Source organism: Pteropus medius, unplaced genomic scaffold (assembly GCF_902729225.1).
Source record: "Pteropus medius unplaced genomic scaffold, Ma_sr-lr_union100, whole genome shotgun sequence".
NCBI classification, from domain to species: Eukaryota; Metazoa; Chordata; class Mammalia; order Chiroptera; family Pteropodidae; genus Pteropus; species Pteropus medius.
The window spans coordinates 2,288,049-2,360,137 of record NW_024344434.1 but is presented as its reverse complement, the minus strand read 5'-3'; the positions used below and the strand labels follow the sequence as shown (position 1 = coordinate 2,360,137).

At 37.2% G+C, this 72,089-nt stretch overlaps 1 protein-coding gene and 1 long non-coding RNA gene across 6 annotated transcripts; one reads left to right on the top strand and one right to left on the bottom strand.

The window, feature by feature from the left end:
- Positions 1-26,693: 26,693 nt before the first annotated feature.
- On the bottom strand, positions 26,694-47,565 carry LOC120610371 (uncharacterized). The gene is made up of 3 exons (XR_005654924.1): positions 47,194-47,565; positions 43,618-43,713; positions 26,694-29,438 (listed from the first exon to the last, which is right to left on the bottom strand). It is a non-coding gene; the product is annotated as an uncharacterized LOC120610371 (long non-coding RNA).
- Positions 46,942-66,522, top strand: INSIG2 (insulin induced gene 2). 5 transcript variants are annotated; one of them, XM_039872693.1, is made up of 6 exons: positions 46,952-47,019; positions 53,780-54,182; positions 60,271-60,395; positions 63,278-63,444; positions 63,621-63,720; positions 64,779-66,522. In XM_039872693.1, exons 2-6 carry the CDS (start codon positions 53,939-53,941, stop codon positions 64,818-64,820), a joined length of 678 nt encoding a protein of 225 aa, XP_039728627.1. In that variant the 5' UTR covers positions 46,952-47,019; positions 53,780-53,938; the 3' UTR covers positions 64,821-66,522. The 5 variants fall into 5 exon arrangements, with proteins under 5 accessions (XP_039728628.1, XP_039728627.1, XP_039728624.1 ...); XM_039872690.1 differs by lacking the exon at positions 64,779-66,522 and adding an exon at positions 63,962-64,758 and having other exon boundaries at positions 46,965-47,019; XM_039872692.1 differs by lacking the exons at positions 46,952-47,019; positions 64,779-66,522 and adding exons at positions 47,040-47,141; positions 63,962-64,758.
- Positions 66,523-72,089: the final 5,567 nt, after the last annotated feature.

The window sequence follows — 72,089 nt, the reverse complement described above, 5'->3', positions numbered from 1 at the left end:
ATTGAGGAGCCCAGTTTGGGGCTGGGAATCCTTGCTCTTCAAGGGGGACCTTCACAGCTAAGGTGTTCTTTTTGATTCTTACCACCACATGTGGGTGTGGGACCAGCATATCCGCTTCTCCTATCAGTCTTTACGTAGCTTCTTCTTTATACCCTTACTTATAAAAGGTCTGTTCAGCTAGTCTTCAGGTGGTTCTCAAGGTGGTTGTTCTATAATTTTGTTGTAAATTTTTTGTGGTCATGGGAGGAAGCAAGCACAGCCTTTACCTATTCTCTCATCTTGCCAGAAGTAGGAGTTGCTCAATAAAGTTTTTTCCAAATGATATGGAGTTAGCAAAAGTTTTTAAGGTACTTAAAATTACCAGAGATGAGAATAATCTAAAGCCAATGAAGATGAATGAGCTTCCAGAGAACAAATGCTATAGAAGAGCACAAAATGGTGAAGGAAGGAGTAAAACTTGGTGAAAGACAAAAGTAAAACAACCACAGCTTTCTGTCATGTATTTAAATTTATTCTGAAAGTTAATTAAGATGAAGGAGGTTATAGCTTTTCATATTGCCATAAATCACTAACTAGTAAAAAGTCCCTAAGCTCTGTGCTGTCAGATTTCAGATCACAATTTCCCATAGTGTGCTGCATGGGATTATATCTTGATGGCTAATATTGTTCACCCCACAGAAGGACTCCATAGTTCAAATAAATTTGGAAATATTGCACATCATTTTCCCCTCTTAGAGAATTATAATATACATTAACATGAGAAACACCTTGAGACGTCCTACAATAGAAGAACTATGTAACTTTGACCAAATATTTTACAAGGGTATTTAACTACAGATACCAATCGATGCCTAGTGTTCCCAAAAAAGACTATCTGAGCAGTGGTGCACTAGATGACCGTGCTGGCAAAAAGACCTTGGATGTCGTCCATCTGGAAGAGGAGTACATGCACAATCTTATGTGTATGTTAGAGACTGACACAACGGCAATGTTGTCTGGTGCAGAACAGGCAGGAAACGTGAGGAGAGAAGTTATAGTCTATATTAAATGAGTGGATCCCCTAAATGCGAATTGGAAAATAAAGTATTGCTACAAAGAGATTCTTATTTGTCAACTCAGCCAGTAGAAAAAGTACCTGAACTGAGTACTCTTTTCTAAGTAATCTATGATGTGTCTCCTTCTTGAAAGCCCTTCCATAGGTCCCAGAGCTGAGTGCAATGTCCTTAACATGGGACACAAGTAACTGTCCACTCGAGCCCAAGCTCACATCTTCATGCTTGTCTCACACTGCTCCCTCTCTTGTGCCTCAACAAAAAGTTCCTGAAATTCTTTCAGATCTTCTAGAGGTAAAGGTGTACTCACCTCAGCATCCCCTGCAGGTTCATCTCCATGAATCCCTCTTTGTCACTTCTGACTTCCTTGGGGAAGTCATCTTGGACTCCCCAGATCAGATCAATTCCTGTTGTGGAAAACTGTAGTTCTCCTTGGCAGCACTTATTGCAAATGATTAATTATATGTGAGGATATTTGTTAACATTGTATTGGAGTATAACATACACTCAATAAAGTGCCTAATATTGAATGTTTACATGTGTATAAATCCAAGGAACCACTACCCAGATCAAGCTATAGAACATTTCCAACAACCCAGAAGCCTGTGCCCTTTCCCCCATGAATGATTCTCTTTCCTAACTTTTATCACCACTAGTTCTTGACCTTCTTGCAGATGCTCATAATTGTGGCTGTGGGATGGACCTAGATTATTGTATGTAACAGTATTTTATTTTGTTTTAGCATTCCACTGTATAAGTGTACTACAATTTATTCTAAATATTTTTGACTCTCATTCCCTCTATACTGTAAACTTCATGAAACTGCAGAGAATATGTCGGTATTGTTGACCGGAATGTCCTTTGGACCTCATACTGTGCCCAAAGAGAAGGAAGCAGACTTTGTGTTGAAAAATTGAGTGTTTATTAGTGTTGGTGTTAATCCTTTTTATGAGCTAACACAGTCTTCTCATTTTATGGGTGAAGAATCAAGACCTGAAACATGAAGAAGCGACGCTAATGTTAAAACAAATCCTCAGATCCAACAGTGTGCAATTAGGCAGCTGCAATACAGGAAATGCCACAGATTGCCAGCAAAGAAGCTAGAAAAAGGCAAGGAAGGATTGATTACCCTGTGGGTTTCAAAAGGATCATGGCCTTGTTGACAACTTAATCTTGGACTTCTAGCCTCTGGAACTGCGAGACAATGAATTTCTGTTGTTTTAAGACACCTAGCTTGTTATATTTTGTTATGGAAGTCCTAGGAAACTAATACAGAGCATAGGAAGAAGGAAAACCACAAGTCTCCCCACTATGCTATTGGCTGATCACACCTTTGCGGCTCTCTTGAGACTGCACTTCTCAGATCTCCTGCTGCAGTGAGTGCAATTTACCAAAGGCCCAGGTGCTGTGCTCTAACCCAGAACCACATAGGAAAGAGGATTCCCACTTAGCTAAAGTACCACAGTACAAACCATCATTGTACTCTGCATTGTTTCTGGAGAGAAGCTCTTCCAATATCTTGCTTAGGGTGTATATTCCTGACTACTGGTGACCTTGTAAAAGACAGAAGAAGGGAGAAATCTCTAGCCATGAGCCATTAGCCATTCCCTAACCCCTCAACTTGGAGCCCAGACCTTTATCCATGATGTCTCTCTGCTAGGGGTTCCAAAGTCAGGATTCTGACCCTTTCAATGTCTCTAGAGAATAATTCTCTGATTTCTTGTGGGAATCAGGGGGTTAGTGACCCAACTGCAAAAGATGGGCAGGGTGTTAGGAATGTGTCCAACCACTCTAATAGAAGCTTTCAGACAGTCGCCCTGTTGTCAGCCTGGAGCCTTACTCCTGCATTCAAGCTGCCCGGTGCCTCAGCCTGGAGGCTTTCTAGGTGGCAAATCACTTCCCACCATTACCCCAAGTGGGCTCTGAGATGTATTTCTTCCTCTCTTTTGTGAAGCCAGATTACAGTCCTCTAAGTTTTCCCACTTCCCAAAATTTGTTGATGTTTTTCATTTGCAGTTGCCCATTTTCATCTGCTCTGGTCTCTCTTGTTCTCATTGTCCCTGCAGGTTAAACATTAAAAAAAATTTTTTTTTTCTAATTTTAGCTGTGTCTCAGGAGGAAGGAGTGATCTGTATGTGTACTCAACCTACTGTTTTAAACACAAGGTTTTTCTATTCATTCTTTAACCACCCACCTCCTGGCCTTGTTTCTCACCACTCCAGGAACTCCTTGTGTGCCTCCACTGACAATTGCCAGGTCTATGCACTCTTTCCAGTCATCACCTTGCTTAAATTTTCTGTGTTACTTGGCCTTGCCCACACCCATTTTCACTCTTGCCTGGTGGACATTTTTTTCCTACCGGGTCTCTTGAAAATCCCTGATTGCTCCCTCCATCTCCTTTACTGGCTTCTCTTCCTTTGCTCTCTCCTTAAATGAAATTCCTTAGAGCTTTATTTTGTACCTCTCTTCACGACACTCTTACCATGGTTTTAATTCCCATGTTTATGTGATGGTTTTCCAATCTACATCTTCATTTGCATTAGGTCAGGTCTCCTTGTTGCAAGTAATGGAAACATGATTTAAATTTGCTTAAATAAGAGGGGAATTTATTAGCTTATTTATGTAACTGAGGACTCAACCAAGATGCTCGAAAGCTGTGCTCCCTCAGGGATTTGTTTCTCCCTGCACCTCTCAGCTCTACTTTCCTCCACATTGATCTTGTTCTCAAACGGTCCCTCTCAGCATGGTGACAAGTTGGCCATTGGATGTTCCATGATTTCATGGTCCCCAATGTCTCAAGATTCCAGAGGAAGAGGGTGTCTCTTTCCCCACAGCTGAGGTGAGGTCCTTGTGGAGTAGGCAGCTTTGCCAGGCCTACCTAGGGGCCCGGGTGGAGGAGTAGAGGTGCATCTCACCTGAATCACAGGGACTGAACAGGATTGCTATGGCGTAGGAAAGGAGAAGTAGGTCACCAAAGGATGGGGAAGGGGCAGTGAGGGGAAGGAGATATTGCATTCCTTTTAACAATTTGATTGAGAAGTCTGCCAGGAAGACAAGGTGCTGTAGGTGTAAAAAATAAAAAATAAGGGATTGTAAGCTGACAAGGTCCTTGCTATTTGTGAGGTCAACCAAGGTTTGCCTCGCCTAAAAAATAAAGAGAAAGTCTGGACCCAGGACACCAGGGCTGTCATCCTGGCTTTTTAGGCTTCTCATCACTTGTCTGTTAGGTGAGGAGACTGGACTTGTACGGCCCTCCAGCTGCCATAATCCTTTTTTTAATTCTATAAATAATGGACATATAAAGTAGAATCTTTTGAAAGTGCCTCTGGGAACAGTCTGAGGAGCAGTAGGACATGGTGGTTAAAAGCATGAGCTCTGAATTCAGGTGACTTGGTTTTTATGTATATCCCTCATCTCGAAGACTGCTTCGTGAGTATGTGACCTGGGCAGTCTCAAGTCACCTCATGTACAGAGTCTCACACTTGATTTAATTCTCTGCTGTCAGTCTTGAAATTCTTGATGGTTTTATCTTCAAACTTATGTTTTGTAGGTGAAGTCTGACAAGACATTAGAGCATGCAAGTGAGTAGAAATAATGGGCTCAGTATGGATGTCCACTGTCCCTTGCCACCTCACTCCCTTAAAAAGTTTGTAAAGCCTCATGAGCACAGAATTCTGGTGTACCCATGATACATGGGAATTCACTGAGATTCCAAGTGCATACAAGGTAAACGTGTTATATCTATGATTGCCTTTCCATCTGAAGCAGAGCTTGCTCTGAAAGTAGGAAGAAGGCAGTGGCATACTAAGAAACACGAATGATGGAACTGTATCACATCCTTTCTTGTATATTTATCCGTATTGACCAACCGCTTATGCTGCAAACTATGACATAGAAAGAAAGAGAATTATAATTCCTTTTCCTTTCAGTCCTCCTTTACTCATCAGCAAGCCAAAGGTAGAGAGTATTGCTAGAATGTGCACAGTTCGAATGAAATAAAAAACAGTTGAGTTAGTTTTGTGTATTTCCATTGTACTTGTAACAGCAAAATACACATGCATGCAGGTATAATCTACAAAATAATGAATTGTGTAATTAGCCATTTTGTTTATGAGTTAAGTGCTCTTGTGTTAATATTGACATTGCACATATAAAAATGAATGGTAAAATGCATACTAATAACTTAAAATTATTATTTTTTGCTTAGAATTACATTAAATAACAAACTAAAGATTATAACAAGTTCAGAGAGAGATGAGAAAAAAGAGAAAAACTTTGTATTTTAGTACCTATAATGGCAGTTTTTTTTTTCCTGCTTTTGGAACAAAAGATCCCATATTTTTATTTTGCACTGGACCCTGCAAATTATGTAGCTAACCCTGCATCAGCAAATTACTTCTCCTCTCAAGGCCTGAGTCTTTTTTAAATAATTTTTTGAAGTTTCAATTACAGTTGGCATACAATATTACATTAGTTTCAAATGTACAACATAGTGATTAGACATTTATAGAACTTACAAAGTGATCGCCTTGATAAATCTAGTACCCATCTGACACTGTACATACTTATAACAATATTATTGACTATATTCCTTGTACTATAGTTTACATTCCCATGACTGTTTTGTAACTACCAATTTGTACTTTTAAATCCCTTCCTTTTTTCACCTACCCGCCCCTCAACTTCTTCCCATCTGTCAGCCATCAAAATGTTCTCTATATCTATGAGTTTGTTTCTGTTTTGTTTGTTAATTTGTTCTTTAGATTCCACATGTAAGTGAAATGGGATAGGGCCTCCATTTCTTTATTTGTAAATGGGCACAATAACAACGTCTCCATTATTGGATTGTTGCAAGAGTGAACAATACTTGGCACTCAGCAATCACTCAACAAATATGAGTTTTTATTATGAAGATGAGTTAATATAGAGTAAATCTGTGGGTGACTTAGTAATCAATCTTAAATTTCCCTCAATTATGACTTTATGTAAACCAAGTTAGTTACCTAATTTCCTCTCATACTTTTCCTGTGTCAGCGTGGCTTGAATATTTCACTGTAATTTGTTAACAGGTTCACTTAGTTTACCACTTAGATGATGCCACTGAAATTTGTCAGCAGAAGAGTTTAGTCAGTGGCAGGGCAAATAAAGTCAAGAAAAATATTTCAGGAAAAGAACATTGTGGATCAAACTTTTCAATTCCAAATAAAAGCTGAGACGTAAGGATTAAGCTATTGTTCATGTGAAAAAACAAAAAGGACATTTTCCACTTCCCAACAACAGATGGCGATGTTGCTAAGCAAATAGAGGACATTGTTCCTTGTTAAGAGAATTTCTGTGATCAAGTGTGAGGAAGCAAGCTACTAACAACATATGGAAAACAATGAATATTTTAATTGGGTGTTAATAACCGAATATTGAATCCTTGTCTTCTACCTAACTCACAACAGTGTTATGACAGCTAATTAATAAGTGATTGTAAAAGGAATGATTAATTATTTACAGTAATAATTAGAATAGCCTATGTGCTTGTAATCCTAAAATGATTTTCAGAAGTGGATGGATGTAAAGCAAGTTATTGTTCTGTTGTTGCAAAGATATCATGGTGCCTTGTTTGGGAAGAATTCTATTATTTCACACTGTCTGGATTTACTAAGCAGGTATCATTATGCATTGGTTCTATCAAGTTTCATTCCAGCCATGGAATATAAAATCATGTATGTGTATTTTTTTTTAAAAGATCCTATGCCTTACTTATTTGAAATTATGTACATGGGATAATATGAAAGCTTCCTCATGTGGGCGAACCCTTTGGAAAGATATCAACCATTGAACAAACCCCCCAAAATCCTAGACCAGAAGAATAAAGCCTCCCCCTCGAGTCTCAGTTTCTAGACTCTGATTCTGGTATATAAAAACGAAACTAAAAAGCAAGTGTATAAGCCTAAACTCCTCTTCCTCCTCCTTCTCATTCCATATTTCAAATCTCTTTGAACTGCCTCATGTCTTCAGGATATAATGAAATCCCTTGCTCTGGAAGGAAGCCACAAAAGATAGATTTCAAGACCTTTTCCTTTCCTCTCTGCTAGCAGCAGAGCTAATGCAGTTTACTTATTAGATGAGTCACCATGGATACTGATGCACTCAAGCCAAGTCCACCCGAGTGAGGGGAATTGGAGAATTGAGGCAATTATCCTCATAATTTAAATAAACAAAGACCCCTCATTTTTGTTTCAGTCACCTGAATTTTTCAGGTGAATGTCTAATTTTAGTTTTGAATTATTAGAGGTGATGTTTGCCTCAACTCCTTTACTAAATTTGCAAGCTGAGCTCTGGGCTTCTTTTCTGTGAAGCACTTTAAGTGCATGTACCTACCCCAGGCAAATATATTCTCGTGCTTTCTATTTTATCATCCCAAGCTTTTCGACCTCGTATTTGGGTAAACAATGGGAATAACTCAGGTCTAGAATGAAACATTTCTGAAGGGTAGACAACATTCAGATCGGGAAATGGTCGCTTAGAGTGACCAGATATTTTTAATCAGACAAAGACCTGCATCATAATACCATGTCCTTTCTGAAAATATGGCCCCCAACATGTCCTGCATGGACCACATGTTTCTCTGCTGGCCCCAGTCCAAGCAACAACCCATACTGGCACTTCCAATTGGGATTTTACAGCTGGTTTTGGCCACTTTTCTTAATCCCTTCTTTCTTCTTAGGCCGTGTCCCAACTTTGACGATATGAATTCCCCCATCTTATTACCAGGACTTAATGCCGATGAGCATTCGAGTGAGATAGAGGAGCTTTGTAAGCGTAAGGCACGCAGGACTGCTATTTCCAAGCAACAAGGCATCATGTTGTTGATATTTAATTCCATATTCAATGTCTTAATTATTTAGCACCTTTTGTCTTTAAGCCAGTGTTGTTAGGGTTCAAAGAGAACCCTGGTGATTTTAATTGCTATGGTGTGAGTCTCAAATTACTATGATCTGCATTTCTTTTCATACTGTGCATATTTGAAGACTGACTTTAAGTTTTTGTCATTATCTGCCATGCATTTTGCTCTGTGACTCAGCACCGAGGACTTTTTTGGTTACTCTATCTTTAATATCCTCCCACCCTCACTAGCAGGAGATAGCTCTGTGGCATGTTCAGAGGTTGAGTGTCTGTCTGATTGGACAGTATTTTGTGCGTGGAAGGGCTATACACTAGAAATGGACATTGGCAGCTGAATGACCTGGGTTCGAATCTCATTCTTTCACTTCAATGATGTATCTCTTGTGAATATGTCTTACCTTTCTTGAATTTCAATTTTGTTTCTATGAAACAACTTATGTCAAGTGTCTGGCATGAGGTGAGTGTTTAATAATGATAGCCATTATGAAAACTGCTCTTTGTGCAACAAGAGCACAGATATTTTTATTCTGTTACTATTATGCTTCATTCTCCTTTCTCCACCTTAACAGGACTTTATCCATCAGTACTTATTTTATGAAAATACATGTGAGCCCAACACTGTAGAGAATGCAAATGGCTTGTGCTGCTGTGACTCTGCCTTTAATGAATTGTCCTCTGGTTAAGAAAAGGCATAAAGCAGAGTAATAAAAGTAACACCTAATATAGATTGAGAATTTTACTCTGTGTCATGCTTTGTGCTAAATGCTTCATAAACTGAATCTTATTTTATCATCACAATAATCCATTAAACAAACTCTATTATTGTCCTCCTTATTATACAGGCAAGAAAAGTAGAGATCAGAGAGGTTAGGAGACTTACCCAGGGTCAAGGTCACATAGCTAAGAGTGGTAGAACCAGGACTTAAACTCAGGCCATCTGATTCTAGAACCTGAGCCTTTAACCACTCTGCTTACATGTTCATATGGGCAGAAGTAAGTGATGCAAACAAAGAGCATTGTACTTTCAGAGAGTGGAGAGGCCATCGTAGAGTGGAATTCACCCAGAAGAGTTTTTGGAGGAGAGTACTTTTATCTGAGTCTCACATGGCTATCTTTATTTTTTTACTTTATTTTATATTTTTATTAAAGTGTAATTGGCATACAATATTATATTCGTTTCAGGTATACAACATAGTGATTCAACATATGTATACATTTCAAAATGACTAGTACAACAAATTCAGTTATCACCTATCATTATATAAGGTTAGTATACTATGATGGACTACATTCTCCATGCTGTACATTATATCCCCATGACTTTATTTTCTATCTGGAAGTTTGTACCTCTTGACCCCCTTCACCTATTTTGTTCCCCTTCCCACCACCATCCTCTCCCCTCTGGCAACCACTAATCTGTTCTCTATATCTATGAGTCTGGTTTTGTTTTGTTTTATTTGTTTGTTTTGTTTAGATTCCATGTATAAGCGAAATTATTTTTTTATGTCTGAGTAGTATTCCATTTTATAAATATACCACATCTTTTTTTATCCATTTATCCATTAATGAACACTTAGGTTGTTTTCGTACCTTGGCTATTGTAAATAATGCTGCAATGAACATAGGAGTGCATATATCTTTTTGAATTAGTGTTTTCATTTTCTTCAGGTAGATACTCAGAAGTGGAATTGCTGGGTCACGTAGTAGTTCTATTTTTAATATTTTGAGGAAACTCCATACTGTTTTCCATAGTGGCTGCACCAATTTACACTCCCATCAACAGAGCACAAGGGTCACCCTTTCTCTACATCCTCACCAGCACCACACAAGGCTATCTCTAAAAGGTAATAATTAATGGTAAAATGTAACAGTTGCAAGAAGGTGAATTAGAAGTCCCCTATGAAACCACATGTCCATCATTTTTCTTTTTGGGTTTATGCCAGGGCCTGAATCTTCCCAAATATTTCACTGCTGGTCCCGCTGCATCCTGTGATCTCATTTCTCTTACATCAATCATTTGGACCTCATTGTTTAAAGAATCAAAAGATTTTTATGCTGGAAGGGATGACAGGGGTAACACTGTGAGCTCCAGAGAGAGGATATAAGTTGCCCAAGATGACACAGTGGGCCCAGCAAGGAATTAGGTCCCCTGACTGCCACACCAGCCCTCTTTCACTTTGTCACACGGGGTCCCCACCTTTTATGACATCGAAGATTGGGGGGTGGTTATAGATTTTATAAAAATTCTTCTAGCTCTGTTTCAAGTGCTTAGTGGATGGTCTAATTTAATATACATTTCCTCCCAGAAAATTTTTTTTTTTCTTCCAATCAGGGCAGTAAGTATTTGCCAAAAGACATTATTGGTCATTCTGCATCTTCCTCATCAAAATGTACTCTATTTTCTTGCTTATAACCAAACACAATATGTATGCTGAGGACCCTCTTTCTCCTACTGAAAAGTCATGCTTTCCCCAAACTGGAAGCAAAGAGTGTTCACACTCAAAATCCTGAGGGTTTGATTACATTTTAAAGTTGGCCATACACCCCCTTCCTGCCACTCAATATATTATGTGTTCAGCTGGAGACTCTTTGTTTTGAAATAATGTCTTTATTTAAAACAAAAATTCAGAGCCTGGTTAGACAAATGCATAAACAGGTATCCAATTCCAAGTGACTTCTTCCAAGAGGCAGCCTCTCGCCTGCTGTCAGTTGGTCCCTGCTGAGTTGTTTGATGCATTCACTGCATTTTATATTACTTAATGTGGCTTATGTATCTGCCAATAAATCTGAAATACAGGTCACAGAATATGCAGCTCAAGGAAATCCATAAAGTAGTAGAGAGAGGCTTCACTAACTGCATCAGATTGCCAAAAGCTGAGGTCATTTCCTCTTGCTAAAAATGTCGAGCTTCATAAATTATTTTTATCACCTCCAGAGCCAAGCAAACAGTTTTGCACAGATGCCAAGGGGTTTCATTGCGCCCCACTCCGGCCCTTAGCTGAAAACATTTTTCTCAAGTCTTCTGCAGAATGCTTCTGGGTTTTTTGTTTTGTTTTTAGTACTAGTGCACCCATGTAAATCTAGGAACAGAAACACAGTTGCATCTGGTCAGAGTCATCAGTGAAAGTGACTCAAGAGAAGATTCTGACCTAGGTTTAATTACTCCCATGAAATAGTTGACACTGTTTCCTTTAAAACATTTTTAAGGAGATGTTACTTATGCAGAGACGGTAAAAATGAGCAGTGAACATTTGGTGAAGAACTTTATAGAAAACTCTACTGAATTAACTTACAGTACATTTGTTAAACATGAGCACCTCTAATAATGACATTTCATTTAACAATGCCCTTTGTCTTTTCAGTTCATCAGTTACCTATTTCAGTAATGAACTGTAGTCATACCATTCTGATTTTCTCCTAATGTAAAGGCTCAGCTCACTTCACTGCCAGTGAAGCATGATGCTATTATTCAGTTCCTGGCTTAGGAAAAAAGCTATAGAATATATCACAATTCTAATTGGCTAACAAATATTAAACCTTATGATTGTTAAGGGCACCCAGTGATTCTGTTTAGCTTTTGATAGGGATAAGTAAAATAAAGAAAGGGAAACGGTTTGAAGAAAAGAAAAAGGTTAGCGTGTATACTTTATGAGCAGTAACCCAAGTATCCATTGAAAAAATATGAGCACACATTACATTTAATAGCTCAAATGTTATCTTAATTCTTTATCAACAATTCATGCAGATAGCTTAATACCAAATATTTTAAGTAGGATTAACAATCTGTGAAACAGAGGTTTAGCAAATGAGAGATGGGATTTTTTCTACCTGCAGCTGCAAGAGGAGGCAAATGTAAGCTCCTGGAAGGCTGGGTCGTGCATGAGATATTCTTTCTCTGCCAAGTAAATGCAGGCAGATTTGGAAAATATTGTGGTTATTGTAGCCCTGATTTATACTTCCCATGGAAGGTAATGAAGCCTGTGTCCAAACTTATTTTTTGTCCCTTTTGCAGAGCTTTCCTGGGAATGAAAGATAGGTGCCTTCCTTGTTTTCCTTTTTCCACGTGGCAGAATCCCCTAAAACATCCCCCCCCCTTTGAACTCGCCAAAACATCTCATTAGTAAAGGCAAGATTCAGCTCACCATAATCTTTCCCCAGCTGAGGCAAAGCTGCACAATTTACAATAGATCTTTGGAAAACTGCTTTTTACTGAGTGCTGCTGCATCTATAGATCTCTCTCAATTACCCACAGTAAATTTAGGCATTGTACAAGAGCAAATTTTACAGTCCATGAAGAGATGAAGTGAAATCTAGATGAAATTCATTGTGACAGATTCTCAGTTAGTGCTCTGATGTGTCTGTATTACAGAAGATAGACATTCTATTAGCATGGAAGCTCCCATAATGGACTGTGAATCATCTCAGGTAATAGAGATGCCAAGCAGAATGACTGAAAAGCACTATTGAATTCCATTAGAGCTCTTTGTTTTTAAATCAGTCATTTCTTGTGAATAACCAACTATATACTTCTTGACCCTATCTCCAAGTGATAATTGTGGACTAATATTACAATACATTAATCTGAGTTACTGTGCAATTAGTGTTTTGTTTGCAGGCTAGTTTGGGGTTTCTTAAATGCAAAGGTGCACTCCTCTGGTTACTGGAACTTATGTTACAAATAAGCAGTTTCAGAAATGGGCTCATCCACGATCCCATTTTCAGTTCTGTTTTAAGATCATTGGAGCCATTCCTCAGACACCGGATAGAAGGATTTTGTATTGTCACTTTGTGACTTGCCACCATTTTCCTTTAAAGATTTCCCCTGCACCAGGTCAGAATAATCCAGAGCAATGTAATCGTCACAAAAATAAGTGTATAAGAAAACCATTTTAAACAAGCCAGGTTAGCAAGTCTTCCTCCTCCTCCTCCTCCTCCTCCTCCTTCTTCTTCATCTCCTCCTCCTACTTCTCCTACTTCTTCTTCTCCTTCTTCTTCAAATCTTAAATAGTAGTTAATCATTAGGAAAAAAAAGAACACATTCTGCTGCATAAACAGCCCCACCCAATCTATCAATCAAGTATGATTGATCAGACTTAGTAATTACTTGGATAATTAGTACAAAGTTTAGGTTTGTGCCGTACTCTGAAGCCTTCAGGATGCCTGCATAATTACCACCTGTATAGCAGATCAAATTATGTGAATTATTCTATTCAATTATAACATAAACATGAAGCTCTTAGAATAGACAACCTGAACAGCACACATTTCTTAATTCATTGCATTTGATAAAAATACAATAGCTTGTCATGAGGTAAAGCGATCTTTAGCCAAAAGCTCTGAAGTTAACATATATACATTAAAAACAGAACAAATCCTTTCTCATCTCTAGTGTCTTCCACCTGGTTTACAAGGCAGGAGAGAGGTCTTTTTGAAAGAAGACTGTGGCATCCAAAGTGCAGCAACGTCAGCTGAGTCCCGTCAGTATTCTCCCATAAATACCTGGGGACATCTTTAAAAAGAGTCAACTCTACGTCTTCTGTCTGCGATCGTCTATTTTCACATCAGGACAAACAACCTCATCCTCATTGCAGGAGACCTGAGACTGCCGCCTCAACCCGAGGCTCTCTCCTTAATGTTGTAATGACAGGTGTAAGATTAACTTTGTTAGGTGTCTAGCCACTCATGCAAACTAAATTAAATTAATGGAACAAATTTCTCTCATAATTAAGATAAAAATTCATGTCAGCTGTAACCTTGCTGTACACTAATTATATACAAATGATTTATCATCTGCTTCGCCCAGAATATTAATCCTTACCTCATTGATAACTGCAGCCAGTGTTAAGAGATGAGAGTTGATTAACTATGACAGATTGGGCAACCACAGCCCTCAGTGCCGGCACGACCAGTGAAACCAATAACACTCAAGTAGATCTCCGTGTTTAAAATGCATTCCCATGGAAACAGATGCATGCTTAATGAAGGATACTGAGATTATTTTCAATAATGACTGATATTGGAACGGTGGGCAGAGCTGATCAATAACAATTAACCACTTAGTCTGCTAAAGACATGGTTAGAGAAAGCAGGTTATTTACACATTAGTAGAACCTTATTCAAAGACGAGTACTCCATAATGTCTCTATGCTGTACCATTTCTTTTTCTTCCTGCCTGGGAGGGGCTCCGTGGTGGAGAGATGATAATGTGCCAAGCGCCCTCCTGTCGCCTCTTAGTGCCTGCTTATGAAATGAGTGATTGATGTTGCCAGCGGTTCTTTGGATGCTCTCAAGATAGCTGCCAAATGTATCAAGGAAAGTCCAAAAGCAACTGTGACCATGAAACTAATATTGCTTTGTAGGGATTTGGTGTGGTGGAAAACTTCACTGCCAAGGCGTAACTCAATTGTACAGAAAATTCTTTTGATCTTTCATTGTATGCTCTTTTATTTAATTTTAAAGAGTCCAAGACAAGTTGTGCCGATGTTTAAGGAAGCCCTTTGCTCTGGACTCCTGTCATACTGGTTGGAAAGGGCTTTAATAACATAAATTTAATAATAGATATGGTTTTCAAAGCTATTTAGAAATTTGCACTTTTATTTTGTATTAATTTGAATCACACCAGGAGTCAAGACTTGAAATGCTAATTACTAATATAGACTCCCAGAATCCCTGCCCTGACAGTCAGCTTGGAGAAATCCCAACTCCCTGGGCCAAAAAGTGTTAATAAAAAATGATTAGCTACTTAGGCCAAACCATATTATAATAATGCATTATATTTCCCTTGAATGGGTTATGTGCATTCTCATTTCTCTGAATGAGGAAAATGGTTGAGGGAGATGAAAATCGGGCATTTTAGCTGGCATTGTTACTAAAAGAATAGAGCCTTGAAAAAACAGGAGAATGCTTCTTTCTCCACACTTCTTGGATTTTAAGACTCTAGAGCTGAAAATGCAAATAAACAGAAACCTACTCTGCATATTTGCCAGCCTAGTTCATCTGTTTGTTCTGTTATGCAGACCTATGTGTGAACCCATGCTAGCAGCTAATGCCAACTCGAACATGTTGTAAGTGTGTTAGAACTTTTAAGTTTAGGAAATGAAGAGAACAGTAATTTGTATCCTTCAGTCCTGTGAGATGGACATTCCCCACTTAAATCATCAGCCACAGGCTCTCTGTGGCTGGGCTCCACACAGATGCTAATGAATTTGGAACAACATTTATGTGGCTGAACAAAAATGGATCCTAAACATCCCAAGTCAAGCGCAGCAAACAAGAAATAGGCTGACACATTTCTATCAGGCAGGCAGCCAGAATGTCAAACTCTTGAATGATATTGGGTCATCTCAGCTCTGTTTTATCATCTCAGTAAATAAATCTAGAGATGATGAACAACCATAAACACCTGTAAAGAATGCGCCATAAAGATCAAGTCTTAAATGTACCCACGTATCCCTTCCATATAACCCCTCCCCTCAAAAAAAAAAACAAAACAAAACAAACATTTTGCTAAATCTCCAGGTAGAAATAGAGTTACATTTAACACAAAGGTAGTGGTAATATTTTTTCTACCTACAGGGACTAGAGTATTGAAAGGAAATAAAACAACATACTCAGGGTATAGGCTCATCAGATTATTTAGCAATCATTATTGGAGTATCTGTTTATTATCTTTCCAAAAACACCATGATCTTATCCCAATGCTGAAGACTTCAATCCTTACTACAACTAAAACGGTTATACCCCAAACCCTGGCTGCAAATGCAGTGGAGGCAATTACCCTTTCCCTACCGTCTGAACAACACAATTATTGGGAAGATAATAAGATTATCCAGGCTTTTGCTTCTTGAAATTATACTGAGGAACACCAACTGAATACTGTTTCTTATGCATTCATCTTTAAAACAAATAAGGGAAGTAAAAATGTGCCACTAAGCTAATGAGGACCATGAGACAGAGCCATAGATACATTTTCTCACTTGCCTAATGAGCAAAGTGACAGACAGTGAAACAGTTCACACTTGAGTAATTCTCTAGTCATCAGCAACTGCAGAGGGGCCCCTCCTCCTAAGGCTTTGGAGAGGATGGTCGGGAAATGTAATAAATAGACCCTAGCTCTGCTGGCCAGAATAAGTTATCACAAAGAGAGAGGTCTTGGGGTACACTCCCTGAGGAAATTTAACTAGAAAAAAAAAAAAAGAATCCATTTAAGGCATCTCCAGCCATACTTTCAATTAGAATTAAATTAAAACAATGGAAAAAAAATCACCTGCTCCTCATCAGGCCAGCTGCCCCAAGGGGGTGGGGTGGCTAAGAGTCTGGAAGGCAATGACCCCTCCCCACTGGGGTCTAAATGCTGTTTTTAAATGGCTTCCCCTTGTCTGGGCCTCACTCTCATGCAGGCTTCCGTTCAGGGGCAAGTGGGGTAAGTGCAGTCCAGGCTGTGGTGTGGTGGTGGGGTGTGTGTGTGTGTGTGTGTGTGGTGTGTGTGTGTGTAAGAAACAGTTAAAAATAATGTTTTTACTGACTACTTTCAGGGGCCTATGTGAGAGTTGGAGGGGAGGAGGGTCTTTATGGGGGAAGAGGGTCTTGAAAATCTACCACTTTTCCGGTTAGATGATTTGGTGAAAAGAAACTATACTCAATCTATATCGACTACATGCTAGGCTCTTTTCATCCTTATTTTATTCCCATGCCGACATTGGGAGTAGGCTCTGTGCCATTTTAGCCATTTTGTAGGGGACCGAACTGACGCTCCTGGACTGCCAAGCAATTTGCTGAAGCTCGCGTTATCAGTAAACGGAAGCACTGAGATTCAAATTTCAGTCTACCTGGCCCCAGATCTCATGCTCTTTCCACTCCAAATCTCATTGTTCCCTTCACCAAGAGGCCGATAGAGAAGAAAGACTTGAATGAGAAGACAGCCAGGGAAATCTGGGGAGCGAGTACTTCTTTTAAGCCATGAAAACTTTGTGCTTAGGAAAATAATTGTAAGTCTGAATTGAGACTTACAATTCTTTTATTTAAATTATTTTATTTCCTTTATAAAGACAGTCCTCAATTTATGGAGAGTGAAACAGAAGTCTAGAGAGTCTGGACACTAGCCACAGGCCATACAGGTCGGGGGATGACGCCAGGACCCTATCAAGGTTCATTGGGCTAACACCATGCTCACTCACCTGTCTTTGTTGATATGCTAGGAATGCCTAAAGCTGATGCAGTATGATAGAAACGATGGCCTGCAAACTGTGGTAAAGACTTTCTGTTGCTTATATTTTTGTTTGTTGAAAATTGTTGGTAAGAAAGCAGTACTTGGAACTCTTGCAGTTGGAATAGAGTTTGGGAAAGCTGTATCCATGAAGAGTATCATCTTGTTTGCATGAGATAGCTGCCGTAAACTAAAGAGGTTTGGATCAGTTAAAAGAAGACGAGTAATGCCTAAAATGTTGGATTCGGTCAAACAAAGGAGGGATGGTTTTGATCTTATAAGAATATTGGTTATTAACCTATTGGTGCCCACTATTCACTAGGTGAAATACATACATTATCCGTAATCGTAATAGCCATGCTAAGGGAGTGTGTATGGAGGCACTATAATTATTCTCATTTTACAAATGAGAAGCCTGAAGCTGAAAAATGGGATATTTCTTGCTCACCACTTTATCCCGGGGCCCCAGCAAGTTGGTGTGACTCAAGGGCCAAAGCTCGACATGGTAGTTCCCAGTACACCAAATATCCGATACGTCAGTCTTCAGCTATTTGTTTCGATGTCACTTATATCATGCGTACATAAAACAGGTTTAAAAATACTTAGCACATTCTGTATCTTTGGATCTTAGTGCTTTAATTACCATAACATTTTCTAAACTAGTGTGGGTTGCCGGTTCCAGCACTTAAAAGTGAGCCTGTTTCACATGGGCCAGTGCTCCATCTTTCAGAGGTTCTTTACTTTATTCAAATTACTAATCATTTAGAGCATCACTAAAAGCCTTTCTCCCTTGCTCCCCATGCATGCTTAACCTAATTAACTATAAATGAAGAAAATGCTATCCACATTAAAAGAAAATGTTAGCCTATAAATTATCTCACTCTTTCTAAGGACTCCCTTAGAAAGCCCGACCTTGGGGGCGGACTCTCTGTCTATGTGCTCCCCATGTCTTCCCTCACCAGAATGGACCACAGAAACCTCAGTACATGGTGGGCCCCTTCCTCTGTATTGATTATAATGCTATTAAAATTTCTCAAATCATCCCCCTTCGTGTTTGCTTAAATACTCTCAGGAAACTAGAATGATAAAGTGGAAGGTCTCTAAAATGCCCTCAGGAGCCCCCACAGGGTAGAAAAATAGCAAACGACATCCTAGATTTGTTCCCCAGTATAGGAAATCTTGACTGACACTTGCCTCTATAGATAGACCTAGCCCTAGGAAGCCAGAAGTGTTTTGAAAGCCACTCAGATCACAGACCCCAAAATATTCTACCCCTGACTGATCCCACCTACACCTGTCCCATGCTGCCTTCCTTCTGAGCCACTCCATTAGATGGGAAAACACAAATTGGGGAAAGGTCTTTTAAAAACTCTGGTTAGACAGAGCACCTATAAACACATTAATCTGAAAGCCCAGCTTAATTTATCAAGTTATCTTAGCTCTAACCTTTGAGAGTTGAGGGCAGGTCTCTGGCAGCACAGAATACGGGAAGGAAATCAGTATGGGGCCTCTGGCTAGGAATGTAGATCATCCCCAGGGGAAGTCATCGGGGTAAGACTTTGAGCAGCTAATGGACCCAAATGTCAGCCAGGTGCAAGGACAAAGCAGTGAGGACAAGAGGCAGCAGTGCCCAAAACAGAATTACCCGATCTTCAACTTTGTTCATAGTTGTCCCCGATTTTAATACATGTGATGTATTAAGATAGACAATTCTGTGTTTGTAGTGACTTGGAAAATGCAGCTGGCATGGACAATTCCTGATTCTCTTTTCCATGATGCCCTTGCTCTTGTTAACCTTTGCTCCGGTTGCAGAGTTCATAACAAACCCTAGTTCATTCCTGTAGCCCTGGAGCAAACTCTAATCTTTGGGGGTGTTAGTAGAAGATCTCTGCCCCAAGCCTTGCTATGGATTTACATTTCCATTCCTACCTCGGGCTCTGTGTGGTGGGGAGGGGTGGAGGCAGTGCTCAGGCCACTGGGGGATGCCCAAGTCCAAGCAGGCTTAACATCTACATGTGCAGTCAATTCTTGATTATCCACACTAATGGTCTGTGACCTAGGCTCAGGTAATCTCAGATAATTGACCATCCAAAAGGAATTTCTCTTTGATTTTGGAATATGCTCTAATTTTTTCAGCTGCAGATCTCCTTCTCTCACTATGCTTTCCTTGGTAGGATATTAAGAATCATTTATGTTCCTTTAGTTGGGCACTTGGTCTGAGCAATGGCTTGAAGTCAGTTTCAGATTGAAAATTTGCCTACTCCATAGACAAATGATTCCCTTGCAGGCAGTTGAACTTGACAGTATCATATATTGCATAAAGAATAATCTGTCCAGGCTAGGGTTATTCATTCATTTATTCATTCACATGTTCGACACACATACATTGAGCTCCTACTGTGTTCTAGGCACTGTGCTATGTATTAGAGATATAGAAATGAAAGATTGAGCCTCAGCTCTTGAGGGATATATCTTATAGTCGGGCTTAATGGAATAATTTCTAGTATCTTCTTCTGTACCTGTATATGCCCACTGCATATTCACTTATAACTCCCGTTTTCAGCTTTGCATATATCTAAGCTTTCATTTGAGAAGTTTCAGTATTTGCGGGGAAGAATTGCAGGTCTGCATAGAGATGGAAAGTATCCAGATCACCCCCATGTTTGAGGATCTATACTAAACATGAATATTAAACGTGAAGAGATGCCAAAATACTTACACATATGTGGTAGATTTCAAAAGTTTACATTTTTAAAGTTAATAATTTAACACTCTAAAAGTAGAGCATCAATATAACTTTATTTAGAGAAAAGGTCAAAGTCTAAATTTCAGGCCCTTTGTGAACGTGAGATCTGGCTCCTCTCCCTCCCATTCGCCACTCGCACTTGACCCCTGCCAAGAAAAACCCTAGTTGGTGAAAGCGAGATCTAAATGGCACTGGTTGGAGTCATTTTAATGCTCAGAGGAATGTCTGCAAATACGAAGCGGTTGGTGCATGGCTCTGTGCCCTGTGGTCACAAGGAATAGTTCTCAGCAGGGCAGACATATCTTAAGTACTTTGACTCAAAGGCATCAGATCAATTAGTTTCTACAAAGTGGGTCTGTTCCTATGGCTTTGGAAGGGTCCTGATGGAGCAGCTAGCTGCCTACTAGCTACCACTCTAAGTCCATCTTTTCCTGGTATTGCCCTCTTCTGCTGCCCTCTACACACACTAAGATCAATCCTCAGTCCTTTTCTCGAAAAGCCCATAGAAAATAAGGAACTTATGGCAATGTGAAAATTGGAGTTAAGGGTCAGAGGTTGTCACTCACCTTATATTTTTATGTTTGTGGACATAATTCAGTGAAGTGCATACTAAATACCTTTCTGGTGACATTTTACCCATTTAAATTAGTATGATGGGCGTATAATTAATTTTATCTTAACACCCATTGCTTATTAGCCACTTTATAGGAATTCTCTGCTGGAGAAGATCAATGAGATGTTTGTAAATTGGTTTTTCAGATAATATGCATTTTAGGAGGCATTTTCTCTCTGTGTCTTATCCTCGATCTAAATGTTCAATGTTTGTTAATATTATGACTCAGAATTATTAACTCCTACCTCTATGATCCTGGGTTCACTGTGGTTTACACAGTAGTTTCCAAGGTGATTGAGATGGAAAAAGCCTTGGGTTACTTTCATGGCTAACTAGATGTATTTGAAATATCTGTCCAGTAGCTAAGATTATGGCCTTAGCTCTGCCTTGGGCCCTGTTCATACACAGCTTAGCCCTTTGCTTCCTGGCAGAAACATGTGTCTCCTTTTCTTTCAATTTCCTTGAGAGTTTCCAGTACTAAAACCTCTATTCATCCTTTGTCTTCTACTTTATTATTTCTTTTTTATTCCCAACACCTAGTTCTCTTCTTTTTTTCTGGTTATTTCCAACAGAAATGATTTACATGTTACACAAATTAGAATCCAAATTTCTGTGGTTGCTAAAAAGACATTCAGAATTCAGTCCTTTAATACTCACACTTCCCACAGGAGAACTTGTGGTTTAGAGACATTCTCTTTGAGTGTGTGTGTGTGTGTGTGTGTGTGTGTGTGTGTGTGTAAGGTTTGTTGGTCAAACACTGAGAACTGGAGATTTGAAGCCGCAAGAAGACAAACAGGAACAGACTTGTGGTTATGGTTGTGAAGAAGCGGAAGGTAGGGGAAGAATGTCTCATTAGTCCTGCTAGTTGGGAGGCATGTAGTGCAAGCTTTTATGAGGTCAAAGCTAGGATTGTTTTATGAAAAATGTGATGATTTGCTATTCTTTGATGGAAAAACTCATCGTTTAAATAAGAGCTAACATTTAGCAAGGATTTATTGTGTCAGGCACTATTTAAGCGCTTTTATAAATGCATCTCACTTAACCTTGACAATGCTTCTATGACTAGGACCTTTAATAACCCCTATTTTGCACAGCTAGGAAGCAGAGAAGCCAAGAATTAAACTTAAGAATATATGACTCTAGAATCTGAGTGCTTGATCGTCACATGCTAATGGCACAGAACTCATCCGTAGGAATTACTCTCAAAGCAGCGGAGACAGGATGATAGTCTAACATCTCTTTTCCTTAGATCTCACAATTGGAAGAAGCAACTGGGGTTAGCACTGTAGTCTGGTCCAGGTTTATATTGTTGCATAATAAGCCATTCTAAAACTTACTATTTTTTATCATCTCATGATTTTCTGGCTAGGGAACCTTGGCTGGGCTCAGCTGGGTAGTTCTGCTCCAAAGAGCTTTGACTTAGGTCACTCAGTGGTATTTGGCTGATAGTAGGTTGGCCTAGAGGTTCCAAGATGACTCCAATTGCATGTTTGTCACATGGCGGGGATGGATGGAGAGCTGAGTTTAGTTGAGACTGTGATTACAGTATGGTGGTCTAACTTCTTACATGGCTGCTCAGGTCTCCTGGAGAGAGTATTCCAAGATACAGAAAGTAGAAACGTCCAATGTCTTAAGTACTGGACCCAGAGTTTGCACACCATCACTTTTACAGTATTCTCCAGCTTATTGAAAGGAGATTTTACTCTCACTAACTCTATTCCATGCATTCCATTTGTTGTCCACCTCTAGGCTCTTGCTCCCTCCTTCTCTAGTCTTCTGCAGTTTACCTCACTGAAGTCACCAAGAACCTTCTCATCACCAAATTCAAAGATTTTGTATTCATATGTTATGTAACTAATCTAGAACAGCTGACTTTGCCCACTTTTCCTTCTTGAAACTTTCCTTCCTTGGTTATTCATAATAGCTTCTCTTCCTCTGCCTTCCTTTTAAATGTTGGCGGACCTCAGGGTTCAGTCCTTTGGCCTCTTGCCTTTATTCTCTACCAATGGTTCTCTACCAGGGACAGTTGTGCTCCCCAGGGATAGTTGGCAATGTCCAAAAACAGTTTTGGACACCACAAGTGGAGTGCCACTGGCATGTAGTAGGTAGAGGCCAGGGATGTGGCTAACATCCTACAGTGTATAGGACAGCCCCACACAACAAAGAATTATACAGACTGTCAATAGTGCTGAGATTCAAAAACCCTGTTGTGATTTTAAAGAGAGGGCACTGGGGACAGGGTGAATCTTTCTAGCTTCCCTTTCTTATTAGGGGCTCCTTCCTAATAAACATCATGGTGTATAGGAAGGGCAAGGGCTTCATGATTGATTGATCTAGGGTCAAATCCTTACTGTCCTAAAGTGGAGATCATAATTTCTATTTTGTGGAGTTGTCTTGATAATAAAATCAGATAATCTATATAAATACGATAGGTTCTTAGATGTGAGCCCTTCCCTTTAAATCACATGACATAGCAGACATCTACCTCAAGGCCAGGCTTAGTTTCTCATTTAATACTTGAGAGGTACCTACTACATAATGAGTTGAATAAATATTTGCAGGAGGAAATATGAATAAACAAGCCACCTTATCTCTTTACGAGGTTGGTTGCCATGAGAACTCTCTAGCTAGAGGTGGTTTTCTTCTGTCCTTGCCAGAACTAAAGTTTAGAGGTGAGTTTCATAACTCTAATTGCATTGTAGCTTAGCCCCATCAGTGTAATAACTAGAGAGGTTTTATGAGGCTAGGTCATTGGCTTAACATGCAACTCTCCAATTAGAGGGCATGTGACTGCCCATAATATAAGGCCATAAACATGGAAAGCCTTATTTCCTCATGGTGACAGTAAAAGTAGCAGAAGAGAAGAATAAATTTAGAGGCATATGTGGTATCTCTTGGTCCTTAGTATTGATACTAACTGTAAAAGGAGAGGTTTGCATTTTTGGCAGGTCTCTCTCCTCCACTTTTTTGGTGCCTATCAAGAAGGCATCAACCTAACTTTTTTCTAAGATTCAAAGAAAGAATTACAATGGATTTTTTATAATACTCCTTTGAGATTTTATACAATGTGAATCATTGACATTTAACATCTCCCTGTCTGCCCCCATCTCACTCTGGTTCACTCTCCATATGGTCTTCAATGTAAGCTTTTGAAAACAGAAATCTCATTATGCTCTATCCCTTACTTTCTGTTGAATTTAGGATAAAAACAAAATTTCATAACGTGGCATATAAACTGCCACGTGGTAAGGCTTTTTCATCCTCTGCTGTTCTTCCTTTAGACTGCAATGTTTTTCCCCCTGACTATGTTAAAGCTCTCTCATAGAGCTGTGTATTTCTTCTTCATGGTCTTTGGCAAAGTTTACAATTATTTATTTATAGTGTCCTTCTATGATTAACATCAGTTCCTCTCTCATAAACTCTCTGTTCCACAACAACAGAGATTGTGTGTTTTCTAGCTTTCCATCGTATCCCCAGAGGCTGACATAGTAAATACTTCTTAAATAAATACATAATTAAGCAAATAGATAATATCATTAGTGGACATCACTTTCCTCATTTTAGCCTAGAATTAACCAAAACCTACTTTTTAAAAAAGATGTAACTACCACTTATAAACCAAAGATGATATGAGATAGAAATAGAACAAGTTTATTGATGAAAATGATGATAATGATAATGATAATGATGATAATGATGATAGACAATGTGTAATGTTAATATGTAATTAAATAATATGATAATTGTACCTAATAGTTAAATCTTAGTATTTACTGAGTGCTTATGGTGTGCCAACTACCATTCTAGGTAAGGGCAATAAAATATGGAGCAAAATCAGACATGATGCCTTTCATCCAAGAGGTCCACCAATTAGATACAATTATTTTCCCTTTTTATAGATGAGAAACTGTGGAAGCTTAAGTAAATTGCTTATGATCATACAATCAGTAAGTTGCTGACAGAGCACATATTTGAACCCAGGAGTGACTTCAAATTTGTTAACCATTAAATTGTATAATTTTTTTAAGAAAAAAGATTAGGTTTGGCTAGTGTATCAACATAAGAGGTAATATCTATTAACAAATGCTGCAGATTCTACTAGATCCACCAGCACCAACAGTGAATTGCGCATCACTGTGTGCCAGACACTGTTTTAGGTGTTATATGTCCATTTTCCCTAATCTTCAAAGCAATTCTATCGGTAGGTATTATTATTCTGAATTTACAGGCGAGTCAACAAAGGCTCAGGTAAAAGGACAAGGCAGAGAAGAGGGAAAAAGCAGGTGGGACACTTGAAAACTTTCTACCTCCTAAAGTCAATATAGCTTTTAAATTGTATTTGAAAGATAGGAAAACCTTTTGAATTCAGATTCAATAAACCCCAAATTTGTAACATGGAGACACCGAATCATAGACATTTACAGCTAAAAAAGATCTGAGAGATCATCTTGTCTAAGCCCTTCATGGGGCTTTTGATTGAGCATAAAATTAGACAAATCTTATGTAGCTCAAAAGTTTTATTTTATTTGTATAATGTTATGATTTATAGGGCAATCACAACTTGCCATTTAAAAATATCTAGTCAATTTAAATGAGTTTGTAACCACTTGTCACTTTATAATTATACTTGTATGTAAGAAAAGTATACTTCTTTGTAAATATTTTACATTTGTAATCATTACTAATTCAGAAAGGAAATCACTAACAGGGTTTCTCTTAGTGGAGAAATGAGATATAGATGAGATTTTTCTTATTCAGAGAGGTCTCGGGACCTGAGGCACACACATATTAGAGTAAAAAAGCACATTCACAAAATGTGATTAAAGTCTTCCCTCCCTCTCTCCTTTTTTCTTTCTTTCTTTTAATTGTACCCCACTGCTACATTCCATCGTCTTGGACAAGCGAGACTAGATTATATTTTAAATCTTTTGTTTTCTGGTCATCATAGGATCTACAATGCTTCTGGCTCCCTAGGCCACTCAAAAGGAATAACTTTAGATAGAAAAGATGACGTTATTGGTGAAATTGAAGGCTCACCTGAATTTACTTTAACGGGGGCTCCCAACTCCCCATGGGGAAATGTCTGCAAAGATATCACTGGGAGCTCAGAGGAAAATATTATGTTCTAACCTTTTAAAAATTAATCCAACTATTAGCAGGGATCCCAACTGTATTTCATTCAAGCCATAATCTGAAAGGTACGCTGATTAAACCAAGACAAATGTAGTGTCATAAGCAAATGTCATGCCATAGATTTACCTACCAACAAGACATTGGCATGGTTCAGGTCAGAGGTTAATTAAAGACATCGAAAGGTCATTCTGTGATTAGCTGCAAGCAGAGTTTTAATAGGGCATCAGTCCGACCCACACTGACAGAAGATTTATGCCAGCTGCGATGACACCGCCACGAATCCTGCTGATAACAAGAGCCTCAATATTGGACTGAACAGAATGATGAATGGAGCACACATCTCTTCACACTTCTCATTACAAGCTCTTTCACTCCTGGTGGCACTTAGCAGCATTTATTTACTGGGGTTTGAAGGTGTGGGACAGCAGAACAGTATATCTAATACTTTTAAATGTAGACTTGTGATATAAAAATGAAACAAGAGATAAGATTAGGTCTTTGAATAATTGCACAGCTTTTCTTCCAAGATTATATTCACTAGTACTAACATTATTTTTCCCTCTAATGTTCCTCTAGTGTGTGAGCAGTTCAACAAAATTAATTGTCTGAGGCAGAAGGTCAGAGGAAAAAAATTACTGATAAGCATTAAACATGCTATAAAATAGCACCTCACCACATTTTGCCTTCCATAGCCCTCAGTGTGTGAACAAAAGATAATATAAAGAAAAGGATATATACATTTCCCCCCATGCCATACTTAGAGTTGCTTTAAGTACTGTTCTTACGTGGATTTGATTAGGTAAAAGATCTAGAAAGCAAGCCAAATAAATGATATATACATAAAAATCAAACAAACAACTTATAATATTGCTCAGCTGACAGCAAAATATAAAGGAAACTAAAGCCCTGATGAATAATGTTTACTTTTCCACAAAACTCCTTTTCAACATGTTATAGATTTATCAAAACTACTAGAGTGTAAATTCTATGAATAAGTTCTATCATCTCTCAACCAGTAGGCACCCTGAAAATTATACCTACAAAAAATTGTTATATTATAAAAAGGCTACTTTAAATAGATTCAAACATATCTGCTGCTGCAATTTTACAATAGAAAAATCGGACTCTTTCTGCTTGGGCCACCAACCAGGGCCAGGCCAGGGGAAGATCATCACATCTAACCCCCAGTCAGCCCTTACATTTATTCAGAAACAAAGACAAGTCAACCTGAATGGAAGTGGTGGAGCCGGAGACCTGCTGCGGGAGAGCTCTGAGAATATTTCCTTTCCTTTTTTCAGACACTTGTATTTGTGGGTAGAGAACAAATTGTAGGTGATTTACACAAACTAATAATTCAGCCCGGCACATGCAACCACGTGGAGCCATTAGAAGTTCAGACATGTGTGTGTCAATCATGCACACAACATTAGGAACCACTTCTTGGTACTGAGCAAACTAAATAAGCATTTTGAGTGGCCGATTTAACCCCATCTGGGTGTAAAAGATGCTAATAAGAGCATTTCTTTGTTGGCTTTTGAAAGGAGTCATCTCTCATCACTTTTAGCTTATGATTTTCATTTGCCCTCACAAATGTTAGCCAGCGAAGTCTTCCAAAACAGATTGTATGGCCATGCAAAGAGCTTCGTCTCTTCCAGTCTGATATGTCAGAGGCTCATTCACATAGGCAACTTCCAGAATTAAAACAGGCCACTGCAGAGCAGTCCTGCCTGGGACCATAGGTCTTAGCCAGGCTACTTATTCCTCCAAGTGGCCGTAAGGAAGATCAGCGTAATGGCTATCAGAGAATGCATTGATTGATTTTTGTCAGTCCACATTCTGTTTGCTAGTATTTACAGAGCCCTTCAGAAGTGTGTGTGTGTGTGCGTGTGTGTGTGTTTTGTAACTGTTTGGGATAGTTGGAATCAATATATGGTAGATGAGGAAACTTTCTGTAATTTGTATATAGAAAGGATAATATTTTCCAAGCAACCTGGAAGACACATGGCTGTTCCTTTGAGGTTTATTTTACTTTCAGAAAAATTCAAAGCTAACCAACTTAAACAGCTCATACCCACTTCCTATGGCAAACCACTAGACTGAAATGATATAAAAATAACATCATTTACTTTCTCCTTTTTGGTACAAGAGACATTTTATAAAGAATTTGGATGAATTGGCTCTTTCAAAAAAAATCGATAAAAAAATCAATGATTAGCTAATGTTTGTTGATAACCTATGAAAACCTGACATAGGTTTTACAAAGGGTTCAGAAAAGTACAAATCATAGACCTTGCCCTCAGTGGCCTTAAAACTCATTGAGAAGGCACAAAACATCCAAATGTGAGTCACACATGAAGTAAGGCTGCATATGACAAATACTAAAGAAATGGTATAGACAGAGTTTGGCAAATTTTTCTGTAAAAGACAAATAGTAATTATATTAGGTTTGCATGTTCTATGGTCACTGGCTCAACTATTCAATTTTGCCCTTATAGAGAAAAAGCAGCTATAAACAATACATAAATGAATGAGTGTGACTTTGTTCCAATAAAATTATATTTACAAAAATAGATGGCAGGCTGGATTTGGATGGAAGACCATATTTTTCTGACATCTGGTACAGACATGAAATAGTGTGAGTGTTCAGAGAAATAAAGGCGTGCTACAGTGGGTAGAAAGGGAAGTCACACGGTAGCAAGAGAAAGACTATGTAGTAATGAGGTAGGTGGAGAGGTGATATTGTTGGTGGGAACACAGTGTAAACAAAAGCTGTATATAATACTAAGGCTCTGTGTGGGGGTGGGTCGGTGGGAGTAAAAATAGCAAAACAGGGCTTCTTCATGAAAGCACCCCAAGAGAGAAGGGAATTCTTCTGATAAGCAACTTCTGAGAGATTAAATGCACATATTAGGTCCTGAGATGCATATTCCTAAAACCATGGTGGCCAGTTTAGGTCCTTTTGCCCTTCCATCAGGCTATTTTTCTAACCTATCTCTTTCTGCAGGACTGGCATATCAGCTCACAGGAAGAATCTTTGGGAAGGTTCTTTTGTGATATTTCCCCTATGTTGTCAAGAGCCGCACACCAATCCAAATGACCAAGGTAGTTCTGAATGTCTGTGCCTCTGATGTCAATAGTTCCTAGTTTAAACTAAACCCTAAATCAAAAGGGTGGTATATCTTAAAGTGTAATAATTAGAACACTAGTCTGGCCAGATGATTCCAGAAAAAGAGGGTTCTGTGGTGCAAACTATGTTTCCTCTTAGAGATTGACCAGGTACATTGGAAAATTAAAGGACATGAGAAGACCTGTTGCAAAGAAATTTGTTTAACTTATGTAACCACAAATTTCTCAAACATTTAGAACAGAACTTTTTTTTCATGGAGCATCTATGGACATTTCATAGAACTCATTTTGGAAAACAACACTTAAAGGAAACAGATATGGAAATAAATTTTTCTAACAGTTACTAGTTGTGGCTTCAAGTTAACATAACAGACAAGAGGAAGGGGTGATGAGAGACAGAAATTTTAAAATACAAATGACTTGCAAGGGATATAATCATAGGGTGAAATCCCAGACTCTTATTTACTGTAACTATTTAAGGCCTGCCCGTTCCAACCTACCCGCAACGTTCCAATTTCAGGTGAACAGGAGTACTAAAAACGCTGAGATGGGATAGCAACAAATAGGGAGCAGGATATTTAACTTTCTTCTTTTTCCTTCTTGTTGTTGATGTTAAACTTCTGGCTTTGTTCCCTTCTTCCATGTCCTTCTGGAGCCTTTGTTTAACTGAAAGCATGAAAATGATTGTCATTCTGAGCTATTCTTGGCAGGCAGAACTGAGCTCAGAGAGAAAACAAACAAATGATTAGCAAATACGTAAACATCCCCATCCAGGCCTAACTCTCCTCCTCTGTAGAGCAGAGGAAGAGCTGTGCAGAGGAGCGAAGCAACCAAGAATTCCATTGCAGTATCTGGAGAATTCACTGGGAAATTCTGAGAAATTTTCTGCAGACAAGTCAGACTTTACAATCTAATTAGACATCATTTTATGTCGAAGAGGCTCTAGTGAGCATTCATAGCATTTTCTGTTTTTTCTTCTATTGCTTCCGGGACATCCTAATTTTTATGTACTGTATTGCCATCTAGTTTTGTCAGTTCATTCACTCTGTAACTATTTATTAAGGATCTACTCTTTAACGAGTACTAGCAAACCAATGAAGAATAAGACATAATCCCTGCCTTTGAGAGGCTGACAGTCAAGATTGGAAGAGAGAGAAGCTAATAAATATAGTCGAATGTTACAGATGTTATGCTAAATATCTGCATAGGAATACGGGAATCCAAGGGAAGCAGTTGTCAGTTCTACTTGAAAAATCCAGGAGAGGTTTCACGCAGGGGAAGGCCTTAGAACCAAATCTTGACAAATGAGCAAGTGGGTGTGTACCAGACAGGCATTCACATCCTCCAGAAATACTTCACTAGTTAGTTTCATGTGCATTTGATGATCAACAAATCCTTGAGCCCATCACATCCCTATGTACACTTGTATTTGAGAATATTGTATCATCAGGGATCTTCAAGGTGCAGTGTGTGAACCCAGGTTGGGTGATGTTCAAGATGATCCACTAGAATGTGGAAAAAATGCCAGAACTTTAAAATTTTTATCTCACTTAAAAAATTTTTCTGTTTTTGAGTTTTATAATGTACACATGAATATTATTGTACATATTTGTAATTTATAAACAAATATAATATGTTGGAGGTACATGGTACAAATTTTTTTACTTATGGGGTACAAGATCAAAAAGCTTTTGTAGACTGCCTGTATTCATTATTCATATATGAAGTGATTGCAAATATCAAAGGATGGTCTTCTTTATTCAATAAACTATTCTTCTTTGTTTTCTTAGACATTAATTTTTTAGTAATAACACAGTATTTTATGCCTCTACTTTATTACAGGTTCTGTACTAGACACTTTGCATAAAGTAACTCAGTTAATTGTTATGATAACCCTAATGAGATTGAGGTAACTATCCTAGTACGTAGCTAAAAAACTGAGGAGCATATAAATTTAGTAATTTTTCCCAGATTAAAAGGTGGCAGAACCAGGGCTGAAATCAGACGTAGTCTGACTTAAATGTCGATGTGTTGAACAATTAATCATTGCCTTTTCAAAGTCAATGAAAATAAATTACTAATGAGCTTTCTTTGTTTTGTTAAAGATGTTAGAAATTAAGTGTTCATAGGCTTTGGCACTACAATTTTTTCTATGAAAATGCGTATGCCTGTGAAGAAAAGTGAATTCTGATGCTTATTAGATTTATTACTAAGCCTTTTATAATTGCATTGATTTTTGAAAATGTATCTATCTCTTCTTTGATCTAGAAAAAATTATTCATCTCTGACAACTTATCATAAAAAGAAAACATTTACTTAGTACTTATTGTATGTCAGACACTGACATACAAAAAAATCTTTCCATGTAATAAAAAGTCTCTAGTTAAGTTGCTGTTCAGGGTAATAGATAGTAAGTGATGGAGCCAGGCAGTCTGACTTTGGGTTTGGAACCCATGCTGTTAACAATTAAGCTATATTCCTTCTCCATAAAAGGGCATAAAGTCGCCTGGACAAGAATGTTCATTGTAGTATTGTCTACAATAGTGAAAAACTGGAAATAACCTAAATGTCCATTAACAATGTCCATCATTGTATTACATTCCCTATGGTACATCCATATGGAGTGGAATACAGTAAATGCTATGCAGCCAATAAAAATGTTAATTGTATTGGTTTCCTAAGGCTACTGTAATAAATAATCACACATTTTGTGGCTTAAATCAATAAGATTTATTCTCTCACTGTTCTGTAGGCCAGAGGTCCAAAATCGAGAAGCAGGGCCAAATTATCCCTTAAGGCTTTAGGGGAGAATCCTTCTTGTATCCTCTAGCTTCTAGTATCTCCAGGCATTCCTTGGCTTATGGAAGCATCACTTCAATCTCTGACTCATCTTTACATTGCCCTGTCTGTCTCTCTCTCTGTCCAAATCTTCCTCTCCTTTCCGTTATAAGGCTACTAGTCATTGGATTTATGGTCCACCCTAAGTCCAGTATGATTTCATCTCTAGACCTTTAAATTTCAAAGATGCTATTTCCCAATCTGGTCACAGTCTCAGGTTCTGAATGATCATCAATTTTGGATGGACATAACTCAACTCACTATTCTAATTTAAATCTATATTTACTGAGATCCAAAATGAGATATTATTAAGTAAAAAATTTATTAGAAAGCATTATGCCTAGTATGATTTCATTTTTTAAAAAGCATATGTTAACATATGTATATACTTGCATAGAAAAGTGTTTAAAAGAATATACATCAAGATGTTAATATTGATTTTTTTCTGTGTAGTAGGATTACAGGTGATTTTTGCTTTTCTTTTTATTGTCTTCCATACAGTCTGAACTTTTTACTGTGAAGAAAAAAAGTCAGAAAAATAATTTTTATTTTTTTTTAAAAATAAACCTATATGAAACTCAAAATTTCCCAAACACTTCAATGACAAAATATGAAATCCTTTGACTTTTGATGCTTACAGAAAATCACTTGGGGAAAATTGTTACAAAGAATTTTGCTTTTTCTTTGCACAGAAAAAGTTGACCAGCTCTTCCTATGTTCCTAACCTCAAGTCCTTTGTCTCTGTCCCTCCCCCACCCTCACCCCATTAACTACAAAAAGCCTCTAAACCCAATTTTTTACCTCTTGGTTGTGGTCATACATCTTTTTTGTCCATACAATCTTCAGATATGAGGCAAAAGGTTTTAAAACTATTTTAAAGTGTGAATCAATATCCCTTTAATTTTTCCATGTGCAAAACTTCATCTCCTCACCAATACTGTGACTCAAAAAAAGATTGTGTCACTGTTACTTGTCTTCTCATATTGTAGTACCTTATCTTGCAATGGTAATAAAACGTGGTTATCTAAGGGATTAATTTTTCTCTATAAAGATACCTTTTTAAAATAAATGTAATATTGCCTAATATTTTATGAGAAGTTAAAAGGCTTTCCTATATATATATATACACACACACACACACACACACACACACATATACACATACATATATGTATGTATATGTATGTATATATATGTAAGTGTATATATGTATATATGTATATATGTATGTATATACATATGTATACATACATATATATGTATATATACATACACATATACATATATATGTATGTATATATATACACATATATATATACACATATATATATATACACATATATATACATACATATATACGTATATATGTATGTATATATATACACATATATATGTATGTGTACATATGTATATACATATATATATATATATATTTTTTTTTTTGCAGCAAATCTGCTGTTTTTCTCAACATACTAGTTGTTGATAAATTACCATTAGCTACTTAGATGGGATGACTTCTCTACTTGCTATCTCTGCAGTCAGAGTTCCAATCCCTTGGTATGTTCAGACTATTTTTGTCATCATCTTTGCAATTTAGTTACATATTTTACAACATGAAAAATACATTGGGAGGCTCTTAACATTGAGAATAATATTGAGAATATTAGCAGATCCATGTAGTCAAATTTCCTATGAGCTCCCTACAAGACTGAGAACTCTGTGGGCATGGACTAGATTTTCTTCCTTCTTGTACACTCCTGTCTGGTACCCTATCTGGCCCATAGCACTTACTAAATGAGCTGGCTTATATGGCTTCCAAGACTCTATACCTCCCATCATCCTCATTAGGCTGAAGCTCAGAATATTATTTTTCCATCAGGGATGAAGAGTGACAGTGCCTGGCAGAGCTTAAGGAGAAAAGGGGCTGGCAGATATTTCTTACTCTGCTTCTAAGTATGCAAATTTGTCCTGGGATACAGGGCATACAAGTGTCTTGGCCATTAGCTCTGAGCACACTTGCTTTTAGACTGTGATTTAGGGATGCAAGAATATGAGCAATGGGAGAAGGAGTTTCTTCAGTGATTATGAAAAGGATTAAAGATCAAGGCAATATTGCCAGCTCCCTACCTATCCCTCCCCAGTCATCAGCCAGTCAAAGCATGTAGAACAACCTCTCTGCCTCCATCCCATGCCACCCCTCCCCCACCATGCACATTTTCTAGATAAGCTCTATGTGTGGCTCCTGGGACCAGCAAACCCACAACACACACTCCCAGACAAAGCCCATGAACCTCAGCCTACTCTGACAGCAGTGTTGTGATTGACTATATTTATGTATTATTTGGTGAGTATGTGGTTAGAGGGAGGGTTGGGGACAGCCAGGGCCAAATGGACTCAACATTTCTGAAAAATGGGCACAAACATTAGATCCCATTTTTTTCCCTATAGAGACTGTGAGGCGCCCAGAGGAACTTTGGTTTACACAGTGGGGCAGCTGTTGCCTCAATGCGAAGGGTAATTCCTTCAGCAGAGGTAAAAAGGCAGAATCATTAAGTGTCAAAGAAATGTTCTTTGCCCTCCCTGTCTACATAAAGGATTGAGAATGTCAAAGCTAGCTGAATGTTCATTTTGTGGATACTGGATGAGTGAACTTGGTACTGTTTCAGCAACTATCTCTCAGAGAAACACTGGTTAAAAAGGAGCACAGGTTATTGTATGGCTTCATCCAGAAGAGTCTTCAGGATAATATCAGGAGTAGAATACACATCCTTGCTAGAAGAATCAAAAAGAAAAGAAAGCAGCTGGGTCAACTGGGATGCTAAATAACTGAACAATATTCTGCATAATTATTGGAGCAGGAAATAAATGCCTGTGTTGTTTGCATCATTTCTTGCTTCAAAAGAAAAAAAAAAGATAAAAACAGATGTAAAATTTCTGTTTCAAGACTCCCAGTTGATACTGATAGTTTTTTGTTAAAAGAAAAAAAGATGTTTTCCAAAAATTAAAATCTTACTGTAAAAATAGCAAAATTGTAAGAAGGGAAGAAAAGGAGCCTCAGATTTGTGAGAAATATCAATCTTCAAAGTCCATTATCCAAAGACCTTGTACATCAATACTTGATTTGAATTATGGAGCTGGGCTGTACCTTCATTTACATGGTATTTCCCCAAGTAGCCAGATAATATCAATATCTTGCATTTATACGACGCTCATCTTCCCAGATGGCTTTATTAAATTTTTTGTTTTATGAGACCCACTTTCTAAAATGTGGTCATCTCTTAATGAGAATGATGCTCCTGGGTAACTCCGGGCAAGGGAAAAACCGTGTTTTGCATTTATGTTTTCTATCAGCGATCATAAAAATCTTCAGTTAGCAAGCAATTCCTGAGCATCTGCGTGGGCAGAACCTGAGATGAAGCTCTATATGGTAACATACGGAAGATTAAAAGGTGTGGTCCCAACCCTCCAATACCTCAGTCTCTATTCAGAAAATTTTTCTTTGTTTCACGAATGTGAAAAGTTGTGGCCAGAGAAGTTTAGAGAATTGGTGAAAGTCATATGGGATATTTGTTCTAGAAATGGGAGTCCTCATTTCCAGATTTGGATACAAGTGGTTTTGGTAATTATATCTAAAAATGTTGAAAATATTTCGAAGATGTATCGAGGTGGAAATGTTAAGGTTTTGGTTTTAGATGAAGAAAAGACCAGTCCCCCAAAAAAGAAAATGAAGAAGGGTCCCTTATGTTGTCATATAGATTTATTTATATAATTAAATATCTAGGACTGTGGTAATTGTAGTGAAGAGACCAAAGAAAAGCAGAGTTCCAACTCGGAAGAGCTTGGCTGACTTTGCAGGTAAACTACTACCTATATGTGATGAATTCAAGAAAACAGGAGATATAGAGATATGAGACTATTATATTTAAAATACTTACAAGATCATACATTATGGTAGAACTCCCAACTCTAATATCTGCTTGAGATTTGGGAGGAGCCACTTCACTTACCTGGGTCTTAGGTATCCCATTTGTTAAACAAGGGGTTGGACTAGATAGTCTCTAAGACAATTTTCTATTATGTAGAATTCTGTTATTCTATTTAAATGAAAATATGGGACCATTCTGAACAAGAAGTTGGGAAATGATTGTCCTGATCTTACTTAACTTGGTGAAGAGAAAATACTGAAATCAAAGGACACCCTTTCTTAATGTACTACTAGAGCGTTTCAACACATCAGTTTACTGATCCAAATATATTGGATTTTATACTGTCAACCTTAAAAGACTTCAGCTAACTTCAGATGCATTTTGAATAATGGATGATTCATCTCTGTTCTAGAGTCTCTCTACATATTTTTTCCCCTAAGCTGGGATGTTCTTCAGAGATGTCTAACTTGTGGTCCTCACAGCTGGTAATAAAACTTTAAAATTTGTTTAGCTTAAAATGAAACCATTACCTATAAAACATTGTCAATTTCAAAAAAAAAAAAAAAGAAAAAAATTTCTCATAAAATGAAAGTGCTGGATTATATATTAAAATTATAAGCGCTATAAGAATTCAGAGGGCAGAAAGATCATAGTGGTCATAGGTAATCAGGAAAACTTCAAAGTAGAAATGGGGCTTAAAGTTTAACCTTGAGGAAATTTCAGATTGGAATTGTTAGAGAAAGAGGCTTTCTACTTCTAAGGGTAGCTTACAAAGAGCAGGACTTCCCAAATGCAGGTCTAAGGACCATTCTGATCCAGGACAGACTTTTCACTGATCCTGATGATTGAAAAAAGTGCAGAGAAATATAGTATGTCTGAAAACTAAATGTAGTTTTTCAGACAGTATCCTTCCTTCATTTTGGTGTTAAAATATTCTTTTATAAAATGATAGTGGTCATGGATAGTAGATGTTTTTATTTTGTGAAGTAGTGGTGTTAAATTTGGCTTCCATATGATGGTCTTTTTCTTTCTCTTTGGAATTTTACTGGCCTATGAAATTCAAAGATCCAGGTACCATCATTTAGGTGATTATTCCTGATATTTTGGCCTTTACTGCAGCCCTCACCCATGTAGGCCAAGAGGTCGAGTACAGCTTTCTAGCAAGGAAAAGGACCACTGCATTTTAGTATTCTATTTCTCGTGATACTATTGAGGCAATAAATGCTGATAGGGCTTAGCAGTGATGTTGATAGAGGTAAGCTTAATATGCTGGACCTACGACATGTCCCAGGTCTTTCAATGATAATAGCATCCTAGAAAACACCATCTGCTTTGTAGACTTTATTTTATTTTAGAGCTAGCTACATGCCACATTGGCAGCAGAAGAGCTGCCAACTTGTTTACCAAAGTCCCTGTTTTGTATTGATTGAATAAAGGAACTCTTTCACAATCCTTTGTCATTCTGTTGATGTAGAACGACTAGATTTTTGGATTTTTACTTTAGTACAGGTATGCTGAATTCCTTTCTCAGAAGCCAATCTTGGATATTTAAAGTGCTACTTAACGCCTTGTACACAGGGTGGGTCCACCCCTCTAAGCCACCATGTTTCCTCACTCTGGAGGAAACAAGTGTGGGAACACAGTGTTTTATTAGTACACAACCGTATGGCTTTATGTTTCCAAAGTCTCCCCTCTCACGTCTCCTGGCCCCTTTCAAAGGAGTAAAAGGAAATTTTAACGGCGATACCAGGACTGGTGCTGTGAAAAAAGATAATCAGCTTCCTATATTTTAATAGGCAAATTTTATACGTTTTTTTTTTTTTTGGCACACTATAATCTTTGAGCTGATAAAAATATTTTGAAAAAATATTTTAGAAACACAAACTCTGATTTTATCTTTTGCAATTCAAAGATGAAGGCACCTAAGGCCCAGATTAGGTAGTGACTAGCTCAAGGTCACCCACCTACTTAAGCTGAAGTGCAAGGACTCGAAGTTGATCTAGTGTTTTCTCTCCTTTCTCCTTCCAATACCCCATTGGAATTGAAATCATTGCAATAGCCACTGCCAAGTACTTAACAATGGATATTTGATGGTGGTCCTTTAAGTCTGTACCAGGGTGGTTTCAGTTTTTCCCTTCATCAGCACAGGAAGGCAAGGACATTGCATTGACTCTAATATTTCATGCTTAGCTCTGGATTCCCTTGGTTTTATATTTCTGACTCTTCCCTCAGTTTCTTGTAGGGCTTTATGATTTAATTTAATTTCAGCTTATTGCTGGCTTTGGTACCCAGAAGAGTGGTAATTTGTCCTTTAAATTATTCACCCAGGGGAGTCAGTGTTCTTAGAAAGCGAGGGGGGAGAACCTATAAGCTCCATCCCCTCTGAGGGATACATGACACACACTGGTACCTCACTCACTTGTTCTCTCTCCACAATACCTTATCTCCTGTGTTCAGCCCTGGTTCCTATAATACCTTGTATTTCTGCGGTGCTTTTCACATTAACAAATAAAGCAATTTACAGAGTATTTACATACTGACTAGTGACTAATTATACACTTGCAAGCACTGTGATCATTCTGGACAAGCAGCATTCCTCTACATTAGGTTCTCTGTAGGAAGGTGTCTTAGAGTTATTTGCAGAGAGAAATTTGGGGCAAGTGTTGGCTCTGACATCCAAATGTTCAACATAGGGGCCGTTTGTATAATCTAGGACACACCTCTGGACTTTGTAGTTCAGGCCTGAACTAGGGGCTAGAAGGGTTACAAAAATAAAGAAAAACATGGGTGACCATGACCCTGGCAGATCTTACTTAAAATGCTGACAAAACCGGGCAAAAATATATGCAATAACTCACTAAGAACACATGATGTTAGTATAGACAGACTGGTGATGTTTCATGCAGAATTAGACTATAGAATGGAGATTGTTGCAGTTTTCAGTTAAAAGGTTAAGAGATGAATAATAGTAAGAGTTACTATTTAATGAGTGCCTACTACATGTTAAATTCTTCACGTGTTCTTTCATTTAATATCACTGTCATTTAATCCCACTGTCATCCCCATTAATCACATAAAATATGCTAAGTTTTAAAGGAGTAAAACGATGTTCTCCAGATTATACAGAGAGCTAGTAGGGGAGAACGGGAATTAAAACCCAGGTCTGTCTGACTCTTAACCATGCCATTACACCTTCCCCACGCTAATTAAAGAGATGACAAGTATTAACAATAAGTAAATATTTAGTGTGTATATGTGTATATGTTAAAGTGGGTTACGCAGACAGAAGAAAATAATTGGTAGCATTCTCCTGATAGGGAAGCTAAGAAAAGGAATTAAATATTTTCAGTTTAATTTTTGGGAATACAATGGGGTAGAAGCAATGAAAGAACTAATAAACTGATATGGGTTCAAGAGGTTCTCTCTGATGAATTCAAACAGAAAACAGACGAACAATCATGTTCAAAGATAAAACAACAATATAAACCTATAAGAATGTTAGCTGCTAATGTCCAGAATGAAGGGAGGTATATGAAAAGTGCTAAGTCATCAAAAAGGACTTGTACACTTACATGGAGAAGAAAGCACAAGGAACAAATGCCTTTGCTGCCTTGTGCCTGGGCTCTCTTCACTGGGCTCCACTAACCAGGTGGTGTTTAAACAACTTGGTTGCAAATCTTCTGACACTATCTCATTAGAGGTGTAGTTAATGCCTCCTCTCCTTGAATTTAGGCTGACCTTAGTGATCAGTTGACCAATAGAGTATAGCAGAAGTGATGCTGTGTGACTTAAAGGTGATGCGGCAGCCACCTGGTTTGATGTACTGCAATGGGTAACTGCAATATCTAGTGAGAATGTCAGGCCTAAGAGTATCACCCAAAAGAAAGAACCCATTAGCTGAGGTGAGACATTTATCATTGGGCGACCAAAGTAGTATAGCCAAGGCTTAGGAGCGAAGAGAAAAGTCAAAGTATGAGAAGTATCAGGTCTAAGGAGGGAAGTAGAAATGAAAGATAAAAATAAGTCATAGTGTCAGACTAAAACAGATCAGACCATGGAGTGCAAGCATTCAGGACTGAAGTTATGAACAATACAAATGTTAAGTGGTTTGGGATTGATGTGGAAAGTCATGCAAGGTACATTTTCACAGGTCAGGCAGAAATGTGCCTTAAGTTTAAGGAGCCTGATACAATGTTAACAGAGAAGAGGAGGAAAGTAGAACCACTTAACTGCTTTAATTCCTATGTTGTTTTCCAGCTGAAAGATTGTGAAAGGGAAGGGCAGCACTAACACTAGTATTTAAAAATAGGGTAGGTGAGGAACCTGTAAGAAAGCATTGGCTGTTCAAAATGCACATAAGTCTCATGACCTAGATGAGGTACGTTTCTTGAACACTGAAAGAATTTTAAGGTAAAATAAAGGAACTCCTGTCAATAAATTTTGAGGAATCTTAAGAATTAGGGAAGACTGTAATGAACGAATGTCTTATTCTTAAAACAAAGGTAAATCCTGTAAACTCTAGGAGATGGGCTTAATATCTGGGAAATGTTCTAAAACAAATCACTAAAGACATGATTTGCAAGCCCCCAGCGAAGAAGTCAGCATAAGTTAGCGAAGATGAAGTGGTTAGCTTGAATTCCTATATGAATGTATCAATCTCTGATCACATTACTCTGAATATGAGCTGGTATATAGTAAGCAAAGAGTTGTTTCTGATGAATGGATTTATGCCAACCAAAAGGCAAGGCTATCTTTAGAGCCCACCACAGGCCTCTGTGCTTGGCACTGTACTACCCAAAATGTTAATTAAGGACTTGGAATAGGATTTTGATGGCCTGCTGTTGCAGGCTGCAGGCAGCACAAAGCTGAGAGGGCTCATCATTATGTTGAACGGTAGGATTTTTACCAAAAAGATCTTGATAGGTAGTAACTATGGACCTGGTTTAAGAAGAAATTCAACAGGAAAACCATAAACACTTTTGTTTAGGCATCCACCCCTCAGCCTCAATGGAAAACATGGAAAAATCCAAACACCCCAAATTCTACCCATAACTACAAAAGAACAGGATAGAGAAAAATGTGGTTTGTGCAAATGGAAAGGATTTAAGCGTTGTTTAAATTTAACGACTCAATACAACTTAATAGTGGGATATAGCTGCCAAAAATGCTACTGTGATGGCACGTTGTGTTAAAGAAGCTTCCAGAACAAGGGACGCAATGATACTGCTCTGATGTTTGCTCTGGAAGTGACCCTATGGAGGGGATATTGACAGACTAAAGTATGTCCAGAAGAAAACAACAATTATGGTAAGGGGATGGAGAACCTGTCATATAGAAAATGACTAAAGAAACTGGGTATATTTAGCTAGCACAAGAATCTGCGGTGAGTGTGGAGTGGGAAGAGGATTGAAGAACTGAAAGGTGGTCACATGGAATGCAGTCAAAGGGTGGGTCCCAGAAAGAAGTTGAGTACAGCTGAACACTACAAAAACCTTTCTCATAACTGGAGCTGTGCAAAGATGAAAGTAGTTACTCCAAGAGGTGAGGAATTCCCAATCCTGGATGCATTAAACAAAAATGGGAAAGTCATTTGTCAAGAAGAACATCAATGTGATTTAATAATACTCACGAAACACTAACCTTTTATGACTGTATCAGATGTATTCCTTACAATAAGAAGTACTTTATAATGAGGAAATAGAGGATCACATTAGTCAAGTAACTTGCCCCAGAATCCCCAGCTGGTTAATAGAGAGCAGAGCCTTGAACCCAGATCTGTCTCATTTTGAACAGCACACATGCTTTTCCACTACCCCAGGCTTCCTAAAGTAAAACTCAGCTATAGAAAAAGATACTGTATCAATGTTTAAAATAACAGACTACTGGAGCTAAAGCGCCTAATAAACCCCCTGAGAATATTAAGCATCACCAGGACTCTCCAGGCTATCACTGAGCCACACATGTTATTTCTCAGTGTGGAATGTCTTTTATGGTTCTATCATACTTCAGTACTAAAATTAATTGTATAAATCTACAATCTGCTTCTGGAAAGTCTAAGTTCTTTTAATTTTCTCTAATCAGTATTAGAACATTAATTCCTAGTTTTAAAAAAAAAAAGCAATGCTTCTCAAGTTCCAAAGAAATTAAATTTGAAATCGTTTCAAATAATTCTGTATTTCTATGAAAAATGCTTTTGTTAGTTTCTATTCAGGCCAGAAAGAATTTAAATTTAAGCCCTAGACTTTCTACAAGTGCATTTTATGTCAATTATATCACCTAGCCTTATATATTTCTCCTGGGAAGTTTTTAACTATTTGATTATCTGTGTCCTCTGTTAAACGAAATCCTCTGCTTTGTGAATGTGTACACACACACACACACACACACACACATACACAGTGTATACATATGTATATACACACATCTATGTATGTATGAGTGCATGTATATATATGTATACATATATATCTGGCAAATCAGAGAAAATTAAATCTGAATGAGTATAGCAGAGCTGAAGCAACAGTGTGGTGAATTAGCAAAAGAAATATCTTAGAGAACACCTTGTTATGTTTTTTGATCTCAAATTGTGTGGGCCTTTGTAATAATAGCTAGTGTTGCCTCTTTATTCTTGGTCTCTATTATTGCCTGTCTGACAGATAGTTTATAGTCTATAATCTTTCCAGTTGTCTTCTCACCCCAACATTTTATACCTCAGTGACTTTGTCTTAGAGTTGTTCTGCATTTGCCTGCTCATCCATGGTGACCTTGTTTGGACTTTGTTTAGTTTATTTGTTGCCTAACGACACACATCAAGCCTTACAGGGACCATTGACTTTATATACACTCAACTTATTGACTTTAGTCATCACTGCTTCCTAACAGACCCCAAAAGCACCCTGAAAGGGTTACACCAAGGCCATCACTAAAAGGTGAATGCCCTTCTCACTGCCCTCTTCTTTCAAAGTTGTGGAGGTTCAAACCTGGCTTGTTCCCCATGCAGCCCCCTCTTTGGCCACTTTTTTTTCCCTGTAACTAGCATAGATCTTACTGATAACCACAGATTTAAGCAATGCAACCATGAGAATTCATGTTAGTTTGCCTGCTTGTGACTAGATTGATTTATAAGCACCTCTGTTATTCCCCTCTCCCTCATTTTTTTCTGTTTGTTTGACTGTGGTATAGAGTTTGTCATCCCTTAAAAAATTAACATCAGGTCATTATCTGCAGAAAACATTTCATGAATTTATATCTACATTTGTTAACTACTATGAAATAGTGGGTAACCTCAGTGTAGAGAGTAACAAAATAAATAACTTATACCGAATATTTTTGGCATATTATCAAGGAAATGTATAAGAGTTTTATCTACAAATATACCAAGAATTATCCATTATCATCTAGGAGTCTGTTAAATGAATACAGTAGGAAAAATTTCTTTTACAGGATTTAAAAGATTTTGAAATAGCAACTGCTAGTAAACCTTGGGCAAATCTTTACTGTGAGCCTCTCCTGTTTACCTCACAGCACTGGCAAAGGATGTAAGAAGATCCTGCACTTGGGTAAATAGAAAACCTCCCCTGGTAGAGCCTGCTTCATTCCTGTGGCTAGCTGCTTCATGCCTAGCAATCAGGTGTGTGTCCACTAAGAGTCTGCTGATGGTTATGTGTCCTTATAATTACATAATGTAATACAAAATTTATAACTTGATGAAACGAAAATATAAAAAGAGAAGTTTTATTTTTATGTCAAATAAGTTAAAAGCTATGGAAACTTGGTTAAGGTGAATGTTACTAAAGAAACTTGCAGATATATTATATGTGAACTAGACATTTGCACAAGACTGGATAAAACATTTAGAAGGGTTCATTTCACAGACATTTTGGACTCTATCAGTCTAAGACCAGTTTTAAAAAAATTAAAGACATGAAATTTTTGTATTTAGTGAAGTGGGGTGAATTTGGAATGCAAATTTGCCTGAGGGCCAGCTTGTGACTACATTTCCACAGGTACTTAGTTGTGTTTTTATTTCCCTGTGCTCTGCTTTTTCCCCCTGTAGGTAGAGTGGTATTACCTCATATTACCTTTATGGTGCTGTTACTTGGAGTTCCACCTTTAAAAGCTGAGGCCTCACACTCTCAAGTTTAGCAGGCCCCAAAATTTTATGTTTATCTTCTTGTCTGAAAAGTCCGTCAAAATAGAATTTCAATATTTTCCAATCAGCAAAAAATTTCAGGGCAAGAGTGGGTTCTTTGCTCTGCTTCCTTCACTAGAGTCCTACTTTTCTTTAGATTTTGGCCTGGTTATCCCTCTTTACTTTTTCAGCTCTTTGATGATATTTAAAATACATTCCAACAAATACTTCTGTTTTCAGTAGCAGGGTTTTTCTCTATAAGCTGCCCATATTACATGCTATAGACTTTCTACAGGCCACCTACTCATAATCCTTGCTGGAAAACCAACCAGTTTTTGAAACTGAAACATCTCTCTGGAAGAGGTTGGTACCAGGTCTGGAAGCTTAGAATGCTATAACTCAAACTTTTTCTAAAGTAAAACTAAAACCACTAGACTCCTTCGTATTATATAATTCTGTCCCCAGTATGCTAAAAGACCTTATAAATTTTAGGTGGACAAATTGCTGGTAGGTAATAATTTCATTTCACTATTATTTCTTGATTTTTTCTTTACTTCGTCAATATTTTGAGAAAGCTAAATTTATATAGATCATCTAATACAGTATTTCCCAGTAAAATTTCCTGTGATGATAGAAAAGTACACGTGGGGCTATTGCATGCTTGATATGTGCCTAGTGTGACTGAGGAACTGAATTTTTAATTTATTTTGTTTTAATTAATTTAAATAGCTATACATGGCTAGTACACACAGTACAGATTCTAAGACAAATTTCTTTATGATACTTCAGGATAAATATTGGTTATATAAGAAGGCTTCATAAAAATACTTTTTGTGACTATAGTAGAACTCAAAACACTGGAGACAACTGATTTGGTTTTTGTTTTTGTTGTGGAGTTTTAAAAATACATTAGTTTCAGTGTGGGGATACATATAGTAAGAGACATAAAAAGTTAAGGAATTTTGCCCTGTTGGGATTACAGGATGGATCATATATTAATCCATTAATCACTTAACATCTATCACCTGAACATCTAGCACATCCAGGCCCTTGGCACTGGTCCTCAGGAGGAAAGCAAAACAAGGTTCCTGATCTTGTCAAGCTTGCAATCTAGTTGCAGAAACACACAGTAAATGATTACATTGGTATAAAATTTAGAATTGAGACAGTGTTACAAAGATGATGAACATCTCCATACTTTTTTTTTTTCCTGGATGTTTTTAATTTGGTAAGGTGCTTAAGTCCTAGATTCTTAGAAGCTTACTAAAGGCTTAGTCATCAACCTTTGGGAAATAATGTTAGTCTAACTAAATATTTCACTTCAACAAGGCAAATAAACATTTGTAGGTGTTTATATTAGCTAACTAGAGTTTTTTGTTTGCTTGTTTTCTAGTTTACCTTTTGGCCTATTCAGTTGGAAGACCAAACAACGTGTAAGGTTCATGGAAAAAACCTTTCTCTGAAGTCATAGATTAGTATATCATTGATATTTTTGTTTATGAAAAGGATCTTAGAAATAGTCTAGACCAATCCCTCATTTTACAAATAAGAAAGCCTAAAAAATGAATTTATTGGACATGATTCTGTACTTATTGTCATAGCACTAGGTTTCAAGAATCTCATGAGTGGTCTATTGACCATATTACACCAACTTCGAAGCAACCCCAAATTGTTTTGATTTCTCCAAGTTCTTAGTCAATTTATATTCTGGCATTTTGAGATTTTAATACTGCCATAATAACATAAATTTAATACAAATTTATGAGCTTGACATTCAGATCTTATAAGTCTCACTATATATTCTTCTACACTCCAGGGTCTAGATACAATGTTTCATGTTTTTCCAACTATGAGCTCCCATCAGAATTCACAGCTTTATCACATTGCCTACTTAGCCTCAATGCCTACTGAAAGATTACATCTTCCATGAAAATTGTCTTCAAACCTAATCAGAAGATAACGGCTCTTCGTATTTCTAAAGATTTTGTATTGTCTTATATGGTGGCAGGAATGACTGCATTGGATATAAGAACCTTAGGAACTGGTGCCACGTGATTGCTCATTTAGGTCTTGCCCCTCCTTGTAAGTCAACAAATATTTAAAGTAAAATAAATGCCTCTCTAGGTGAGAATTTTCCTGAAGGCAATTTCTAAGTGTTTGAAAAAGCTAGGTTAGGGAAATATGAGCTGGGTGAAGAGGACTCATATTGCTTTACAGAGAGCCTTTATATTAGGACATTATAAAGTAGTTGTGTATTTCTTACGTGAGTCCACCCTTCCCGCCCCCACTCTCCTTTTTAAAAAATCCTCATCTATTCAGTATAATCGGCTCAGTTTTTTTTTTTTTTTTTTTTTTTTTTTTACTGTAGAGAAATTTAAGAGCTATAGGAAACATTAGAGAAAACAAGGAAGGTCATACAAATACTAGATGCACTTTGTTGCAGTTTAATTTCCTCTTCAATTTTCATAATAAATGTACCGATAAAAAAGTCAGAAACATAAAAATCCACCTTATTGTTTACCAGTACAAAATAAAAACAGGCATTTCACCAACTGACACTCCTTTGCAAAGCTCATAAGCAATTACTCCTTGCTCAAATTTCATCTAAAACTTTCCTCAATATCACTGTAATCTGACCACATCCATATTAGAGTACTAATTCTGACAAATAAGAGGTTATTAAGTTTCTATATTTTCTCTACTTTGCTGTAAACCTCTAAAGCTCTTCCTACGAAAACCATGTTACCTGGTTGAAGTTGAACGGTTACCTATGAAAATCGCATAAAGTGCTGTGGGATGGAGATGAGAGAGATAACAAGTGTGCCCTTCTCCCCAAAGAAGTTATGACTTAGTAGGGAAGGAAAAAGGGTCATGAGTAAAGCCCCGAAAAAGCACAAAGATACAGAATCAGCATCCTCAGCGGGAGAACACGGCAGCCTGCGCTCCAGAGCTATCCGTTCGGCTAGGAAGAGAGGGACACGGTGTGGGCCGCGCCTCCCAGAGTGTGCGTGTGTCAATGCGCGATTCTCTCACACCGCCCACAGGGTCTGGGCACTTGTCACATCCCACACTTGCCTGGTCAGCAAACAACAGCTGATGCGGAATCCTCCCACTACCCAGACGGTCCACGCCTATACCCAGAGGCTAATTTCAGGCAGACCGGAAGTCCCTTTTCCCCGGCTGGCGGGCCTACCAACTAGTGCCGGTTGGAACCGGAAGCTCTACTGCCCCGATCGTCGGAGCGCGTCTGCGTCAGTCGCACAGGCGCAGTGGAGCTCGGACGGAGTTGTGGGAGGGGAAAAGGAAAAGGCGGAGGGGGCGGGGCCGGTCCCAGAAGATGGCGGAGGCGGGGGTGAGTTGGGGTACCCCGGCGAAGCGCCAGTGACTTGGTGCTGAGGGAAGCGGCCTGAGGAAAGGAGTGGCCGTTAGGAAGAACTGCTGGTGTTTTGCTGCCTAGGAACCCTGCTGGCAAGTGTGAGGAGCCAGGACTACAGATGGGGCCTGAAGGGCGAGCGGCTCCGCTTACCTGGAGTAGGGTCGGCGAGGTCCGGAAGGGGACAGCAGGGTCGGGGAGAGGTCGTAGGAGAGGTTGAGGCTCATCGGACGGTGAAATGGTGTCCGAAGGGAAAGAAAGCTGGAGGACGGCGGGAAGAATGACCCTGGAGATCTGATGGGGATGGAGGTCGGCGAGCTGTCAAGCATAGAACTGTCAGGATTTGAGAGGCTTGTAGCCTGGGAAACTCTGACTTGGGAGGGGGATGGATCCAAAAAAGTAGATATTGCAATAAGTTTAGAATCCACTAAAAATATGTTGCTGTTGGATTGAGGAGTGGAACTTAGGCATTTTGGATTGGAATTGGAAACCTTTGGAGTAGGTGTGTGGTTTGCCAAAGACAACTATGTCAAGACCTAGAAGTCGGTTGATGAGTTACGGGGATTTTAGAATTAGTCATTGGAGATTAGTAATCTGGGAAAAGAAAGCAATGTAGATGATGGGGTACCGGGGAAAGGTGCTAAAAGAAGATCCATGCCCATTTAGTGTTGGAAAAAGTTATTGAAGTATGGTGTTAAATAGTCTAGGAAAATATACTATGGAGAGCTTACTGTTTTGTAGGATTGATGAAGAAATGTTTTAAGAAGGAATGGATAGACTTGACAGCTGGGTCACTGAAACTGGCCCTGATCAGTATTGCATTGGAGCTGAAGATTGCAGGGGAAGACACACTCCAGTCCTGAGTGCAGAAAGAATAAAGGCAGCCAGGCAGTGGCTAGATTGTGTTTTCCAACTTTTGGATTTGGCCTTGATAGCACACCACTTTGTGAAAATGAATGAAGGGGATGCTTCCATTAATAGGGGTCCCACAGAAAAAGAAAATCAGCCATGTATTCTTTCTATTTTCTCCATTCTTTCTGTGGACATTATGTTGAGTAGTGTGTTTTGTTAGAGTTCTCTGTACACATCCGATATAAAGTGACCAAGCTGTGAATTGTGTACATTTGGGAAAGAGGTTGATTCTTTTTAAACTGCCAACTATTACTTTTACATATGGTGGGCTGAAAAGGAAAAGATAAAATGCAATTCAGTAATTTTAAAAGTTTGTTTTCATTGTTATCACAAAATTATTCCCAAAGGATGGAGTAACCTTTTTAGGGACTGAGATTTGACATTTAAAAGTGAATGCTGCTTGCTTACTGGTTTGCGTGTTTGGGTTTTAATATCCAGGGGAAAGATGAGTTTCAGTGTCTTCAAGGCAAACATGCTTTTCTCCCTGGAAATTTTTAGTGCCCATAGCCTGTGAGTCACATGTGTATGCTTATATTTAAGGAGAGTTCAACTTTTTCATTGGTTTAAGTATGTGTTTCCTAATGTTAATGCTTATTCTATTTTGAGAATGCCATTCTAATAGAGCATGATAAAAAAGATGTGAGGTACTAATTTAATTTTATTATTTAGTAGCCTATGTGACCTAAGCACCTGGAGAGACAGGGTAATCTGAGGGAGCAGACATACTTCTGTGACTACTAGTAATTGGAAGATGAGTGATCTTGTTTAGCTTTAGGTGTTGTTGCAATTTTTAAAATACAAGTGGTTCTTAAGATACTACAGATTTTGTTTGCGTTATTTGTTTTCAATTGCCTGTTGCCTAAAATTGTCTCAGTGGAAAATATCAACTTCGATTTTCATTCACAGAGTCTAAAATTACTTCTAACCCTCTTTTATTCATCTAAAAGTAATATTAATCCATTAACAGGTAATCATATTCCTATATCTGGAATAATGTTTTTTCCAGTTTTGATGATTTGTTATTTATCTAAACTATTTGAACTGTTTTTCTTTTGGTTCAGTAATGTATGTTGTAGAAATTGAGGGTCAGGGCTCAAGGTAGAATGTTTCATGTCCTGTGGAAGTTTTTTCTTTGTCAGCCATTGGGGAAAAAAGCATTATTTTGGTATTAAGAGTAGTTTATTGACATGGCTTTAAAAACTGTTTCTTATGTGGTCTTTAAATTGTTTTGGTATGGTGTTTGTAGCTGGAGACAATATAGTGAAATGAACCATAGTCTGGACCTGGAGTCAGAGTACTTGTTGTGCTAGTCCTGGTGCTACCTCCTAACAGTTTTATGATCTCAGAAGGTTACTTAACCTATTTTATTTTGTAAAATGGGGATTAAAAATGCCTGCCTACTTAACAACATTATTGTTGAGGATCTATTGAGATATTGTCCTCTAAAGGGTATCTTTATGCTAGAGACTTCTCTGATCAGTAAATTACTTCTTGCATAATCTAAATTTTTCAAATGTAGATTATTTTTTAATTTTGGAAAATCGAATTTATCATTATGTAAGAGTACTATTTAAAGGTATAGGTACAGTTGTTTTAAGAAAATAATATCAATACATAATCAGAAACCCAAACTTTAAAACAAATTAGGGGATACTTATCCCAGGAGCTTTCACTTAAAAATAACCCACACCCTGGTGTGTGACTAATATTGTAAACAACATGCTTTTTTTAAGAACTTAATTGTTCCACAGTAGGAAGTGAATGGTCTTCTGGAATTTCTTATCCCTTTCACGAGTCTGGCCATGTCCAGGAGTTCACTTTACATGTTTGTGGTAGCAAGATCCAATAGAACAGGATTGATCTTGTCACTCCACTTGACCACTTTGGGTCTCATTTGCTTTGTCAGTAAAACGAGAGAATTTTTAGATCCCCAGATTCTTAGCTTCTTTTGGATCATGGACATTTTGAATACTTTATATAAATTGCGGAACTCTCTTTCCAGAAAAATGCACATATGCACAACTTTTTTGTTCTTGTTTTGTATCAGGCTCCCATACCCTTTGGAATAGATGATCTCTCAGTTCTCTTCCATTTCTTAAATTTTAGGATACTGTAATTCTGAAGTATTTTAACTTTTGTTTTTGTCTACAGTAATTATATACTATTGTCTTATTATGTAGTTACAAAATTAGATTTTTGGACTTTTAAAAAATTAGCTTAAAAACTCATTTAAATAAACATCAAACAATATTATATTTTTTTTTAAAGAAAACTTTTGGGGTGAAGTAGGAAACTATAAACAAGCACTACCAGGAAAGTTTGAATAAACAGCTATGGTAGAAAACATAAATAAACAGTTTAGAGTGTCTCTAACAGACTTGAAAAAGAACGCGGGAAGCCTCTAGCAATCAGTGGCTCTCAGTGAAGGGTATTGCCTCTCTGGGGGTATTTGGAAATATGTAGGGACATTTTTAGCTATTTCAGATTGAGGAGGGGGCATGCACTGGCATTTAAGGGGCAGGAGCCAGGGTTGCTAAATCTTTTGCAATGGTTAGGTCAGTTCTATGCAACAAGGAATTGTCCTGCCCAAAATGCCAGTGCCTCAACAATAAACACTGGTGAGTGATTGTGAGATGGGGTCACTACAACTGAAAACACTTTTAAAACCAAAGTTATTTTGCTCTTTTAAAAGTATTGTAATAAAATGTCCTTTGCCATTCTCTTTTGGAAAAAAAAAATCACAAACAAACGATTTACTAGTGCAATTTGGGTTCCTTAAAATGTATATAGTTGACACTTGAATAACATGGAATTGGACTGCTCGGGTCCACTTATACATGTATTTTTTTCAATAAATACAGTTGGCCCTCAGTACTATGGGTTTCACATCCACAGTTTCAACCAACTTTGAGTTGAGAACAGTATCTTCAGTCCGTGGTTGGGAATCCACAGATGGGGAGGGGGTGACTATATGCATTGATGTATGCCATTTTATATAAGGGACTTGAGGATCTGCATATTTTGGTATCTGTGGGTGTGGAGAATGCTGGAACTTATCTCTTGCAGATACCAAGGCCGACTTCAGTTAAGTTTTGGGGCGTCAGAAGTTATGCACAGATTTTTTGACTGCACAGGCATTGGCACCTCTAATTCCTGCGTTGTTCAAGGGTCAACTGCATACTCTTTGTCTTTTAGTATCTTTTAACAGCAGAAGTGGGGGTTTGCTATGTCCAAAGGAAGTTTGGGAAGTGAAGAGTCAAGTGTTGGTCTAATGCAGTCCATAAGTTGGCCATATGATTTTTTTTCTTCAAAACATCTTTTATTCCTTGATCTAGTACATTTAAAGAAAATTTCAAGTAGTTTGTACATTTATTCTCATGGTCTTTGTACTATTATACAGTTGCCTACTTAACACTGGCATTAATACCTTGAGAATATATTATAGATGAGATTGTTTTCTAATGTCTACTCATCTTTTCAGTAATCAGATCCTCTTCTATAGACTCATGTGCCAAAAGAGATCTTAGGAGTTGGGCTGGACTGGCTGGGACTCAGGTTTAGAGGGAGGAGAATCAGTCATATGTAAATTAAAATTCAGGTTCTAATAGTGCATTTCATGTGACCATAAGCAAGTTGCTAAGTCTTTTTGACTTAATATCTTCATTTATAAAATGAGGATAATCATACCTACCTTTAGGATTATTTTGAAGATTAGAGTTACTATATGTCTGGCATGGAATAGGCCCTCCTGCATACGTGGGTGCTATATCAGTAGTCATGATCATGATGATGAAGAATGCTGTAGGTACTGAACACCTCACTAAGGGACCAGTGACATGCTGGATACCACAAAATGGAATAGTCTGCAAGACCAGATCAGGAGGAGATGTTTTCTAGACATTTTCAGTTGGTATTTAGAGTCTGTTTTCCAATGGATCAGCTGTAATATGTGCTATTTTCTCCAGTCTTCTAAGCTGTAGAGCTTAATTATGCTGTAGACTAAGTAGGCTGGTGAGGACTAGCTTGAGGAAAGAATTCCTCCCCTTGAGTGTTGGTTACAGAGCTTTCAGTGTGGCAGACACTCACGAAAAAAGCCTGTCCTCTATATTTATCACATGAAACTGATAGGCTGTGAAAGTTACTAGTACTTAGAAATATTCTTATTTTCATACTGATTATTTATCTAAAGTCAGCACTCTCCTCTATTTACACGTGGATTTTGTTCCAAAATTCATTTGTAAGGTAGTTCGAAACTTAGAAACTCAGAGGAAATATATTTTAAATGATGGTTAAGCGCTAGGTTTACCTTCTCAAAGGTCTGCTTAACCCAGCGTAGTTTGAGTTGAACCAATTTCATTGAGTTAAACCAATTTCATTAAACGAATGAGAATATGTAGAGCTCCCACTATGGGCTAGGCAGGCACCTTTCTGGATATGTAGGCACGGTGGAGACTTGATAGTGAATAAGACCTATATAAAAGTTTATAATCTATAAAGCAAACTATATATATCATTATAAGGTAGCTGTTAGAAGTGTCATACTAAACTTTTAAATACGCTGTTTTGAGAATCGAAGGAAACATTTATGTGTTGACTTGTGATGATGTCCAAGATATATTATTGTTGGATGGGATAAAAGTTACAAAAATAGTCTGTCCCATTTAAAAAATGATAGTATTTATAGAAAACACATAGAAAAATATGTGACAGTTTGGGAGGCTGAACATCATGGTTAGAATGAAGGCTTTGGAGCCAGATGGATAGATTTGAATCCTAGCTCGGCCTCCTACTAGGGGTGTAAACTTGGTTAAGTGACTTAACCTTTCTTTGCTTTTTTTGCCTCACCTGTAAAATGGAGATAATAATTGCTCTTACCTTTTAGGGTTATTGGGAGAGTTATATGAGTTACCATATGTCAGGTGTTTAGAACACCTCATAGAAAGCCTTAGATGCTGTCTTAAACACACAAAATGAAAGATCAATTTGGTTAGAGTAGTGAACATATATACCTACAGTGATTTTTCTAGCAAAATTTTGGGTTTTAGGAGTCAGGATCTATGCAGATAAAACTTCTTAGAATATAGCCGTTAGGTTTTTCTTCATACTCTTAGCTTCCTTTCTTCTGCTTGCTACTCCAGCTTTCTCACAAAAGCTTCCATGACTACAACATGGGCAGATTGGTCAAGGTAGGGGTGGGACACAGCTGTGGGCCTGGAGAGAGCAGGTCAGATCTAGTTTCTGAGCTTAGTGTATGTGTAGGTGAGTGGGTGATGGCCTGCTTTTAGTAAGACACTTTTGTTCAGAAATTCAAATATATAGGCATTAAACATTAAAACACATCATTTTGTTCCCCTCTGGAGGTTGTCCTCATGAGCAAGTCACATTTTATTGTGAACAATTGAACATTATCAGTCAAAATGTGTTAATTTTCTGTAAAATATAATTTATTTATTTTCTGTAAAGTATAAAGATTTAGATAGAAGCAGAAATTTGGACTTTGATCTTCCAGATTGTAGTGGGAGTGTCTCAGATAACCTGCTCTGCTTTTCTCTGAGGTGGAACAAAATGTTCTTAGTATTATTCTAACCTTTAAGTCTCTTAGGTTACTTATTCTGCCCTAGTAAATGTAAGTGTAGCACTTTATTTGTTATTACATGATGCATATAAAATGTTTTTTAAACCTTTTCTTATTTAGTAAATACTAATTTAAATAAATATATAAGCTTGTCATTTTATTATTTGTCCTTTTAAAATAATTAGTATTGAAATCAGGAAAATTATATGATCATTAGACCCACATTGATTTCTTTTTTCTTATCTCTTGCAGGATTTCTGGTAGGTCTTATTTTAGGACAAGATGCTGTACTATTGAAACACCAATCTGCTTTGATTCATAGACAGTTGGCTTTTCAGCTGGGAAGCCATTTTTTTTCTTTTTCTTTTTCTTTTTCTTTTTTTTTTGCTGGCTTACTGAACTTATGAAACCATGGCAGAAGGAGAGACAGAGTCACCTGGGCCCAAAAAGTGTGGCCCCTATATCTCATCTGTGACTAGCCGGAGTGTGAATTTGATGATTCGAGGAATAGTACTATTTTTTATTGGAGTATTTCTTGCATTAGTGTTAAATTTACTTCAGATTCAGAGAAATGTGACTCTCTTTCCACCTGATGTGATTGCAAGCATCTTTTCTTCAGCATGGTGGGTACCGCCGTGTTGTGGCACAGCTTCAGGTATGTGTGGGTTGTTTCTGTAATGCTTAGAGAGAAAATAGGGTAAATGAGTATGGATGTTGTCTGAGCAATACTTTTTTAAAAAATCAACTTTATGGAGGTATAATTTAAATACAACAAACATACCTGTTTTAAATGAACAATTCGATGAGTTTAGACAAATGCATCCAGTCATGTACCCACACTACGATTCAGCTATAGAACATTCCCATCACCCACAGATTCTCTTGTGCCCTCCTGCAGTCCACGCCCCACACCCCCAGCCGCAGGCTTCCACTGATCTTTCTATCACTAGTTTATTTTGCCAAGAATGTAATATAAATGGAATCATAGAGTGTGTACTCTTTTGTGTCTGATTTCTATCCGACCTATGACCTTTAAAAATGTAAACCTGATTCTCTTAGGGATTCAGCTTTTAACTTCTTAATTTTGTCCTTAAGCCCATCTCATGTAAGTCTTATATTTTTAGTTATTTTGATCACCACTGTTTGGTTTTAAGGGTTTGATATGTGTGTTATGGTCTTGTTTTTGAAGTTGATAACAACTTGAAAGTTGGAACAGTTTTATTCAAGTTTAAAGCCTCATGTTATTTTTTAGATTTTTATATATGCTACTTTCCTTGGCATCTTGTTTTCAGATGTACCTCAAGAATAATAAATACTTAAAGAGATCAATAAGGTAGATTCCCTTTGCTTAAAATCATTATTATCCAATTAGATACTTTAGATCTTTTTTTGGTGGACACTGTGTAGTGGGTAAAGTGGAGCATTTCAGAATGTCTTATTGATGCTAACCTTTCAAAAATGGATAGCTCTTTAGCTTTTCTTTTTCTTTTTTAGGTGAGGCAACCCTTGGTTGACCTCACATATTTCAAGGACCTTGTCAGTTTACAATCCCTTATTTTTTATTTACTTATTTTTATTTTTTATTTTTTATGCCTATAGCACCTGGTCTTCCTAAGTGGTCTCCTATCCAAGTACTAACTAAGCCCGACCCTGCTTACCTTCTGAGATCAGACGGGATCAGGTCTTTAGCTTTTTCTAATGACCAAAACCAATAGATTAATAATAGTTTATATAATAAAGTAATAGAAAGAAGCCATAATTATGTGGTAGAACAGAATTCTGATTAAGGGAGAAAATTGCTTTTTTGGAATGTCTGGTGTCTCATACTTACTATACGTAAATACATTGCAACATATTGTAGATCCAACTTGATTTTCATTCTAGAGCTAGGAGGTCCAAGGGTAAGGAGGTAGATGTGAGATGTTTTAGAAGGACCTTGTGAAACCTACTAGACAATTACAGAATCCCATTGCATTGTTGAGAGGACATTGTCATGGTAAGATTTCAGTATGGTTTACATATTGATGTCTCACTGTTACAATATTCACATCAAAAGGGTAGTTGTAAAGGCAATAATTCTTAGTTTATGCAGGGTTATTACCATTCTCTAAGAGGCAAAGCAGACAGAAAATAGCATAAATTATGTTTCATCATTCTCAGTTGTATCTACTGGTCCTCATGTATTTTCCTTTCTTTTGTTTAAACTCAGAAAAGAGAGAAATAAAGTTTTCCTACTTTTTTAGTTCTTTGTTTATTTTCTACTATGGTATAGCTGTTGCCTGGCTACCAATGGAAGCTTTTATAGACTTAGAAGAACATGTCTTAAGAATAGATAAAAGGAAGGTCAGAGGAGGGAAACTATTACTTACTAAGTGTCGACTAATATGCTAAGGCACATCCTTTAACCCCAAGAATCTGTACGGCAACTTTGAAAGTGAGATGTTTGACATTGTGCTTATTTTGGGGGATTGAGGAAGCTGAGATGATGAGAGGATATCGGTGAACCCAGGGTTCTAGAGCCAGTGCGTGGTTTGGCTAGGTCAAATGTCATATGCTGGGGAAGGGGAAAGCGGGAGCTACTCACACTTCCTTCACTTCGTTGTACCTCCATTATGGAGAGGAATGTGCTGTGTCTGTCTCTGTGATGTGGGCACTTTTGCCACACTCACACTTGGGAAGGACAATTCTAAATGTTAATACTGTAGTTAGTCACTTTGATCCTACTTTCCTTCCTTTTCCTAGCTACTGGATTTCTCACACTTACAAACTTAACCTCACACTTTTTTATTGGGGGTTTGCATTTACATTTCTTGCTTAACTTTCTTCTGAAAGCAGTGTATTCTGTGAGGCATCTGGGCAAAAGAAAATAGAAAAGCATTGGGAAATCTAGATTCCAGTTATTTCTGCCTCTGATTTTGTTGAGTAAGTTGTGGCGTTTAGTAGATGAGAATGAAGATATTAGATTTGTGGAAGCTACCAAAGAAGAAAATGGATTATTGCATAATTGCTCCCTCCACTCACCGCCCCCCGCTTTAGTTTTAGGGAAAATATCAAGGAAAAAAATGTAAATGATGTCAGATAGTGTGTATGAGTTTGTATGTTTATGTAACATGCATATCTTTTTGACTATATTGTGTTGGTATGCGTTTTCAAAGCTCTCTAGGTTCTCACAATCTTAAGTCAGAAAATCTGGTAACTGTCCTTTGATTTTCCTGTTCAATTACTATGTATAGACTGAGCAGCTTCCTTCTGGAGGGTCTCCACAATCACCACTTTCTGCATGTAAACAGAAGGGCCCTGATTATTTGCTACCTTTCTCTGTAACACACAGTACTGGGAAATGTGCTATTGGTGCCTCTGGAGGGACAGCTAGTAGAGAATTCTGGTACATTGCTTTGGATCTCATTTTCCTTTTCTTAGTTCTCTATTTTTAGTATAATAATGATTGGTATTTCAAGTTAACTTATGTGCAGTGCATTAATTGGAGTTAGAAACTTCTTGAACATTATTGAGGGCCACAAAGGAATCTTAAGAATAAATAGGAGAAAAAAAAAAGACAACTATCATTGTTTGGGTAAAATAACTGGAGAAGTTAAAAAATCACAAGTTACCAGATTGTGTTCATATCTATAAAACTAATGTCTAATTTTAAAAGGAAAAAAAAAATCTTTTTAGCCATGCAGTCATTTACCCAATTTCTGGAGAGCCCTGCAAGACTCCTGCCTCTCTCTCTCACTTCTCTCACCTCCCATGTCCGGTTTCCAAGTTTTACATCTTTCCTCTGTCTCTTTCTTTGTCCAGGCCCTCAACCACTCTGCTTGGAATTTTTAGTCTACTCTTTTTCTGCCTGTAATTTTGTACCACCCTCCAGTCTCCCCTCCCGTCACGTATTCCATACTCACTGCTGTAAGAGCAATTGCCTCTCTATCTGGTGCAAGTGTGTTGTCATTATTTTCCTGGTTACCCAGTATCTGCAGGGTAAAGTCTCGATGATGTGACCCTTGCCTATTTTTATCTTCAGAGTCTTTCTGGACCCTGAGCTCCCTTTCTACCTAATGCTTACAATTTCCTGGTAGTACCAGGTGTTTTCTGTTCCCCATGCTTTTTCTCAAATGCTTTGCTTTGATTAGAAAACCCTTTCCACATCACTCACTTGCTGAATGCTCCTGCCTCAAGGATCACCTCTTCTGTGAAGCTTTCCTGACACCCTAGCCCCCTATCTTTCCTCAGCACATGCCAGGAGCAGACTGGCCCCCACTAGACCCTGTCAGTACTACCCCTACCTAACACAGTAACACAACTTGGATGTTTTTACAAACTTTTCTGTTTTTAGTCTTGATAGGCTGTAACTAGTCGCTGGGAAATAACTTAAATATACAGGCATACCTTGGAGATATTGCAGGTTTGATTCCAGACCACCACAATAAAACAAATATTGCAATAAAGTGAGTCACATGAATTTTTTGGTTTCGTAGTTCATATAAAAATTATGTTTACACTATACTGTAATCTATTAAGTGTGCAGTAGCATTATGTCTAAAAAAGCAATGTACATACTTTAATTAAAAAATATTGCTAAAAAATGTTAATCATCATCAGAGCCTTCAGTGAGTCGTAATCTTTTTGCTGGTGGAGGGTCTTACCTTCAACTTGTAAAACAAACAAACAAACAAACAAACAAAAAACAACACAATATCTGCAAAGTGCAATAAATTGAGGCATGCCTTATCCCAATATATGTGATTTTGAGAACCGTCTATTAACCAGGACTGTGTTTGCATATAATTTTACACAGACATGATTTTAACAGAAAGAATAAAAGAAGCCTAGACATACCTCTGCTGAGCTCTTAAACAGCGGAGCCTCACTGTGCTATAGATATTGCTATCAGACTCTGCCATGCCTTCATGTAAAGGGAAGAAAGAAGACATTTAATGGGAAGCGACAAGCTTCCTCGAATTCTTTCTCTCAGTGAGCAGCCGAGAGCCATGCATACTCAATGGATTTGATTTTTATTGGCAAATCCCATGGTTGGCAGCATGGCAGTTTAAATTCCTTTTGTGTTTTTGCTTTCTCTCCTCAGGTGTCTCTCACTTGCTAGTCTGACATCACATGCATAAAAATATAGTCAATTTTACTTATTTATATCTTTGCACACACACGTCAGTACTCTCTGTGTGATAATTTTTTACCTATGGCATCAGCTGCTGAGGAAAATTGACTTGGAATGCCTAATCTTAGTTGATTTTACTCAGCAACAGGCAAAGGGAAGAGAGAGCAAGAGCGAGTGAAGAATGACATATGAGCTGTTAGTTTCATGACCCCTTAAGGAAAAAGAAGGCAGTAATATTCATTTAGATATATTTCATCTCTTAGACATGCTGGTTGCCACTTTAATTTTGTAGAAATTTGGAAGTGCTGTCAGTTAATCTCACAAGATTTTAGAGCATAGCCTTTTAAATAGGAATATACCATAAGTCCTCTCTTAAAAGTCCTAGATAGGTTCTGCAACATTAAGCAAAACCATATATAACAAAACCAGTTTTACCATAGACTAATTGATCTAAACAAGAGTTAAGGTCCTACAACATAATGAAATGACGGTGAATGAAGCAATGATGGTGAACGAAATGATGTTATTCGAGAATCTGCTGTAATATGAAACTTAAATTTACTAGTAGTTTTTGGAGCTTTGTATTACTGAAGTTTGTTAATCTCTGGATGGTCTGTGAACTATCTATTTTCAGCAAAAGCCTAACTCAAAGGAGCACTTGCAGGTGTTTTGTGGATTAGATAATGCCACATCATAGTAACATCTCACCTCCCTATGGAAGGGCGGTCATGCAGCCTCTTTTCCCTGCTGCTCTATTGGTCTGTTAGCCTGTGATTTTTTTGATATTAATTGATTTCTGTTTTCCCTCAGAGATTTAACACATCGTTTGTGAGGTATATATAGCCATTTTGAGGCCAAGCAGTGGCTTCTGAGGCACTTAGATTTTGGTACAATAGTTTCATGATACATCATAGGTAGTAGCATTGGACCTTTTAAACATACTTTTCAACTGATGTGACATCGTGTCTTTATTACCGATGGCAACATAACAATTCTGTTTTTAGGAAGATTGGTAAATCAAAGCTGCCTAGCTATTTCCTGTTAATTGGTGGAAGTATATTTTCCTTATAACTTGTTATAGGAAGTTTGAGTTCATTGGTCTTTTTCTTTTTTATGTCTAACTTAACATTTAAAATCCTTTTCAACTAAATGAATAAAAAGTTGAGGTTTGACAAGTATCTAAGTTAAAAATTGGGTGAAAATATTTTGAGTCTCAACCATGGACATTTTGCATACAGTTATTCATAATTAATTATACAGTTAGCAGTCAAAATGTTCTTTCCAAAAGTAAGAAATATACTAAAATGATCTTTTAACAGTGAATTTAAATTTTTACCAAAAATGTATAATTTTTATAGACCATGTTTGCTCCATTTTTTCTATGTACAGGATGAGTCTTACATGTAGATTTCTGTTGTAAGTTTCCCTGCTTTGACAATATGACCCAGAGTCTCATTAGAGGGCCAGGGTGGAAGGGTCAGATCAAGGTGCTAGATCCAGGAGACGAAGAGCTTCTTAAAATAATCTTTCAAATGCTTATGGTGATTCTAGTGACTCTTAGCTTAAGTTTAGCCAGTATAGCATTGGAGATGACTTATTTTCTCTCTCTCTCTCTCTTTTTTTTTTACAGCTGTGATTGGGTTATTATACCCCTGCATTGACAGGCATCTAGGAGAACCACATAAATTCAAAAGAGAATGGTCCAGTGTAATGCGGTGCGTAGCCGTCTTTGTTGGTATAAATCATGCCAGCGCTGTATCCTTTTTGCCATAATGAAATGCATATTAACAGAGCAGCTTCCCACAAACCAAAAGTTAACCAGCCCCTTGCAACTTCACTGTTGTCAAATTGTGATATGCCCACTTAGTCATAAACAGAATGAGTGTCCTATTGTTGAAACGTCATAGTAGCAGCTATGTGATGCTACTTCAGTATGGGATTTTGCCTTTCATTTAAATCTCTGTTTTTCAATATAGCTTAGAAACTTTGCATGCTTAAAAAATTTACATGTGTTTCTTAAATTAGGTTACTAAATTGCTTACATATAATTTTGGTAATCTAACATTGAAACAGGTAAATTTTCAAAGGATTTCTTTCTTCTATTTCTTCATTTAAGGTTTGCCAGTAAGGACATGTGGTGGTTTCAGGGGCTGGTTGTTTTTTTGCTTTTAATATAAATAACTTATAATTTTTTTTAAAAAAGTCTTGCTGTTTTTATTGGTTTTAATCAATACCAGCAAGCCACATAAATGTTCTTAAAGGTGGCATAAATAGAAATATCTAATTTACAAAAGGTTTTGCCCTCATAAGGCTTTCATCCTATCATCTTCCCTACTTTTTTCTCCCCGCCCCCAACTTTCCTTGGGAGAAGAGGATCTGGGCAACGCTAGCTCACTCTTCCCTTTTCTAGAATTGATGTGGTGGGTGTCTTTGTTACAGGGAAGAGCAGGAGGTGTGGCTGAGGGTTTCCCCTTGTAATTCTGCACTGGATTCAGGGCTGGCAGTTAGCCTGAGAGAGAGTGGGTCATGTGGCAAGTAGATTCCTGTGTCTTTTACAGAGGTGTTTTGGAGAAGCATGGGGAGAGGAACCAAGGAAAGAGGCAGAGTCCTAGATGCTGAAAACACATCTGCCTTTCTGTTCCTGGTTGTGCTGGCCCTTGGATATCTGTGGATTTGTACATCCCTTAGTAGCTGTTATTATTTTGCTTTTCTATTTCTTTTTGTATTAAAGAATTTCCCAACATGTTTAATTTAGGGAAATTTTTGAAATTTAGGATTTTATAACTAACAAATCTAGTGGTTAGGAGAGCTTAAAAAAATAGACTCATAGGATATTATATCTAGAAGAAAACTTAGAAATCACCTAGTTCCACATTTTCTTTATAAAGATAAGACGAATGAAAGCTAGAGAGATTAGGTACTTTGCTAAGTCATTCACAAAGTGAGGCTGTGCCAGAGCTGTCACCATTCCCCGGAGATCCTGACTCCAGTCTCCTACCCAGAAGCCCCACAAGTATTTAAATTCTGTCTGGTGGGTTAGGCCTTTCTATCTCAGACATTTCAGCTATTTTTAAATCGAGAAATTTTCAGGAATTTAAAAACCTTTATATATCTAATTTATATTTTATGCTTTGGTCACTCTCTTTTTTCTCTCTCAATGAAATACTTAAATATAGCAATCTTAGCTGTACTGGCCATCCAGAATGTTTACAAATTTATAACATAGACTTAATATTAGATTACTTAGACTTCCTAAAATCATACGGGACCATTTTTAAGATTGATGTTTTTTTACCTGTTAACCCTAGAATCCTCCTTATTTTGCTTTGACTCTTAATGAAGTTAATTTAGTTAGCAAAGATAGAACCCAGTTAATGTCAAAGTCTACTCTTTGCAAGAATGTTTATTGTATAGAGAAACCAGAGCTCACAAGCTTTTCTTTGTGGCATTTTAGGTATAATGCCTACTAAAGAATAAGAAAAGCTTGTTCAGGAATCATACCCATAAACTATAGGTTTCTTGATAAATCAAGCTTCAGCAGGGAATGACCTTGAGGGAATGGCCCATAACAGCTGAGAAACAAGCACAGTGGATATTCAGGATACCAGCTGGTAGGGTAAGGGAAGGGGAAAGGTGGTAAACAACAGGGTGTTAAAGGAAGTAGGAAATGGTTTCATATGCATTTTTGAACTTGTACTCTCTTCTCTGTAGTTGCAGCATGGCCAGTTAGTTTGGCAAGATACATAGTCTTCCTTGGGGAGCTGGATATAGAGCCAAGATGTGGCCTTTGGGACATAGCTAATGCCCTTTTAATGATACTTGAAATTAATTCCTTTACTGTAATCCTCTAGCAAAGAAATGAGAAAATTGAATTTGTAAAGCTTCATTTTATCCAGAGATTTTGGAGTATAAAAGGCTGTACGTTTGTGAATAGATGTTTAAGTAGGTGATGGAAATAAAATATCATTTGAGCAAACTGTCCTATACCAGAATGTCTCAAACACCAAAATAGCTTGGCAGGTTGCAAGATAATGTTCACTTCAAGGCTTTATCCTCAACAAATTAAAACTAGAACAGTTGACATAATAGAAAGGGATACTGTGTCCTTGGTACTCTTGTTTCTAAACTGCATTATTATAAAATGTGTCTGTCAGTAAATCATGTAACGAATGTGGTACCCTGTTAAATAGCTGTCAACTCTTCTATTTTCAAGTTCCTGTGTGATTCTCGAGTAATTCTCAATCCTTTTGAGAAGTAATGGTTTCCTTTTTGCAAAAGTGTGTTCTTTTAGCAAAATTTGTGTTCTGAGGCTTCCAGTTACATTGTTAGCAAAGAAAGCATTTCTCAAAAAAATAGGTCTGATCTTATAATTAGAAATGCATATAGAGTGTTTCTTTTATTTGAGGAATTACAGGTTAGTAGGCTTTAGTAATGAAATATTATGCCCTCTGTGTATCTTTAATAAATATCAGAGATAGTTTTAATCTAATTTTATACATTGTATTAAAAGACTGAGTGCATTCTAGGATAAAGCAATTAATTCCCTTCTTAACAATAATGTCTCTTATTTTAGAAAAATGAACAGGTGATATTATTTGGTTACAAGTTTTAAGATGACTCTTTAACACTGATCTCAGAAAGTGGATTTTGATAACAACATACAGTTGTCTCTCACACTGGCTGCACTATCCATTGGATTGTGGTGGACTTTTGATAGATCTAGAACTGGTTTTGGCCTTGGAGTAGGAATTGCTTTCTTGGCAACTTTGGTCACTCAACTGCTAGTCTATAATGGTGTTTATCAGTAAGTATTCTTTTTGGTGCTTGTTTGCTAAAATAAATGATAACCGAATTTAGAATTGAGGTTTTAAAATTGGGTTAGCCACTTTAATCTGAAGAGTAACTGATTTCTGTTGTCATTATCTTAATAAGTTTCATTGTACTTCCTCTGGGTTGTTAAAAACATTTCTGTTATTCTAGATATACATCTCCAGATTTTCTCTATGTCCGTTCTTGGTTACCATGTATATTTTTTGCTGGAGGCATAACGATGGGAAACATTGGTCGACAACTGGCAGTGGTAAGCTGATGCTTATTTAATCACTTTTCTGTTATTGAGATGTAAGATAAGTTTTCTCCAAATGGCAGTCTTTCTTTGATTGCTGCCTGCAAGTCCATTGAAATAATTCACTTGGAAGAATTTAATCACAAACGTATTAAAAGTTGAAGGAAACACTGGATGGAAAAGCTAAAATACGTTATGATACATTGATATGATTTATCCTCTCTTTTTTAATAAAACTAACTTTTTTAATTTGTAGGTTTCTACTCCATCAAAAGGGAACAATTTTAAAAGTGAAAAGAGGCTCTGTGAATAATGACGTTGCTACAATAGATATAAATTAGTACTGTCTCCAGCAAATCAAGATGTTTAATCATTTTAGTTAAGAAAGAACATTGTTGATAATCCCAGTCATACACAGCAAGGGTCAGGGAGTAACATATAGAGGCCACAGCAGTTTCATGAATAAGTATTGTCATTTTTACCATTTTAACCAGCAGGAGAATTGAGTGGTTTATGTTGCTCTCTTTTTGATAATTTAGCCACCCAGTTATTCTAAGTGCATTGGTTTCCTTTATTTTGAATTGTGGGTGTACATTTTTATAGCTGTACTTCTAAAATGTTGTTTTGACTGGAAGCTTTTCTAATAGATTTTTCCTTTAAATTGTAAAGTGATTTGAAAAAATATTTGAATTCATTCTATCAGTCTTATCATTAAGTTCATGACCTTTCTTTTGCTGATTTACCTTATTGAGCACTCAGAAGAAACCTACTTTGCTTCTTTCATATTCTAGAACTGATCTGAATCATATACTATTGTCATTTGTTTGTAATGCATAACCCTATCTTTCTCCTGCTTTTGACTCTGCCTCTTTCACTTGTAGAATGTGAATTTTCTTTTTTCCAATCACATTTGTCATTTAATTCTAATAGTTGGGTAACTCTCAGATTCTTTGGGGAATAAAGTGGGTGTAGATTAATGAAACCTTAATTTTTAGAAATTTTTAGTTTATAGAGAATTTACTATTCAGAATAAACCTTAATTTGTTAACCTTTTAACCTTTTAAATTTTTCAGTATGAATGTAAAGTTATCGCAGAAAAATCTCATCAGGAATGAAGAAGGCAAAAATATTTTTTGTACAGAAAACAAGATGAAAAGGGCATGTAAATGGTAGCTATACCAACGAAACTATGGACTATGAAATTGCCAGGATGCAGTTTTCCCCTTGATTGGTATATATAGATATATATATATATATACACATATACACATACATATATTACTGCAATCTGTGATTGCTTCACCTGTAAATCAGTTACAAACCTTTATGTATTTGACTTAAATAACTGTAAAATATATATGCACTACATTAAAAATGTTGATTAATAGATGAAATTTAAAAATTTTTTAAACATACCATATATTGTATCACAATGTTGATGTGCCAAAATATTCTGTTACTGTCATGAAGAGTATAAGAATGCTTTGAACAATTTACAAGCTTAGTGAAATAAAATAAGAGGAAAGCCAAAAAAAAAAAAAAAGCAAATGGAAAGCTGGTATATTCTTTTTCGCTTACTATCGTGCCTTTTTATTTTTCTAATCACAACAGTATGACTTATGGGTGTCTTAATGTGTAGTTAGTTTCTATTTTAATGTTCTAGAGACCTTTGGATATTTTAATATATGGTGAAAATAAACTTTTATAAAACGTTTTTCAAACCTACGTTATTGGAGAGAGAAGAGTAATTTTCTGTTTTGACAGATTTTATTTGAGGTAAATGGGATGAGCAGGAGAGGTTATCAGCATTAAATTGTTTTGAGTCTAAACCTGGAAGAGTATATATAATTAAAAGTAAGGACCATTGGGGAATTTAACTAGAATAAATATGTTTTAGATATACAAAATGACTTTCTGCAGTGCCACAAAGTGTTAAGTGATATTAACTGTCATTTGCAATATAGAATCCTGCAGCTTTTGCACATGGAACATGTGAAAAACCCCAAACAGATCAAAATGAAGTTTCTAATTTTATTAGGTTCTGTTCTTGGGTTCTATATTGCAAACCACTTTAGCTGGGCTTGGTTGTATGACTGACTGTCAGTGGAATACCATCTGTGGAAAGGATGGGCACATAATTTCTTAAGTGTTCATATACCCATTAGTGAATATTTCAAGCCTGTTTAGGAATATAGTGAGATGGCATATTGTGTATGTTATTGATCTTGTTAACAATTTTGTGCATCTCCATCCAACAACCAGAACCATTTAAATATGGCTCGAACATATTTTTAGTTAACTTTTTTCCCCAATTTTTATTTTTCAAATTGATGGTAATTGTCTGATACACAAGGGTGAAATCTTCTGCTTACTCTGAATGTGTGTTTGTGTGTGTACATGTGTGCTGAATTGAGTGAGAGAGAATGTATTTGTGTATATGGATGTACATGTGTGCCCATGTTTAATATGTCAACTAGATATTTTTAAAATTTTTGATTTTAAAACCATTGCTGTCAGACTGAGATCTTGTGTGCCAAACTATAATGTGCTTTTACATTTTAAGACTGAAAGTGTTAAAATCCTAAGAGGATTTCACGTTGGATATATGTATACAGTCTTAACTACAGTTGTGGAAAACATACTACTATAATTTATTACTCTGTCTTCCAGATAATGTTATTCATTTAGAACAAATAAGGTATATTTTTAGAATCAACTTTGTAAGCACTATATAACTTTAATAAGTTATAAGGTCTATGATGTGTTTACTTTGCATTGCTGTTAAAAGCAAGATGAATTAAATATATAATTATCATCTTGTTTAAGAGTCTTTTTTCTTGTGTTAAATAAGAATATAGTACTGAGGATTAATTTAATAAAATTAACGTTATGGTTGAATTTACTAAGAAATCATGAAAAGAAATTAAGTTTGGTATTATAAGAATTGAGTGATGTTATTTTGGGATTCTTAAATTACTTTCAGATCATCTAGAAAACAAGGAAAGATATTTATGGCAAAATAATTTTTTTTGACATTTTGCTAGTATATAAATAATTACATCCTTTTTTATTTTTTCAATGAAAGAAAGTAGTAAACATCTTTTAATTTTCCTGTATTGGCAGTGCTTTATTATTTAAAGTTATAGAATGAAGAGTTGAAAACTGAGACTATACTCTAGAAAAGCACAAGAAAACAATTACAGTTAACTTAGCCAGAACCCTGCTAATACTTTTGTTATAAAATTTATTTGTTTGCACTGAACTATGTCCCCATCTTTAAGGTCATTGAAACCTCTGAGTGGTGCATGTATTTCACACATCTTATATTTTCTGGTAGAATCCAGACTTGGTCATTATTATTAAATACCTCTCTAATTTCCTTGACTCACTTAACTGCATAATGAAGTATGTTTTTTGTAAGGTAATTCTTTCAGTGATGGTCTTTGAACAGTTGAGTCTTAGCTTTGTGTGTCTGAAAAAGTCTGTTTCATTCCTGAATAACAGTTTAGGCTGCAGAATTCTAGGTTCACAGTTTTCTCCCTATCACTTTGAAGATTTGTAACTCATTGTCTTCTGCCATCTAATGTTGCAAAAAAGAAGTCTGCTATTAATGTAATTTTTTTTCCTTTGTAAATAATCTGTCTTTTCTTTCCATAAACTTTTACATGATTTTCTTTTTATACTCAAGGCTGTTCAGTTTCATTTTGAGTTGTTTAGTTGTAGATTTGTTTTTATTTTTATTGTTTGATGTTTGGTATGTACTTTCAATCTGGGCTCATGTCTTCAATTCTAGAAGATTCTTAAATCTGGCTGCATATCAGAATCATATGAGACCCTATAAAAATATGCTGATGCTTGGTTGCCACCTGCAGAAGCTCTGATATAATTAGTGTGGGGTGTACCCTAAGCATTAAGATTTTCAAAAATTTCCCCGGTGAGTCTAATGTGTGCCCCAGGTTACCAATCACTGGTATAGATACATGTAAGATAGGGTGAAAGGTGAGAGAGATGAGATGCATAGTGACTTTGGAAATGAAGAGTGAGGGACACAGAGTTAAATTTTGGATTAAGTCATCTGAACTTGGTGACTTGAGTGTAAAGGCTAAGGAAGAAAAAGTATCAAGGGTGACTTAATTTTTCTTTCTTGGGAAAGTAGGTAGATGGTATCTATATAAGCCATAAGAAGTATGCAGAAAAGTAGATGAATGGATAAAGTTAATGAATTTGGTTTAATATGTTGGGGTTGAGATATGTAGGGGACATCTGGTAAAGATGCGTAAGGAGTTGGGTATTTGTCAGGGTTACTGGATATGAATGGAGTCATCAGCATATGCCAGTAATAAATGAAGCTGTGGGAATAGATGAGATTACCTAGGGAGCATGTTATGGTGCAAAGAGAAGAGATCTGAGGCAGACTAGCACGCTGGTAGAGAAACTGGTGAAGGAGATAAAGTTCAAAAACAGAAGAGTGATGTGAGTGAAGCCAGGGCAGGAGAGAATTGCAGGCAGAGGCTAACTGGTATGAAGTGCAGTTGGAAGGAGTAATTAAACTTAGAGATAAAGGAGGTGATAGCTGATGTTTTATGTTGAAAAATGTTTTTTATAACCTATTTTATCTTAATATAACATTTCATTGTATACTGATAGCTTAAAAATATATTTAAGAAAAGCCTAATTATATACTAAGTCATTTATTGTGAGTGAAGGAAGCTCGGGGTGGCTAGAGAACTTTGAAAGAGTGGTGGCAATTTGAACATCTATGAAAAATAGACACAGGAAGTGACTAGAGATGAAGAAAGAATTGCCAGACAGTTTTGAGCCATCAAGGACCCAGGCGAAGTTAGAAATCAACTATTTGCAGTAGAGCTAATGGATATGATTATTCCATGTCTAAGTAGCCCAAGAGTTTAGGTCAGTTGTGATGGAGATTGATTTTCATTGGGGGTTCCTTGGTAGATATGGCACAAGGTTATATGAAAAATAAATGGAGGATCTTAACGAAAGATCAAGAGATTTATCACAGGATCCTAGCAAATTGAAAGAGGAAGTAGAATCAGCAGTGCTGACCTAGTAGCATGAAAGAATAAAGTGAGATGAAAGGACTGCAAGTCTTAAGGAGGTTAAAACCCTATTTAATGGGGAAGATGATAGACTTGGAGTTTGTAGTCAGAGAGGAATTCAGTGGAACATTTCCAGATCTTGAGGTTCAGGGTGTGATCTAAACAACTGTGTTTTCAGATTTCTCTGAAGTGAGTGAAGATGAACAACAGTGGAGTAGAGATCCAAGGCACAGATGATTAGCTGTTAATATCAGTATCAGTGTTTCCTGGTTATTCAGAGGTCAGGTGGAAATAAAGGGTCTGCATCTGTAGTCTCATGACCATTTATGTGAAATATGTATCCAGATGCCTTGATTTATAGAGACATACCTTGGAAATCATTGCAATAAAGTGAGTATCACAACAAAGCGAGTCATACAAATATTTTGGTTTCCTAGTGCATATAAAAGTTATGTTACACTATAGACTACACTATACTGTAGTCTACTTAGTGTGCAATAGCATTAACTAAAACAATGTGCATGCCTTAATTAAAAAATACTTTATTGCTAAAAAATGCTAACCAGCCTTCAGCAAGTCATAATCTTTTAGTGAAGATTTTGATGAAAATACAATAACTGCAAAGTATAATAAAGCAAAGCACAAAAACACAAGGTCTGCCTATATTGAGATTTTAATTAGAGTCCCTTTTCACTTGCTTATATTTATTTATTTTTAGTTTTTTTTTCATTGTCCTAGGTGTTCTGAAATTTCACCACAGGATGTTTAGGACTGGGTCTTTTTCTATTAATCCTGTTCAGTCATACATTATCTCTTTAATTCTGGGCATTTTTCTTTTTTCTTTTTCTTTCTGTCTTTGCTCTTATTATTCCTTTGTTCACCTTCTCTATTCTTTCCTTCTAGAATTTCTTTATTTAAGAGATCTTTGACCTTTTGTTTCCGTTTTCTTTATATCCCTTAGCTTTTCACTACTGCACTGCATTCTGGAAGAATTACTTAACTGGATCTTCTGGCTCAATTAGTTGCTCTTCGTCTGTATCCATTCAGCATTCTGCTCAGTTGAATTTTTAATTTCAGTGATCACAATTTTAATTTCCAAGATCCTTTTCTCTCTCTTTTGGTTTGGAAGTATGTTGTCATTCTTGTATTTTCTGAAGATATTAATTCTTCTTCTAAAGTTCTAAACTCTTTTAAAGAGCCATTGTAGGGAAGGGCAGGATGAACCTGACCAGCTTGTCTCTGGATGTGAGGGCTCCCTGTTTTGCCTTGGGCACACTGCCATGCCTCTCTTGGCTTAGTGCTCACACTTGCATCTGGAGGCAGATACTGTGTTGCCTGGTCCAAGGTGGGCGAGTAGAGGGTTGTAGAAGCTTGTAGAGGGTTGGCTAGATGGCTGCTTCCACAGGAGCCTACTTGAACCCATCAGATCATTTCCCCTTGGCATTTCCTGCTCCAGGCATCAGCCATCTCTGAGCTTTGAATGTCTCCGATTTCATTTTTTAGCAAACCTTCTCCTTGAGTGTTTTGGGCTGTGGTTTCTACCCACCTATATGTTTTCAATGTTTTCTTGCTTTTAAGGTTTTCTTCTAGTGTCTAGACCATGGAGGATATTTCTCCTTATTTGGCAGAATAGGTGTGAATGCTTTTTCTTTTTAAAAATCTTTTTTTTTTTTTTGTTATATTTATGGATTTGGGATAGGAGGGAGAAGCTATAGCTTGACTAGTCTGCTATCCTGATTCAGCCTTTCCCACCACATTTTTATACCACAAAATTATGCCATCTTCCTGGTCATTTGTCTTCACATTTCAAAAACTCAATTTAGTTGGGAGCTGAGAAAAATAGTTTGCCAGTGGTTTTCTTACTTGGTCTCAACAAAAATTGGGATATGGAGACTTTTTTCCTCCCTTGAAATACATTTAGTTCATTGAGTTCATTGTGCCAGGAAGTGTAAGTATGCTAGTTCCTCTAAGCCTCCCTTCTTTTTATCACTGATGCAATCGGTAAAACCTGTCATCTTTCTTGGTGATTTATAAGACAGACTTTTCCAGGGTATGTCAACTCTTATGAAGACAATGTTGTTAAGTATCAGATTTGGCAGATCAGATAGATAATGATGTGCCTGGAAAGACTAGGCTATTGATGAGCCCCATGTCAAAAACTGATTGCCGTATATGGACAATTTTTCCCTTTCGCCATTTCTCTGGTTGCGGTCTCTGAGGATTTTCATTAACAAGGGCCAATTTTGATACCAAATTGAAATTGTGTGCTAGTACAACTGTGTCCTATTTGTGATGGCATTTGTAACTGCTAATTGTTCTATGGTTTTCCCAAAGTTGGGCTTTAAAAGTAATGAGCACTTAGGAGAAAGTATTACCTTTTAAAAATAATCCTTTTTTTTTTTCTGTTTTGAAAACAATAAATTTGCCCAGTGATACTATGTTTCCATGAGATTGTTCCGTTTGCAAGATTTGTCACTCTTCTAGAAACACTTTTTGAAGAAACTTGTGCAGAATGTGTTCGTGGACTGATTCATTGTGATGGGCAATTGAGTAGACAAAAGAAAGAAAGAACTCAAGGACTGAATCTGTTAGTTTTAGAAGAAAAGTTTCTAAAATGCATTCCCTGGGAATTTCTGCCATTGAATGAAACTCATTTCTATTCCCTTTATAGTCATCACATGTCACTCCTAGATCTTCTGGGAATGTCTGCTCAACCAAAGTATGACAGTGGCAGTTCTGTTTTGAAACAATTCTTTCTGCTTTTACAAAAGCTTGAGATTTTCCAGCAGGACATTACTGAAAGACAAATGCTCCCCCATCATCGTAGGATCAGCTGGATGCAGCTGCTGTGCAGTTTTCTACACAGGCTTGAGAAGCCTGCAGACTGACAAATGGAAGATGAAGTTTAAAGATGTGTGTAAAGACAAATCTCTGTGGAATGTACTCTGCCTGAGACCTAGTGTGTGTCAATATGCTTGTCCAAGAGAAAGCAGGTCAGTATATACTGAAGCAACTCTATCCAAAATATAGATAAAATTGATTTTAAAAAAAGTCAGGTTCAGCTCCCCCCCTACTCCCATAAAAAATAAACTAGTAATCCTTAAATGGTCGTTAGGATTAGTTCTGGTCGTATGGCCCGAATTAACTGCAAAGGGGCTGGGATATGTAATCCCTCCCCTGAGGGACAGGGGAACCAAGTATGGGTGATCAATGGTAATGTCCAGCCCAGTTGGCGTAAAGTGTTTTGTAGCACTCTTTTCCCACTAGGATATTTTTCTTCCCAGGTAATTTGTAGAGAACACAATTATAAGAAAGTATATATTT

Excerpts from the sequence above, each read along its gene's own strand:
- INSIG2 (XM_039872690.1), top strand. The coding sequence starts at position 53,939 with ATGGCAGAAGGAGAGACAGAGTCACCTGGGCCCAAAAAGTGTGGCCCC. Across the intron at positions 54,183-60,270 it reads GTGTTGTGGCACAGCTTCAG|CTGTGATTGGGTTATTATAC; the intron begins GTATGTGTGGGT and ends TTTTTTTTACAG. Across the intron at positions 60,396-63,277 it reads GTATAAATCATGCCAGCGCT|AAAGTGGATTTTGATAACAA; the intron begins GTATCCTTTTTG and ends CACTGATCTCAG.